General features: G+C 40.2%; 3 protein-coding genes, 1 long non-coding RNA gene and 1 other non-coding gene across 6 annotated transcripts; 3 read left to right on the plus strand and 2 right to left on the minus strand.

The window, feature by feature from the left end:
• Nucleotides 1-9,942: 9,942 nt before the first annotated feature.
• LOC133801010 (uncharacterized) lies at nucleotides 9,943-17,725 on the minus strand. 2 transcript variants are annotated; one of them, XR_009876693.1, is made up of 5 exons: nucleotides 13,347-17,725; nucleotides 11,954-12,429; nucleotides 11,797-11,874; nucleotides 11,211-11,276; nucleotides 9,943-10,769 (listed from the first exon to the last, which is right to left on the minus strand). It is a non-coding gene; the product is annotated as an uncharacterized LOC133801010 (long non-coding RNA). The 2 variants fall into 2 exon arrangements; XR_009876692.1 differs by having other exon boundaries at nucleotides 11,954-17,725.
• A 435-nt stretch (nucleotides 17,726-18,160) lies between these two features.
• On the plus strand, nucleotides 18,161-30,958 carry LOC133801009 (ras-related protein RABA1c). Its single transcript, XM_062239139.1, has 2 exons — nucleotides 18,161-18,520; nucleotides 30,193-30,958. Exons 1-2 carry the CDS (start codon nucleotides 18,300-18,302, stop codon nucleotides 30,629-30,631), a joined length of 660 nt encoding a protein of 219 aa, XP_062095123.1. The 5' UTR covers nucleotides 18,161-18,299; the 3' UTR covers nucleotides 30,632-30,958.
• A 16,062-nt stretch (nucleotides 30,959-47,020) lies between these two features.
• Nucleotides 47,021-47,907, plus strand: LOC133799924 (uncharacterized). Its single transcript, XM_062237912.1, has 2 exons — nucleotides 47,021-47,692; nucleotides 47,794-47,907. Exons 1-2 carry the CDS (start codon nucleotides 47,021-47,023, stop codon nucleotides 47,905-47,907), a joined length of 786 nt encoding a protein of 261 aa, XP_062093896.1.
• LOC133802816 (small nucleolar RNA R71) lies at nucleotides 47,354-47,460 on the minus strand. Its single transcript, XR_009877563.1, has one exon. It is a non-coding gene; the product is annotated as a small nucleolar RNA R71 (small nucleolar RNA).
• A 3,660-nt stretch (nucleotides 47,908-51,567) lies between the features above and the next one.
• Nucleotides 51,568-52,173, plus strand: LOC133799925 (uncharacterized). The gene is made up of 2 exons (XM_062237913.1): nucleotides 51,568-51,911; nucleotides 51,978-52,173. The coding sequence occupies exons 1-2, from the start codon at nucleotides 51,568-51,570 to the stop codon at nucleotides 52,171-52,173; spliced, it is 540 nt and encodes a 179-aa protein (XP_062093897.1).
• Nucleotides 52,174-72,089: the final 19,916 nt, after the last annotated feature.

Consider the following 72,089-nt stretch of genomic DNA (forward strand, 5'->3'; position numbering starts at 1 on the left):
ATCCGGAGTTGTTCAGGTAAATTTCGAGGACGAAATTTTTATTAGGAGGGGATAGTTGTAACGACCCAAATTCACTAATAAGGCTTAAGGGCCTTGATTAGTGTGCCGGGAGGGCATGATGGGAATTATGTGTGATTATTATGATTAAGATGCATGATTATGATTTTAAGCATGTTATATGACTATGTGAATTATATTATGTGATAATTATGATGTGTGAATTGTACTGTGTGGGTGCTGTGATACCAACGTGATGCACGTGCCGAGACGGTCCTAGGAAACTAGATAATGGTAACTGGTGATTTGGTAACCTGCGTAACTGTTAGTAACCATAGAGAGTAACAGGTTTTATGGGGAAAGTGGTAGAATTGCAAAGCTGGTGAAAAGACAAGTATGGCCTTGAGGTTTAGTTAGGAAGGGGTATTAGTAGAAGGGTAGAACAGTCATTTGGTAGGATAAATGATCATTAGCTGAAGGGAAAATAGGATATACGTATAACACTTGGAGAAATGGGTTTATGCTGAAATTGGGGACCTAGAGAAAGAGCAAACCTAAGAAGAAGAAGGGAGGAACTGAATTTAGCTTTTGGAAGAAGAATTTAAGGGTGATTGAAGTTGTCAAGCAAGCTTAGATCAAGGATATTCAGAGGTAAGATCTTGATTATGATATATCCAAGTTTTAAGTCTGAAATTTTAGATATGAATGTGAATTGAGGCAAGTTGGTGGCTGGTTTTATGTAATTTCAGAATTGGGAAATCAAGGGGGAAGGAGGTTTAGAGCTGGAGGTTGGACTCATCATTCAAGGTAAGGTCTCTGTGTTTTTATTAGGCTTGTTTCTGTTAAGGTATAGGGAGTTTGGAGTGTGGTTTGTGTTTGAGTTCAAGCTGTTCTTAATTTTCTGGTTTGAGTTGTTAAGTGTGAAATTCAAGAGTGAATTTTAGGATTGAAGGTGTGAGTGAGCTTGGGCATGATGTTTTTGGGTTGTTGTGAGGTTGATTAAGGGTATGAAGTTGGTTTTGGGACTTAGGATAGAGTTTGGGGTGATTTGGAGAGGTTGGAGCTCAGGAAAATGCGAAGGAAAAACCCAGAATTCTGGGCTGCGAAGGCGTGCCGCAGCACGGGTTTTGTGTGCCGCGGCCTGGAGTCTCTGACTGATGGGTGCCTCGGCACAAGGAAGTGGTGCCGCGGCACAAGGCTAATTTCAGAGTGTCACTTTTGGCAATTTTTGGCCTTTGCTCCGGGGGTTCGGGGGATGTCTCCGGGGTGTTGTTCTAAGGTTTTGGGGGTTCCGAGAGTGTGGGTTAGGTTTCGAGAAGGTAGTCTTGGATTGGTTAATGACAAAGAATATTATATTTGTGTTGTGATTAGGACTTTGGAGAGGCTCGGAGTAGAGGACCGTGCTTGTGGCTACGTGGCATCGGAAACCAGTGAATTGAAAGGTAAGAGAACTGCACCCGAATGTATGATTGTGAATGGGACTAAGTGCTCCCGAGAGTTGTAATGTGTCATCATTGGTATTATGCCAAGGGACACGTATAAGCGGTCTAAGAGTACCGTTCATGGTTTTAGCGCACAGAGCGCGAATTGGCCATTGGGCGCCGGAAACAATAGGATAACAGAGGGAGCTGCCTGTGAGCGCTAGCCCTGGTTATCGTCTGTGCATTATGTATTTGAGCTGAGATGCTTAGTGTATGAAATACTTGATTGATGGTATACTTGAATTGATGAGATGTTATATGTGTAATTGACTTGTTGCTAGTTGTTCATGCTCTGTTGTTGCTGTGTTTTTCTTGCTGAGCCTTGGCTCACGGGTGCTACGTGGTGCAGGTAAGGGTAAGGGCAAGCTGGACCAGGCCTGAGGTGGAGAGCTCCGAGGTGAAATGTACATAGCCAGCCGTTCGATCACCATGGTCGAGGAGTGTGTCAGGACAGAGATCACCTAACTGCTCATTTTTCTTTAGTATGGCTGTTAATGTACTTAAACTTTGTAACTTTTGTAAATGGCTTTTAAACTGTCATTTTTGGGATCCCATGTACATAAACAATGTTTAGTAATGAGAACATAACTTTTGAGGCCAAAACGCTTTTAACCCTAGTACCCCTACTGTTTCAGAACACGTTTTTACTTTTAACGACTTGATTAGCAAGTCCAGCACTTTATAAACACACAGTGTAGCGGTCTTGGCTATCCAAGGCGTTACAATATCTTAATCACTTTTCTATCACGTTTTCACTCTTATAAAGTTTTAAAAACAAAACTTAACACATAATAATTAAATTAATCACACAATAAAATTTAACCTAAGGTCCATTCATGAAATAAAATTCCCCAATTCGGTAAAATTAAGCATTTTAACACAAAACGCCCTAAAATTTCCATTTCCTCTTCCGTTTATTATTTTTTACCAAAGTTTAATTTTTATGAATGTATTTTATGCCCAAAATATATTTTCCATAGTTTTTCATTTTATTTTCTGAGATTTTTACCCGATTAGGGTTTTCGTGTCGGCCCAAGACCGAAAGTCTAATCTTGACTTTTAATCACAAAATTCATAATTTGGCTAGCAATAACTCATGGAAATAAATTCTAAACAAATATAATATTATTTAAAATAATATTCGTAACTCGGGAAAAAATCTTGACCCGAGTCGTTTAAAGGTACCCGAAACGCAGGGCGTTACAGACACGACCCCGCAACTCAAGAATTTCCAGTGATTTCAGGAATCGCAGGTCCTTCAAATCCACCCCAAAAAAACAATTTCAGCTAGAATTGATCACCAGAACGACCCATGAGGCTCAAATATACTACAAATCTCCTTAAAAAATCTCCAAAAACTCGACCAACAACCAAAATTCAAAACTCTCCATAAACTTAAAAAAAACAACTTAAAACTTGCAGAAATTACTATAAAAAGGCTTACCCCAAGGGTCGCAGCCCTTGGTTGCACACATGAGCTTTTGAGGGTTTTAGGCACAGGAAAGTGGTTTAGTATGCTCGGGATTGATTTCACCACCGTGCTTGGTGGAATTCGGATTCCCGGGAGTTAGTTTTATAACCAGAAACATATATTCGAGTATTAATGGAACCCTATACTTTGGTTGTGACTAGGTGATAAAGGCTTAGGCTCGGGAACGGATCGTGCTTGAGGGGCGTTGCTCATAATTCAATAACTGTACAGCTAAAGGTAAGAAAACTACATCCGGTTGAATATTTGAACGGGACTAAGGGCTCCCTAATATAAATGATTGAAAGAATGGTATTATGCCATGTAAATTGTAACCAACGGCCTAAGCGAGCCACGGTTAACTTGTGCAATTGGCACGGCTCGGACACTGGTATCCGAGGACAGCTTATTATGCACTGAGCTCGGTTTAAGCGGGCCGAAGTCAGTGGGTTAAACAGAGGGTGCGGCCTAAGGTGTCGGCCCTAGCATTTGTGTAAATTGAACACTGTTTTTGGTAATAGATGAGGTTGTTGAATAATCTAAGTGTGGTTGAAGATGCTTGTACCTTGAAATATGCTTATATGCTATGGATTCGATAACTGAACATGCTTGCTAGAATATCTGTTTGAGATTGCTATATATATGTTGTGTATGTTGTTTTCTTGCTGGGCCTTGGCTCACGGGTGCTGCGTGGTTCAGGTAAAGGCAAAGGCAAGGTCGATCAACCTTGATTGGAGAGCTCTGCAGGGTGAATGTACATGACAGGCCGCTCAGCTGCCACAGTTGAGGAGATTATAGGGACGAGAGGACCATAATCTTGTATTTTTCCTTAGTATGGCCAGTATTTACTTTTAACTGTTGAGTTTTGTAAACCAGCTTTTAAACACTGATCTTTTGGGGATCCCTACTGTAAAAAGTTTATAACTTTTGAAATATATCTTTTGAGACCAAAATGTCTTTTAACCCTAGAACACCTAAATTAAAGACACATTTTTAAATTAATGACTTGATTAGCAAGTCCTACACTTTATAAGTACACAGTGTAGTGGTCTTGGCTATCCAAGGTGTTACACTCTGTTTACCCCACTGATTCCGGCCCACTTAAACCAAGCTCAGTGCATATTAAGTTGTCCTTGGCTACCAGTGGCCAAGCCACGCCCTGTGCGCTAGTGTAACCCTTGGCACCCTTAGGCCGTTGGTTCACTAATTAGCTTGCATGGCATAATACCATCTTTTCAAGCATACACAATAGGGAACCCTTAGTCCCGTCACAAATATTCAACCAGGTGCAGCTTTCTTACCTTTAGTCTTTACAGTTATTGATTATGAGCAAAAATCCTCAAGCACGATCTGTTCCCAAGCCTAAGCGTTTGTCACCTAGTCACAACCAAAGTACAATGTTCCATTAATATTCAAGTTAGGGTTTCTGGTTACAAAACTAACTTCCAGGAATCCGAATTCCACCAAGCACGGTGGTGAAATCGATCCCAAGCATTCTAGACCACATTCCCATGCCTAAAACCCTCAAAAGTTCAAGTGCACAACTAAGGGTTGCGGCCCTTCAAGCTTAGCCGTGGCCCTAGCCTCAAAACAGAACCAAGGACCACCTTGGGCAAAGACACGCGTCGCGGCCCTTGCATTGGACGCCGCGGCGCTCACCCTTGGCCGAGCCTCCCTTGGCTCATCTTCAACCTAGGGCCGCAGCGCTCTAGAATAGAGTCGTGGCCCTTCCCTTCGAGCCCAGAAAACCCACCATTTCCAACATCCAAACCTCATCCAAAACCATCCCAAAGTTTTCCATTTCAACACCCAACAACTCCAACACTTCCAAAGCAAGTTAAGCCACACAATTCAACAGAAAATTCAACCTAAAACTCATAGAAATCCCACTCTTAATCACTGGAACTTTAAGAACATAACCACTCAAACCAACCAGTCAAAAACCCAAACTCAAACCATTAATTCATAAATTTAAGCTTACCTTGTTAATGGAATCCTTCCTCTAACCAAAACCCAGCTGTTTCTCAATGTTTTCCAGCTCAAGTTCCACCCTAAACATCAATTGGACAACAATGATCAACAAGACTGCTTGTAACACCCTACTACCTTAGAGTCGTTACCATGTGAGTTTAAAATGTGCATTTAACTTGCTAGTCAAGAATTTAGGTCAAAAGTGTAACTGTTGACGGTGAGAACTCGTCAACTAAGTTAAGTTGGAAAGAATTGCAAAATCAAGATTATCAATAGAAAAGCCTTAGAAATTTAAGTATCAACTCTAAGAACAATTGCAGAAGAACAATGGTGAAATCAGTTTTTCATTCACTATGGTACACTTGCTACAGTAAATTTTCCAACCCCTCTTCAGGTGGAGTTAGAGTTCATTTTATAGTAGGCTCTAATGGCCCTGGGTACATGGTGGTCCAGGGGACCAGATGGTACTAACAGGAGAGTGGTTCCAGGGGTAGTGGTGTCGGCTCTGGTACATGGCCAGAGATCATGGGAGCACCTCACCTTTTGTACCTGGTCATGACTCCACCACTCGCCTTGTACGGGTGTCAGAGACATGGTGGTGGTGTAGCCACTCTTCGTACTATTCCCAACCGCCACTACTTGTCGAGTACGGGTGTCAGGCTTGTCCCCTGATCCTAGCAGGCACGTACGTACCCCTTTAGAGGTACCTTGTTCGTACTCTTTTTGTCTCTTGTGGGCCACCTTGAACACTGGCATCACGCACGCAGGGCCTTGGGACGAGATCCATTGGGGCGAGGTTGCCTTATATGCGTAGCCCTTTGTGAGAGGCCTTCACGAGATGCCGAGGGGGTGACACGGCCTCACAGCTGGGCATGGTCAAGGGGCCTCGCACGGTCGAGGCGGCATGGCCTCGCGTGGCCTTGGTAGACTGGCGCGCGGACGCGAGGGGTCCCGTACGGCCGAGGCGGCATGGCCTCGTGTGGCCTCGGTAGACTGGCGCGCGGACGCGAGGGGTCCCGTACGGCCGAGGCGGCATGGCCTCGTGTGGCCTCGGTAGACTAGCGCGCAGACGCGAGGGGCCTCGCACGGCCGAGGCGGCATGGCCTTGCGTGGCCTCAGTAGACTGGCGCACGGACGCGAGGGGCCCCGCATGGCTGAGGCAGCATGGCCTCGCGTGGCCTCGGTAGATTGGCGTGCGGACACTACCTCGCGGGCGTGGCCGAGCGAGACGGGGGCCTCGCGCCTGGGCGTGGCCGAGCGAGACGGGGGACTCGCGCCTAGGCGTGGCCGAGCGAGACGGGGGCGCGAGCGTCTCGCTGCTCAGACACTCATTTGGGCCTTTATTTAGGCCTTTATGGGACCTTAGCGCGTGTCTTGGATCTTTTACGGGCGTGGAATATTGAGCATCCACACTTGCACCCCAGTCTAGGAGAGTACCTTTAGGTGCTCTTGTAGACTATTCTCCTTGATTCTTATAAATAGGCCCCCATACAAGGCTCATTATTTACACCTTATTTCCTTAGCTTAGTGGTACCTAGACCCTTACTCCTTTCAAGGGGTAAGGGGTTCAATCCCCTACTCCCTCATTTTTGCCATAGTTTCCTTCATTTTATTTTTTCATCTCATCATTTTTTTTTTACATATGAGCTAATTTTTTGGTGTGTCTATTTGGAGGCTAACACATCCTTTTTGTCTATTTTTGCAGACATGTATTTTCGACCATTTGGTGCTTTTGGCCCTCGACCTCCTTTTTTTGGCCTAGACAGCCTCTAATTTCTACATCTTGAGGTATATTCTCTTTTTCCTTGGTTTTTGTTGGGTCCAAATTAGCGTTACTCGAGATGGGGTACCATGGCCTGAGCTCGCAGTGAGTTTTCCCGATTGCATGCCCCTCTTTTTTATACTCTGTAGTGGGTCATTTAGGGCGTTTGCATCTAGAGGTATTAAGCCTATTCCTTTGTGTTTTGTAGCCATCCCCTCATTTATACGTGAACCCCTTTTTGCTTTCGGGACGAGGTCTCATGGTCAGTGACGGCCCGTCTGACATACCTCCGGGGGTTGAATTTATTGATCTGTCCTCAGACTCAGAGTCCCCTGAGGAAAACCCTTACCAGGACTATGACTCCTTACGGCAGGCCCGTATCCATCATCTTGAGTACATGGCTGAACTTAGGCATAAAATTTGGGTGGTGGAGAGCGAAATTGACTCGGTGTCGAGAGGAGACGGAGCACCTTTCCCCCCAGACCTTAGTGACCATGTAGCGAGCCTTAGGGTGACCCTCTTAGAGTTGCAGAGGGAGTTGGAGTTTATGGAGGGACACCTTCCGCCTGAGCCCTCCAACCCATCCTCGCCTGATGACTGTCATGGGGCTGCCTCCACTTCTCCTCAGCCCCTAGTCTCGGTTTTTCCTAGCTCAGCACTTCCGCAGTCGCTCCCTCAATGGAAGACTCTTGCTAGGAAGAAAAAAAGGGAGGGTCAAGTGTTCTGTCTCTTCCTCACATTTTTCTTTTGATTTTGCAGATATGCCGAGGGCACGACGACAGGTGGCTTCCAATGAACCGGACGATGCTCCTTTACTGGCAACCGAACTGGTGTCGCATGTGTCCGAAAACAAACTGATGGACATCGTGGATCACTATCGCGTCCCTCCGGAGTACGCGTTATATGCTCCTCAGGAGACATGCCGGGCTGACAGTCCTAGGCCCGGCTTCGTGGCCCTCAGCGAGCACATCCTGAAGGCGGGTGGTACCATCCCGTTACACCCGTTCTTTGTTGCAGTCCTCAACTACTTCGACCTTGCCCCACTTCAGCTGGCTCCCAATGGCTGGTTGACTTTAAGCTGCCTTTTTGTTGCATTTACGAAGCTGTTTAAACGTGCTCCTACGACGACAGAGGTGCATTTCCTCTACAACCTCATGCCCCTTCCCAAGTCCAAGGGCTTTTACTATTTACAAAAGCTAACAACGAGGCCTCTTTGATAGAGGGCTTGGTGTCCAACCCGGGGTCCTGGAACCAGGACTTTTTCTTCGTGGAAAGCCCCCTCTCTGTCCGCGAGGACTTCCGGGCCACTCTCAGTAAGTACCCTGAGCATCACTTTCTCTCTTTTACTTTCTTACAACTTATTGTTTCATGACTTACGTTCATATCAACCATGGCGTGTATTATGCCGAGCAATTCGCCGAACCCACAGTTGTCGGGTCAGAAGCGAGAGACATGAGAATGTTCCTCAGCGCTGACCCCGCTATGAAAAAGGCGGTGTGCCTATTCACCGTGAAGAATCTGAACCGCCATAAATTGTCCCCTGTCTGGGTCCACGAAGATGAAGGGGGCCTTGGCCAAGCCTTGTCCAGATGACGATGAGGATGAGGAAGAGCCGGAGGAAGCCCCCCTTGACCGCAGGGGATCTCACCAGCTGCCTCCATCTCCTGGGGGATGCCCTCCATGTGCCTCCTATGATCCAGACATAACCCATCATTCTCAAGACCAACAGGCCGTTCCGGGGTGTTTTGTTTGCCTTGACTCTGAGGGCTACGACGCCTTCACTCAGGCTCCTCTCGACCCTGGACCATCGGGGACTTATTTCGCCGACCTTCCGGAACCTCCCTCTGATCTACCAGGGCCTCAGTTTTCCACTTTCACCGCGCCCCCTCCTGTTTCGGCGAGCGGGTCATCCAACCAGGTGCCACTGGTGCGGATGGGGAGCCCTGGGTGACTCGGATGGCGACGTATTACGGGCAGCGATACATCCAACTTGCCTCGGGCCTCCCCGTATCTGACTGGAACGGTCTTGGGAACGTTGCCCAAATGGACCTTGGGGAAACCCTAAGGCGCACCATGGCCTGGGTGAGTTCCTGCACCTTGCGTTGGCCCTATTATGTATAGATGTACATGCGTTTCTTTTTTTTTTGTTACTTATTGTTGATATCGTTAACTTTCTTGTGCAGGCCTATACCGTGGCTCTACGGTTTGCCGACTCGTCTAGCAACCTCTTCGCGTCTACTACTGAGAGGGACTGCCTTACAGCCCGGGTCCAGGAGCTCGAGAAAGAGCTTAAGAAAACCCAGTCTGAGCTAAAGAAGGTTCGGACCAAACTTGCCACCTCGTCGAGAAGAAAGCTGAAGGCGGTTGCCAAGACCAAGGAGCTGAAGGACCAAGTTGCCAGCCTGAAGAGTGAACTCCAGGCGACCAAGGATACCGCGGCAGTGTCGCAGGAGAGGGTTACTTATTTAGAGGCTGAAGTCGAGTCTATCGGGGTCGAATTCCAGACTGCAAGGGTCGAAGTCGAGGCTACTAGGACCAAACTCCAGGCTGCTAGGGCCAATGTCGCCACGTTGCAGGAGAGAAATGCTTCCTTGGAGGCGAAGAAGACTGCCATTAAGTACAGGTCCATAGACCGCACCCTTTACAGCGTGTGGAGGTAGGATCCTAATTTTTATTTCTCTTCTTTTGGTGAGCACGCCGTCGCTCGAGCAGCCATGTGGAGCGCCCGCGGTAGGAGGCCCTGAAGTAGTTATTTCATAACTTTTGTCAGCTAGCCTACCATGGGTGTACGCTCTCTTCTTTTTTTTGAGACTTTGTAATATCATTATCATTACTATTTTTCTTTTGTAAATATTTTCATGTCCTCAAGACTCCCTTTTTTAATGTATATATACATATGTGGTTATTTATCTCTTATTCCACTGCAGTTGAGGCCCTTTTGAGCCTGTATGATGGGGTTTGGCAGGTTCCCCTCTTTATTTACCAGGCTGGAGGTCCTTCAGAGCCCATGTGAAAGGGTTCACTGGGACCTTGATATGAACCACACCAACGATTGTGGTGAAACCCCACACCAAATATGGCAGCCACCAAGAACACACGAAATGGGAATGAAGAACCGCGACCTAATGCTTAGCCAAGCACGAACTTGGTATGAGGAAGACGCCACAAACGGGGATGGGAATCCGTTTGATAAGTCGGGTTGAACGCCACAAGGAATACCCTTGATAAGTTCGAATAGTCTCTTCAAGAACTCAAGAAGAAAAACTCACAAATTTCATTTCATCATAATCTGATTTTTCCAAACGTTTTCAAGCCCTCTTATGGACGAAATTACATGAAAGAAAAGCCCATTTGTCTTCCTAATGAAAACCCTAACAATCACAAAAAAAAAAAGACTCTTGGACTCACACAAGTCAAGTGTTTGACTTTTCACAAGATAAAAACAAAGACTAAATAAAACGTGATTAAGTGACTGATTAAAATAAAAATACAAGATGCCAAAATCCAATAAGACTCATTAGAAGAAGCTAAATATTGATCAAGCTCCTAAACTGGTGTCCTCATCATTCCCCCCCCTCTTGACTTGGATCAACTGTAACTTGACTTGGATCTTTAGTCTTGGTGTCCTCATCAGTACAAGTCTTTGTTCTCCTTCAGTGTTGACCACGGTCTCCTCCTGTTTTAGGACTCTGTGGACTAGGTTGTTAAGTTCTTCTTTGAATCTCTTGGCTCGCACCCTCGTCACTGGACCAACTGGAACTTGACTTGAATCTTTAGTCTTGGTGTCCTCATCAAAACGTGTTACTGAAACTATAGTGGAACTAGGGTTAAAAGATTTTGGTCTTAAAAGTCGCATTTCTTATAAACAAACACTTTCTGTTTACATGGGATCCCAAAAATAATAGGACTAAAACCATTTACAAAAGATTCGAGATTTAAATACAGTATTAGCCATACTAAGGCAAAATAAACAGTTAAGCAATCCTTGTCCTGATCCACTCCTCGCCCATGGCGACCGAACAGCTGACTATGTACATTCAGCCCTGCAGCTCTCCATCTCAGGATTGGTCCAACTTGCCTTTTCCTTTACCTGCACCACGTAGCACCCGTGAGCCAAGGCCCAACAAGAAAATACAACAACAAAGCATAAACAATCAATAGACAATCCAATATCTCATATCACATAAGCATGTTCTCAACCATATAAGCATTCATGATAATCAAGTATTCAGCATACTAAACATATTAGCTCATAACAATCACCAATTTACAAATGATAACTAGGGTTAGCGCCCTTAGGCCACACCCTCTGTTTATCCCACTAACTTCGGCCTGCTTAAACCGAGCTCAGTAAATATAAAGCTATCCTTGGCTACCAGTGGCCAAGCCGCCCCCTGTGCGCAAATATTGTATACAGCACCCTTAGGCCGTTTATCACATGTCCCATGGCATAATACCATCTATGACATTATACAGATATCGGGAGCACTTAGTCCCATCACAAACATATAACCGGGTGCAGTTTTCTTACCTTTAAATTCGCTAGCTTTGTTCACTTGATCCTTGAGCACGATCCCCCTTGAGCCCTAGCGCGCACCTAGTCACAACCATAGGTCAAAATCATCACCAAACCTCAAGTCCAAAACCTAACCTCGGGACCAATCCCGAGCCTTCAGGAAGCTCTAATTCCACCAAATGGGGTGGTGGAATCGAACCCCGAACCCCCGGGCAAAAACCCTTGGAAATAACTCAAAAACCCCTTTCTGGAAACAGGGTAGCGCTACAGCACTACAAACAGAGCCCAAAATCTCCCTAGGACAAATGGCCTAGTGCTACAGTGCCCAAAGGCTAGCGTTGTAGCGCTAGTCATAGACACCCAATGCTGCACTTTTCCTTCTTGCGATTTCCCCGAGCCAACCCTTACCAAAACTTTTCCAATCCTCAACCAAACTAAAAAATAAGCTTATTACCATACTCCACTCATCCCAAGCATCCCAACCATATAAAACTTAAACACATGCATCCCTAATCTCAAAATTCACCATGGTTGAACCCCAAACTTAGAAACTTTAGCACAACAGTCAAAACCTCATAATTTAAAGCTTAGAATTTCATACCTTCAATGGGGATTCGACCTTAAGCCAGCCTCTACACCTCCTTGGATTACTCCTCCTCAAACCCCTGGCTTGAATTCCCTAGAGTTCCCACCAAATTCATCTTAGACACCTTAGTTCAATACCAAAACCAGAAACTGAAGAAACTTCAAAGTCTTACCTCAACTGAATGGCTTGTTCTTGCTAAACCCTTGCTAATTCTTCAAGCCAGACCAAGAACTCTTGCCTCAAGCTTACTCTAGCTTCCCTTGGGTTTCTGCTCCAAAATACCTCAAGAATTGATGGAGGTATGTGTAACGCCCCCACTCCAGGGACCGTTACGGTGTGCCTTGTAAACAGTGTTAAACTCGCTAACCGAGTCATTTGGCCAAAAACGTGTAACTAAGTATGATTAGCGATTTAGGGATTAAACATTTTGGATAAGATAGAACGTTTAATATATACATTGGGATCCCAAAAATATAATTTCAGAGTCTATTACATAAAATATTTACAACAGGCCGTTCTAAGTGGCAAAACAAGGTTTAACCATAGTTCCACTTTAAACCTCGGCCGTGGCGGACGAGCAGCTGCATATGTACACATCATCACGTAAGCTCTCCAACTCAAGGATGGTTCAGCTTCCAGAGCCTTTACCTGCACCACGTAGCACCCGTGAGCCGAAGCCCATCAAGAAAACACAATAAAGCATGATATAATATCAACAACGATCATAATAACCATTCAGGACTATCAGTCCAAGCAAATAGGTGACAATAGCCAAAAGTCACAATAATTAGCATCGCTCCCTCTAGCCATGTGACGATAGGGTCACCAGGGCTTAACTGATAAGTGATCCTTTCATAAATTTGATTAGGACAGGTGCATGGTGAATGGTCACCAACATAACCTTCCTCCCGACTCTAGAGTCGTGCTATGGACAGCGTCCCCTAGCCATGTGACAAACAGTCACCGGGGTCATATACCTTGGCTATAAACATCTGGTCATAGACCAGGCAAGCGCTTATAAGTTCTTCGACCCTAGGGTCGGTCTAGCATTAATGCCATAGAGTCATTCAATGCATGATTCTCGACTTTAGAGTCGGTCTCTGACTAGTCAGTGCCATACACAAGTAAGTCATGCCACCAATCATATACCACATGTTCAATATCCATAAACAAGGTACTTAGCATGCTTACTAAACAGATACCAGTACAATTAGGACCATGTACAACCACAGAGGCTCAAGCTCTGAACAATATCATACCCAGTATACAAAGCATGTCCTAATCACATATTTCTCATGCATCATATGCAATATATCCAGCAATCCAACATGCACCAATAACAGCCATGCATGTCACGTTTAATAGTCAACCAACATGCATCAAGAATAGCCATGCATGTCATACATAATAATCAACCGACATGCATCAAGAATAGCCATGCATGTCATACATAATAATCAACCGACATGCATCAATAATAACCACGCATGTCATACTCAATAATCAACCAACATGCATCATAATAGCCATGCATGTCACATATACACAGGGTGCAGTTTTCTTACCTCAGATTCGAGCTAGAATGATTTAATGAACGATCCTTGAGAACGATCAACTTTTAGTCCTTTAGCGGTCACCTAGTCATAACCAAATATAAGGTATCATCAATAAAAATGATCAACATAAGTTCCCGGACCAAAATCTAGCCTCCAAGACATCAATCCACACTTAACCAAGTAGTAAGATCAACCCCGAGGCCTATGGTAAGCATCCCTAAGCTAAAAACACAATTTTAGCCAAAAATGCCCTGATGGGCCGCGGCTCACCACAGCCATGCCGCGGCTCATCTCCCTGACAGAGGCATATTTGCCTCAGAAGCCACCTTAGGCCGCGGCACACTAAAGCCAGGCCGCGGCTCATTACCCAGATCAGCCAAAAATCAGCAACGCACCAGCTCGACCTCCCCTGCATATTCCCTTAGAACCAAGCCTCCAAACTAGTTCCAAACCTTCTCCAAACACTCAATTCAACCTGTAAACAACATCTATATCAAACCCTCATCAAAACCCAAATCAAACATCAACCTAACTCCCATTAATTCCAATTAACCACCAAGAATTTACAAGCTGAAATCTTAAACTGAAATAGAGTATAAACCAGAAACTAATGGTTGAAACTTACCTCAAACACGATTTTGAATCCCCTCCAATGTCTGAATCAAGTTCCCTAACTCCCACCTTTGATCTCCTAGCTCAACTCCTCAAGATGGCTCTCAAAATTTGGAAAGAAAGATGAAGGAGAGTTTGTACGGGAGGGAAAGGAAGAAGGGATGAGGATGGCTCTGTTTTATTCTGTTTCCACAGCCTTCTAAAACTCCCTTAGGCTGATATAAATCCTTAAGGTCAAAAGACCATAATGCCCTTAGGCCAAATAAATCCCTCTAAACACTCCCAAGGGTAAAATCGTCATTTCCCGCTTATCTCGTTAATTATAATTAACGCTTTCCAATTCCCGCTATTTTCAATATTCCCAAATACCAATAAATCATATCCCATTACCCTTTAATTCCCGGTAATGCTCTAGTCATCAAAATGACCCAAGACTCACCCCGAGCCCCGAACTTAAACCCGTTATGACTAGACCGAACACTTACATCTCATGATCGTCTCATGCCGAATAGCTCGAACCAATCCACCTTATAATGTGGCTACATTAATTAATCACAATCATGCACCCAAAATATACAATTACGCCCACAGTGGCCAAATTACCCTCATAATTAATAGATTCTCCCAATGCATGCACCCACCATCATATAATAATATAATTCACGTAACACATGCATATAATCATTAAATACTATAACAAATCAATTATGGCCCTCCCGGCCTCCTAATCAAGGTCCTAAACCTTATTAGGAAATTTGGGGCATTACAGTATGCCTAAACCGACCTTGGAAATAGCTTGCTCATCTTTCCCTTCTTTCTTTCCTTTCTTTTCTTTCTTCAGACTTCTATTTCTTTCTACAAACTCCACTAAGCATAAAGCCTCAGTTATGCCTATCCTCTATAAGCCCAAATGACCACAATACCCTCCCCTTTAATTCTAACTCATTTAATCCACCTAGGGGTATTTTGGTCATTTCACCCAATTCCCGCTAATTCCTCGAGTGTCTCTAATATTTTCTGCTTACTTCCTGATACCTAATTAATCACCAATTATATTCCTCTATATTAAAATAGACCCCAATATATTCTCTAAATTCCCATTTATACCCCCCAGGCTTGCCCCGAGCCGGGTATAAATCCCCGCCGTGACTTTTTCGCCAACCTGTTCACTAAGATCGTCTCGAATCACAGATCACAAATATATCCACATAATAATGTGGTCTCAACAATTATCACATATATATATACAGTTATGCCCTCAACGGGCCAAAATTACAATTATGCCCTTTCTAACCTAATCAGGGCCTACATGCATATTAATACACATAGTCATGCATCTCAAATATTCAAATAGCCATATAACATGCTTTTAATCATTAAATCACATATATTCCAATTATGTCCTCCCGACACACTAATTAAGGCCCTTAAGCCTCATTAGTAAATGTGGGTCGTTACAACCACACAACCACTATGATAGGCAGATCCACTTTTGAGCTATATTGAAGCAAATGATGTAATTTTTGTTTTCTTTCTCAGCGTTTGTTCGAAGAGGCCACAGTTAGCAAATTCTCAACTATATGGGGCATTATAACAACTCAAAATATTAATGCATCACATCCAATATGAGAATGGGAATTACTTCTGTTACAAAATAAAAACTAGAGATTGGAAAAGAAGAAAACACTTTCTAATTAGGTTTTGGAAGATTACAATCTGATTCTTATATACAAAAAGAGAGCAGATAAAGCTCAACAAGAAAATGACAGCAATAAGGTCCTAACAAAACATGAGGTAGTGCCACCACTACTAACAACCAGTAGCCATGCAGTACAAGGGAAAGCAGATAGCAAAATAGGGAAATAAAATAAGATAACAGTTATATAATTAATAAAACTTAAAAAGAAAGAAGATAAATCAATCATTTACCTCATAAGATGTATCCAGAAGCTAGAATTTTTCTTGACTTCTTGCAACTAAATATAGGATAACCACTCTTGAAAAAAAATATATGCAGTATAATCATAGTCATAAAAAGACAATTGCAGTTGAAAATAGCCTAATGAAAGCTATAGAATGTCACATGTACCTGAATTTGGTATAATCAAAGTCATTTAATGGCAATAATACCTTAACATAACAAAACCACCGCTATAAATGGGTACCAGTAACTAATATAAATTGTATAAATAATCAATATTATCCACTTGAGTGAGAACGATTATAGCCAGTGGCTAAAATAATTAAATAACTAAAAATAACACTAAAGCAACAATAGAAATGGAACACCCTTCCATGCTTCATACCCAAAAGAGATGTCCTTCTGGTAAGAAGGGTGCAAAGGGAGATGAGATAGGATTTGTATTACATTCAATAATAGAGAGTATCAAGTAGACAGCAGCTATGCGTGAAAAGTATGAAAATTATAACTTATTAAAACAAAAATAATATAGAACAAGATTGTCCCCAAATATCATACCCAACATAGTTCGAGAAAAGAGAAACATGTTTTACAAATCAGATACAAAGAAACAATAATCTTGGTACCAAAAAATCTTTGCAACTATCTTGAATAATGAGACTAAATTCCTATGGTGTCATTTTACAATATAATTTCCTAGCTATAACACATTAATAGACCAAAGCCAACAAGCCTGATGTGTGTAAATATCTATATATATATACACACACAATTATATCAAATGTAGAAAGTGAAGAAAAAGAAAAATATGAAGAGGGTCTCTTATTATTCTTTTCCACAATTAATGACAGAGGAACAATATAATTATGTGTAAATAGGCTTGAGAGTGCAATATACATTTAGATAATACTTTATAGATCTTCACTTAAAGATCTGGAGCCACTTAATTCCCTCTTTTTTTTTAATACAAACAATTAATCTGAAATGGAATTTGTAGTATAAGTGATGCACTTGAGCTAATCTCTTAATTAATTAAGGGATGCTCTTGCAACATACTATTGCAAGGAGATAAAAAAAAAAAAAAAAGCCCAAGTACAATCATCCTGTTGGGTGTACAACCAAAGTCCCACATTGGCTAGAAATGGGAAGGATCTTGGGTATATAAAGTTGGACACCATTTCCATTGGAATGAGGCCTTTTGGGAAGGTGCCCAAAAACAAATTCGTGAGGGCTTAGGCCTAAAGCGGACAATATCATACCAATGGGGAAATAGATGGTGTCCGACGGTCCTTACAAGTGGTATCAGAGCCGGATCCCAAAATTAGCCATGTGAATGTATCATCGGATTGCCAAACAAAGGAGGTGAAGCTTGCTGCTAGAGCCATCAGAGGTTCAGATCTGATTCGAAGGGATTTCGAATCTAGCTGGTGAAGGGATTCATCTAGCTTACTCAAGGGGATCTTGAGTGTTGGAATCGAGCGATTCAGGTATTCGAAGGGATTTCGAATCTAGCTGGTGAAGGTATTCATCTAGCTTACTCAAGGGGATCTTGAGTGTTGGAATCGAGGGATTCAGGTTTAGATCTGTAATCGTCTGAGGGGAGGCAAGGTGGTCCTTTGTTTGAGGGGAGGATTGTTGGGTGTACAACCAAAGTCCCACATTGGCTAGAAATGGGAAGGATCTTGGGTATATAAAGTTGGACACCATCTCCATTGGAATGAGGCCTTTTGGGAAGGTGCCCAAAAACAAATTCGTGATGGCTTAGGCCCAAAGCGGACAATATCATACCAATGGGGAAATAGATGGTGTCCAACGGTCCTTACATATCCGCATCAACATCCCAACCAACTCACCACACGGAGATGATCAAAATCCCCTTCCATTAAACCCATAAACTAACCACCCAAACAAGTTAGAATCAAAACATATTTTACATATATATATATATTTAGAATCAATAGTGATACCTCATATCTCATATGTGGGTGTGGCTAATGGCAAAGAAGAAGATGATCTGATCAGGCGTGCAAGTGCAAGCGAGGCAACAAGTCAGTGTGCAATTAGTCAACCATTCACCGTCGATGAGGAGGAACCTCAGTCCAAATGTGGAGAGGATGAGAGCAGAGAGGGAATGAGATAAAGGATTTGATTTTAGAATTTTGGAAAGTAATTTCCCAACTCGCTAGAAAACGTGATGTGTGCGTTTTCCATTTTACAATGAAAAATCTGGATATAGATCAGAATTTAATTTTTTAAAACACCCAACCAATCAACTATTATCATGCTCCACAGATTTTAAATTTTCAAAAACATAAAATTGGATCCGGTAGGAAACCAATCAGCCCCTTATTTATATATATATATATTTATATAGTGCCTGTTGCAGCTTTTTTCTTTATTCAAAAAAAGAAAAAGAGGGGAGAGCAAAAATGGCTGGGTACAGAGCCGAGGATGATTACGATTACCTCTTCAAGGTGGTTCTCATCGGCGACTCTGGTGTGGGCAAGTCCAACTTGCTCTCCAGGTTCACCAAGAATGAGTTCAGCCTCGAGTCCAAGTCCACCATTGGAGTCGAATTCGCTACTCGGAGTTTAACCGTCGATGCCAAAGTCATCAAGGCCCAGATTTGGGACACTGCTGGCCAAGAAAGGTGGGGTTGCTTTTTCCTCTCAGGTTTGTCGTTTCTGTGATCTTTTTTTTTTAATGGAGATTTTCTCTCTCCCTCTCTGTGTGTTTTGTGGGACTTAATTTTTTTTTTTGGGTAGCTCATGAGAAAATTGAGGAATGTAAAGCAAGTTAGAGATGCTTGTTGTGCTTTCTTCAGGATGTCTTTTAGCCTTTGTTGCTCATTGTTTAAGGTTTTCAGCTATTATAAGTTTGGTTTATTTGTGCTTCTAGTTGGTGTTGGTTTAGCCGAGATATGTGGATTGAGATGGTGGTTAAGGAAATGGGTTTCATTTAGGAGATCTGAAGAGATTTGGACTTTCTATGAATTACCCAACTCGTTTTTATGGATGTTCCGTCTCAAGGATTCTATATGCTAGTAGATTTGCTTAGTTTTCTTAATGATTTTACCAACTGTCAGATCAATCCTAGTTTTGAAGAATTTCCTGGCAGATCTTTATCGATCATTCGGTATTATGTGAATTTTTGTGTATTTTCTGGAAAATTATCTACTAAAAGTCAATGTAGTGTTCCAGCTCAACACGTGTAGATATATTAGAACACATAATTTTTGTTCCCCACAATTCGGTAAACCTATATTTGGCTAGCTTCATCATAATGTACCGCAGTAATAGATTATTGAAATTGTATGTCATCTATTGCGGTTGTCCTAGTGAATTGAAATTACAGTTATTGAATGAGAACCTTTACTGACATTGTACAAATTCAAGATTAATTTGCTCTGTTGATATTGAGGTTTCTGCAATTTGGATTCAACTTAAGAATGTTATATTCTGAATTTGGGTCCAAGGTTTTAAAAGGCGAAATCGCGAGGTGAGGCGTTTTCTCTTAGTACCGCGAGGCGTACGCCTCAACTATAAGAACAAATAAAATTTAAAAAATATAATAAAATTCATAAAATATCCTAAAATTCATGAAATTTCATAAAATTCATAGAATTCATAACAAAGAACACATAATAAGTCCATATCAAAGTCATAAAAGTACTAGTTATATAAGTCTTAAAATCATATAGATAAAATGCATTAATCGGTAGATGCTGCTGTGAGATGATGGTAGAGAAGAAAAGTGTGAGGGAGAGAGCATAAAATGCATAAAATGAGTGAGGAGAGAGCTTCTTGCGTGAAAAGGAGAGAAATGAAGAGTGAGGGAGAGCTGAGATGAGATGATGGAGAGATGCTGTTGTGAGATGATGGAGAGAGGGGAGAAATTAGGGGAGATGCTGCTGTGAGATGATGGTAGAGAAGAAAAGAGGGGATTGCCGTGAGAAGGTTAGGAAGAAATTAGGGTTTTTTTAACTTAAAATCTGATAAAATAAGCCCAAACTTTAAGCCCATTTAGTTAAAAGAAAAGCCCAAAACACTATTTTAAGAAAGCCCCACGTGTGAGGTAATAAAACAGCCAAAAAGTGCAGAAACATGAGGCATATGCCTCAGTCTGCCTCAGCCCGCCTTGCCTCAGAATCGTCCGCCTCACTCATGTGAGGCGTGCGCCTCACTGCCACTCTATGAGGCGGCGCCTCAGAGGCGTTTTTTTACCGCCTCGCCTCCAGGCGCGCCTCGAGGCGTACGCCTCAACCGTTTTTTAAAACCATGTTTGGGTCTTAAAAAATTACTCATGTACTGGAAGGACTAGTAGCAAAAGTGTGGTCTTTCAAGCCCATTTGTCCTCGATGTCCGTTTTACATCTTGGCTTTTGATGAAATTGGATGATATTTAACCACTTGAATAAAAGAAGAAAGCTTGTATTTCTCTGCCATTCTTTTATTGCAATCAATTTTACTTGTGTATACAATTTGTTTGAACTGTTTCATACTATATTTGAGATTTGATTTTTTATAAAATAAGTTGGTCAGCATTAGAATTTTTGTCTGCACTCCAATTATTGTGTACACGATATTTATTTATTCTCTTACTAGAAGCAATTTATAAGTTCTTGTTTTCATTGTGTTTTGGAACCTCTTAGTATATTGCTAATCTGTTGGTGATGAGTTTCTCTTTTATTTGTGGCTTTTACAGTTTGGATCTCACTCTTTGTGTCTTTCAGTTTGTCCATTTCAACATTGTATTAATGCCCCCAATAATAGCCATATATGAATATAGTTAAGCTGTATTAAATTATCAACATATTTTTTTCTTTATTTTACGAAATTTGGAATTCATATTTTATGTGTACGCTGGTGGTAGTCCCTTCTAATTTCTAACACATGTTTCTATAGTGGAAGGGTGGTTTCTTGCCTTATTTGCATGTTGGAAGTAATAATGGACAGCTTGTTTAGTAATTTTGACGTTCTTATGGTTTTTTCTCTAATGGTTGCATATATTCAAGAATGCAGATCAGATATATGTGTGCTATAGGACTAGATAATTGATATTCTTATATAGAAGTGCATGTGGTTCTCTCATGTGGAATTAATGGATGATAGTTATAGCTATATATGTGCGCTATAGGACTAGATAATTGATATTCTTATATAGAAGTGCATGTGGTTCTCTCATGTGGAATTAATGGATGATAGTTAGAATCCAATCCTTTTGGTTGACCTTTTTGTATAATCATAGACTTTTCTAAAATGAGGCTAGTGTAATTGAAATCTAAAATGAGGCCTTGTTTCTCTATTTGTAAAGTCTTGATCATGGTTTTTAGAGACACCATCGATCTGTCCAGCGATGAATCTCCCTTAATAGTGATCGTGCGTTTGCCAAGTTGAAATTCCATGGTTTGTAGCCTCCAATCTATCTTCATTGTGCCCAATGTTGCAAGCCATTGTAACCCCAAAATTATGTTAGCACTCCCAAGTGGTAGCGGTAAAAAATTATCAATTACTTCCACACCTTGGAAGTGGATATTCAGGTTTTTACAAATTCCATCACACTTCAGCGAGTCACTGTTGCCCAATGTAACTCCATATGCCATTGTTTTGGTTATGGGTAGCTGTAAATGAGTCACTAGAACCTTAGAAATAAAATTGTGGGTTGCCCCGGAATCGATGAGGAGTACCACCTCTCTAGAACCAAGATTCCCTTTGATTTCCATGGTCGAATTTGTGGAGAGACCAACCACAGATTGGAATGAAACAGTCACGTTGTCATGTACTTCAGTAGAGTCAAATTTTGCATCTTCTTGGTTGGAAATGTTGTCTTCAATCTCTTCGGGTACCATGATTACTTGCAGCCCTTTTTTCCTACAGCGGTGGCCTGGGGATCACTTGTCGTCACACTTAAAACACAATCCTTTTTGCCTCTTTTGTTGGACTTCGGAATCAGTGAGACTCCTAACAGCTGTGTGGTCGATTGTGTTGGGTTTGTACTCGAGGATGGTCTGTCATTTCTCACGGATGTGTCGCTGAAGCTAGACTTAATTGAGTGATTGTAATATTGCCGTGCCACCCTATTCTTGTCTTCGATGTCTTGAACGATGTCCATAGCTTCATCAACGTTCTTTGGTCTCATGATTCGCAGTTCAGCCCTCAAAGATGGGATTAAGCCGTTCATGAAAGTGCTTAATTGAACAGCAGAATCAACATTCGTCAAAGGTGCTAGTAACCTTATAAACTTCTTATATTCTGAAATAGACCCCCTCCTGTTTGATGGTCAGAAATTGATCATGAAGGGAGTCTTCTTGGGTGTCTCGGAAATGGCGCAGTAGCATTCATTTTAATTGTTCCCAGCTTAGAATTTCTCTCCTGTTGTTTTCGTATTGGTACAATAGCAGTGCATCCCCAGATTTAGATATGAAAGCTGCTTCAATTTTTTCATCTTCATCATATTCGTGGCACAAAAAAAAAAAACGTTCTGCTTGCATTACCCAACCATTCGGGTTTTCACCTTCAAAAGTAGGCATCTTCAATTTTTTCAGGCGACTTTCATGTCGAAATCAGGTCTCGGGCTGCCCGCGATTGTAGGAAGTCCCCTTCGTGTGTTGTGTTCCTCGAAATCCAGCCGTGGGTGAAGTGCCCGCTGACCCGCGTTGGAATCCTGGGTTTATGCCACTCTACTGGGATTCCATTGGGTTGGCTTCTTCCTTCGATTTCCCCTTCTCCTGGCTGCCCGATCCACCATTGTCGTCTTCCCTAGCAGCTTGATGATGAGTTCTTGATCTTTCTTGGATGTCCAAAAGAGTCTTGAATTGTTGCTGCATATTTTCTTGGAAATTCCTTCGAGATTGTTGAATTTTCCTTGCCATCTCCTCCATGGAGTTCTTAAATTTAGAGAACTCGGTCTTCAAAGTCGCCAGGCCTTCCTCGGATACAGTAGTGGAGTCGCTCTTCTCCACAACCTTCTTGGGTCCCATGTTTGCAGCTCACCACACTAGTTTGATAGAGTTTTCTTAGTAGAGAATCAATCTATATGTAGTTAGGCCAAGTGATGAATACACTCGCATAAATTTATTGAATGATGAAAAGGGTACATAGAAATGGCTAGCATTCGAGAGGCTAGTCTCTCCTATTACAACCAGTTCGAGAGGGTTGTTCTCTCCTCACTAACTCAAACTTCAATCTCTCTTTTCCATGTCTTACTAAATGAAAAACGCCATCTATGTATACAAGTTGATTGGTTAAGCAAAATGAAAAACACCATCTATGTATACAAGTTGATTGGTTAAGTGATAATGCCATTTAGGACTAAAAATAGAATAAAAACTAAACAGCCCTTACAGGAACACAGCTAGAGAAATAAACAATAAAAACTTGAAATACATAACACATGCTAAGCTAGGTATCACGTGGCCTCCTAGTGTAAACAAACTTGACTGGGGGTTTATCATATAAGAAGGAAAATGTGTTACAAATTTTGTAATGTGAGAAAAAAGGCTCTGAACTGTGATCAAATTATGTCATAATTAGTACCTGCAGTTCCTTGTGAAATGGGAACTAAGAAACCTTATTTGTATTGTAGGAAATATAGTAATATTTTTTTCTTTAATATTGATAGCTAAAGAGCCATATCCTATTTTGCTCCATTTAGTTTGTTGAGAGAAATTAAGATGAATAGTAATAACATAAGGGATAGAAAATCGGAATGGAAAAACAGTACATGTATTTCTTAATTTTCAGTATGATGGCAAGGAAAGAAAATGAGTGGTTTGTATAGTTAGTAGCCTGTATCTACTTAGTAATTAGAAATAAAGATGGATACAAAATTATAAATTGACTCCAAGTAGTCTCTTGTAACGCACTACTAATCCAAGACTGTTATACCGTTTGTTAAGAATAGTGCTTAACTCGTTAAGCAACTTATTTGGACTCAAAAAGTGTAAGGTTAAACATTGGTTTTGATACTAAATAGGGATAATTGCGGCATAAGTACCCAATGTTTGAGTTTTGTACGCGGCATAGATCCGATGTTTATTTTTAGTGGCAATAGTACACAAAGTTAGTAAAAGTGTAATTCCGTCAGTTTCCTCCATTAGGTCTGTTAATGAGCTGATTAGGCAGACACGTGTCACGTTTTTATTGGTCCAAATCATAATTATTTTTAAAATATTATTGAGCTGGACCAATCACGGAGTGACACGTGTTGGTCCAGTCATCACAAAACGGAGACCTAATGGAGGAGGCTAACGGAATTACACTTTTACTGACTTTGGGTACTATTGCCACTAAAAATAAACATTGGGTCTATGCCGCGTACAAAACCCAAACATTGGGTATTATGCCGCAAATATCCCTATTAAAAATTTTGGTCAATGAAGTCAAAATTTTCATTAAAAATGTTTGAATATTTACAAGGGATCTCAAATGTTTTAAATCAAAATACAGGTATAACAAAACTAGCCGCCGTAAGAGGCAAAATCGGGCTAATGTTCCATGTTCCTCAAAAGTATCTCGATCGTGGTAGCCGAGCAGGCCAAGTTTAAACGCACCCTAGCTCTCCAACTCATGGTTGGTCCAGTTTTCCTTTGCCCTCAAAAGTATCTCGACTGTGGTAGCCGAGCAGGCCGAGTATGAATGCACCCTAGCTCTCCAACCCGTGAGCTAGGCTCAACAAGAAAAGTAAGTAAGAAAAATATTCAGATAAGCATTTATATCAAATACATGTTTTATAAATCATAACCAGATTCACGTTGATTTTCTAACAAGTATAACGACTCATGCCAAATAGATGCATAACGCACTCCTGTTATGGTCCCACAACTACAACCTACAGTACGCATGTAGTACCAATAACGACCTACTGGCCGAACAATCACAAACAACAACCAATCACTACAAACAGTTATTGCAACAGATGCCTATATAGAGCAAACATTTAATTTTAAACATATTCGTAGCACAGTCATACTCGTGTTCGATAATGAGGGCTCAAGCCCTACACTCTGTGCATATGCCAGTTTTCTTACCTCAAGTCCTGTGCTGACGACAGAGTGACCTCAAGTGTGATCCTCTTTCCCGAGCCTCGCAGAACTCCTAATCAAAACATAAATGGTATGCTTGTTAGGGACAATGTAATTTGCTAATTAGGCTTAGAGCCTTGATTAGTGTGCCTGGAGGGCAATAAGTGGTTTAATATGCTTATATGTGAATTTATGTGTATATATGATTATGATGCATGTTTAATTGAGTTAAATGTGCATGTGGGCCCCGTCTGGATATTAGGGGCATAAGTGTGATAAATGTGGTATATATGTGATATGTCTGTATAGCACGGTCTGAGACAGTCCTGGGGAACGGTTAGCCGGAGTGTCACAACGGGGTTGAGATTCGGACTCGGGGCGAGTCGAGGGGTAGTTTAGGTATTAGATGAGTTATGGGGTTATCGGGACATGAAAATAAATATTTGGAGATATATTTGAGGATAGAAAGTCTAGGCGGGAATATTAGGGAAATTTACCATTTTGCTCTCGGGGACGTTTTGGTACCCTGAGCCTTGAGGTAACCCTTTAGACTTAAGTCAAATAAAACAAAAAAAGGGAAGTGTTTAGAAACTTGAGAAACCGACCCATATCTCCTTCTTAAGTGAAGATAGCTCTTGTTTTTCTCTCCCTCACTCTCCAAGACAAAAATCAAGAAGAAACTCAAAGGAATTGCCTAGGAATTAAAGGGATTTCAGCTGGGATACTCTAGGAACTTGAAACTTGGGGATTGAGGATCAAATTCAGGGACAAGCTCTGTAAGGTAAGCTCTAATTACTAAGGTTTAGTCTTAAATTTTTGCTGGATTTAGGGGATTGCATGTTAGCTAAGCTTGGTTTATCTTTGGGTGTTCTAGCTGAGTTTTGGGGCATATTTTAATGAGGTTTTGATGTTGTTTCTATGCTGGAATAATTGTGCTGGATATCTAGGAATGTTAGCCAAGTTTTCGGATGAATTGGCTTGAGGAAATGTTTAGAAAATGGTGTGAAAATCTGGGTTCGGTGTGGAGCGCCGCGGCCCTAGGAGGGGTGCGCCGCGGCCCTAGGAGTGGTGCGCCGCGGCCCGTGTGCGCGCGCGGCCATGGGAGGCCGAGAAGCTCATGCGTGTCGCGGCGCTTGGTGGGCGTGCCGCGGCCCGTGTGGGGGTCAGTGAGGTGCTAGCCTCTGCTTCGAGGCTAGCCGCGGCTCTTGTGGGTGGGGCCGCGGCCCTTAGTGCCAGTTTGAGTTTTTAGGGTATTTTAGGCTTGGGAATTCAAGGGGTAAGGCTCGGGATGGATTTTGTCACCCGGATTGATAGAATTCAAGGACCCGGAGGTTAGGGTTATGGCTCGAAGTTATTTATTGGATTAGAATTTGATGGAAGGACATTGTTAATGTGTTGTGACTAGGGTTTCGGCGAGGCTCACGTTAGAGGACTGTGCTTGGGGCGTAGGTGCTCAGAAAGCTCGGAACTCAGGTAAGAAAATCCCTGTTCCCATAGAGCTTGTGTGCAGGGCTATGCCCAATGTGTTTAAATGGAATTGATATGCAGGGCTGAGCCCAACATGTTAGAATTGCAGGGCATAGCCCTTTATCTGTTTGTGCTAGAATTCTGTACTTGTTGTTATATCATGTATGATATTATGTGAATGATCGGCAAGAGCCGGGAACGGTGTAGACCGAGAACGGTGAGGGGCCGAGAACGGCGTTAGGCACATTGAGTGCAAGGCCGAGAACGGCAAGGGGCCGGGAGCAGTGTTGAGCACGTGGAGTGCGAGTTGCCAGGGCAAGTCCTAAAAGGATATCTGGGATATCCTTACGGCATGGTCCGCGAACCCAGGGCTTGGTAAACGCCTGGGACGGCTAGGCCGTATGTGTTTAGCCATTGGTGGCCTATTTTCATGCCTGACTTATGTGTTGCATATGTTATCTGTTTGTGGGTTTTCTTGTTGGGCTTCGGCTCATAGATGCTCTGTGGTGCAGGTAAAGGTAAGGAGAAGATCAACCAACCATGAGTACAGCAGGCGTGAGGCAGCGTGTACATGTTTGGCCAGCCTGGCTGCCACGGCCAGAGGATTTTGGGAGATGCTTGTAAACGAACTTAGATTTTGTCGTTTAGCCTACTTAGTACAGTTTTTATATTGTAAATGTTTCTAAACTGTATTTTGGGATCCCAAGTGTAAACTTTTTATATTTATCTATAGAAACTACTATTTCTTGGGTCTTTTCTTTGTTTATGGCTTGATTACACTGTTTGATTTTAAACCTCGATTAGCGAGTTAAAAGCACGGCATGGTCCGCGAACCCAGGGCTTGGTAAACGCCTGGGACGGCTAGGCCGTATGTGTTTAGCCATTGGTGGCCTATTTTCATGCCTGACTTATGTGTTGCATAAGTTATCTGTTTGTGGGTTTTCTTGTTGGGCTTCGGCTCATAGATGCTCTGTGGTGCAGGTAAAGGTAAGGAGAAGATCAACCAACCATGAGTACAGCAGGCGTGAGGCAGCGTGTACATGTTTGGCCAGCCTGGCTGCCACGGCCAGAGGATTTTGGGAGATGCTTGTAAACGAACTTAGATTTTGTCGTTTAGCCTACTTAGTACAGTTTTTATATTGTAAATGTTTCTAAACTGTATTTTGGGATCCCAAGTGTAAACTTTTTATATTTATCTATAGAAACTACTATTTCTTGGGTCTTTTCTTTGTTTATGGCTTGATTACACTGTTTGATTTTAAACCTCGATTAGCGAGTTAAAAGCACGTTTTTAAACTCACTTAGTAACGACTCTAAGGAAGTAGCGCGTTACAGACAAAGTCTCAATCACGGGTTTCAAAGCTAGACCCTAGCTCTCGGGACCTCCAATCCATTCAACCGGGTAATAGAATCGTCCCCTAAGCCTCCAAGTGGGTTCTCAAATCAAATCTCTTAAGCCCCGAGCCTTATTCCCAAATCCTGAAACTTGTGCCTTAAAAATGCATTAGTGCCGGAGCGCCCCCACTAAGGGTCGCAGCTCCAAAGAAATTCAAGAAGTCCTAAAAAAACCACATTAGCACTGCGGCGCCACAGGCAAGGGCAAACCCTGCCCTTGAGGAAACGCATACACGCTGCGACGATCATCCTGAGGCGCCACGTCGCCACCACGCCAAAACCTAGAATCTGCGATTTCCCCTTAAATTTTCAGACCTCAAACCCAGTCTAATGACCCAAACTCGACCTCAAGCTAACTAAACTACCAGCAAACAACATCAAAAATAACAAAACCACCCTTAACATTTTAGAACTAACAATTGGCACACCTAAGATTAAAATCAATAATCCATCAAGAACAAGTTAAAGAACATCAAAACCAAGGTTTACCTCTCCAAATCCTAAAACTATAGTTGAATGTTGCCTTGACAATGACTGACTCCCCTCCTTGAGCCCAAACCTCACCTAGGAAACTCTTAGAGAGTTCTTGACTTTGGTGAGAGAAGACTTTAGAAGCGAAAGGAACACTCTCCAAACGTGTATGGGAAGTGCCCAACACCTAGTCCCAATTTTTTTGCTTATACTAATGGTCAAATGAACATTTTGCCCCTAATTTTGACTTAACCTTAAAACTAAGCACAAGGGCATTTTGGTCATTTAGTTTAAATTTTCACTAAACCTCAAATTTTACCACAAATTTCCAATTTAATCCACTAAACCCAAATATTTCTCCAAATTAATTCCATTTACCAATAATTCCTTAAAATATGCAAAATTGTCAAAATACCCCTTGGCTCTCTCGACTCGGGTATTTATCCCTATTGTGACCTTCCGCTAAAAAAAATTGTTCAAAATGATCCACTCTTGCCTAATATTACAAATATATCCTCATAACTATGTGGCCACAAACATATATCACATAAAATATAAGTATGCATCCTCAACGGGTCAAAATTATGAAAATGCCAATTTTTAACAAAAGTGGGTCTTTAAGCATATTTAATACACATAATTATGCATACTTGATTAAATACTAATTTAATCCACATATTTGCTCCACGCACCCTCCTAACACACTAATCCAAGCCCTTAATCTTATTAGGAGTTTTGAGACGCTTCATCTCTTTGCTTAGATGAATTAAAAATGTTGGGTAACATCATTTTTCTCTTTTTCATTTTTCATTTATTTTTATTAGTCTCTCCCTTATCTTTTATCATTCCATTCACCTACAAAGGGGACTACAGGAAAGGGATGGAGAAAATTTTAATTCTTCTAAAGTTAGATGTATTGTTTAGTAGGAATGTAGGACATGATAATTGAGAGTATGTTCACTTGAGATGTGCTACAGTCAATCATGTGTTACAAAGGGGACTATAGGAAAGGGATGGAGAAAATAGACATATAGACCTCAGCAATTTTAATTCTTCTAAAGTTAGATGTATTGTTTAGTAGGAATGTAGGAGATGATAATTGAGAGTATGTTCACTTGAGATGTGCTACAGTCAATCATGTGTTACATAATTGACACTTCCTAATCATCCATCGAGGTATGCCCCCATGGGTTCCTAATGCCTCATGTATCACTGACTGTAGCATTGTCCTACAAAAAATTACTTGTGTGCTCTCTCATTTTTAAAAACAAGACAAATTAAACAATTCTCAAATGGTTAGGCATATGATTTTGTCTCAAAGTCTCAGGTTTGAGCCCCTCTTAAACACTTACGTACTATTGTTATAGTTTCTTGGTCTCTAGATATTATATGCTTAGGCAAAAAGCCTAGTTTCAAAAAAAAAAAAAAAATAAGAACAAGACAAAGTACATTGCTAAACGTGGAAAGATCAAATAATTTGTTTTCTTTCATAGAATATCAAACAACATATATAAAAGGTTTACCCTACATTCTTTGTATATGTTTGCTTCCTTTTTAAACAAAGTGGTATTGCCATGTATTGAATGAGGCCGAGATGATAAAATACCTGTCATGATTTCATTGATTTGAATCCCGCTTCTTTGGGCAAAGAAGGCCAAACATTGTGGAATATTATTAAAAGAACTTTGAAGACAAACATCATTTTCTCTGTTTTCCTTTTTAATGTGAGCATGTGTATTTAATATGTAAGGCCTTGGTACGTGATGGGCATCCCTTCAATCCAATAAGAGATAACTTAAGAATATTCTCCTACCAAAAACAATAGTTGTAAACATCTCTTATACCTGAATTTTGAAAGTTTCTTCATGGTGATTTCTTTTATAGAAATTCCCACACTGGGTACAAAGAATTTTACCTTATCAAGTCTATTTCCCAGCTAATCACATGTTTTCTTTTTGGAATACACAGGTATCGGGCTATAACAAGTGCTTACTACCGAGGAGCTGTTGGGGCACTTCTAGTATACGATGTCACTCGGCATTCCACATTTGAAAGCGTAGAAAGGTGGCTGAGAGAGCTGAGAGATCATACGGACCCCAACATTGTTGTCATGCTCGTTGGCAACAAATCTGATCTTCGTCACCTTGTGGCTGTCTCCACTGAGGATGGCACATCCTTTGCAGAAAAGGAATCTCTCTACTTCATGGAAACTTCTGCACTCGAAGCAACCAATGTGGACAATGCATTCTCGGAAGTCCTCACTCAGATTTATCACATAGTAAGCAAGAAAGCCATGGAAACTAACAACGATGGAGCTGCTGCTGCTGCCATTCCTTCCAAAGGAGAGAAAATCGATGTCAGCAAAGATGTTTCAGCTGTGAAGAAAGGTGGTTGTTGTTTGAGCTAGGTCTTGAAAAACCCAGATTAGATAATCATGTGGCCAGTTATTGTTGCCGAATAGAATTCTTTGTACACCATTATGGTTGTGTTGGAAGTCTTCAATAGGAGAGAGTTAGACGGGCACTGATTTTTATTGTGATTCCATTTTTCATTTGAAATTGCGGAGTACCAATACTTGATTCAACAGATGACAGAGAGCTTGTTTAGGAACAAGTTGTTAAGCCATTGCGATCTCCTCTTACATGATATTTATTGTTGTACGAAATATTTGTAGTTTGAAATGATATTGTCAGACCTATTTTTCAAAATATAAAGTTAGTTTGGCAGATCTTAACCTTGTGTTTGTGTAGTTTTTGACTTCTGATTAGTGGATTTGCACACAAAAATATATATCAATATATATATATAACTATTAAATATATAGAAGCTTGGACATAGTCCTTCATTCGACTATTAAGATAATATTCAGAAAAATGATTCTTTATATATTATTTCTTTCTCTTAGGTGAGTTATCGTTTTGCACTCAATGAACGGCTACTTTTCACCTCTTTCTTCTCTTACGAGATTCATCTTCGATTTCTAAAACTAAGGTGATTATTTTTCTCTGATATTTGATTATAGTGTGAGTTTTCATTCTTTTTAATACATTCATTCTTTTAATACAGTTTTCCCCCAAATTTTTATCAAGTTCTTAGGTCCTTCTGTTTGTTTATGGGATTTAGTTTTTGTTAAAGTTACCAATATGTGGTCAGGCTATTTCGACAGTGTTTCTATCAAATTCTTGAGCCCCTCTATTTTTATAATGGGTTTTAGTGTTTTTTTCCCCTCTTTTGAAGCTATCATCATGTGAGTTACTTAAGACGTCTGTTTATATGCATAGATATATGTGGTGTGTTTGAGTTCCTGAACTGATATTCTGAAAGAAGAAAAAAGTTCTGTTGGTTTAATAGATATATGTTTTGCTTCTAATAATTTAAGCTTGCATAAGCCCAACAGTTTTTTCACGGACATATGTGTTTAATAGGTATATGTTTTACTTCTAACTCCTATGTGTACCATATGTGTTTAATAGATATATGTTTTACTTCCAACTCCTCTGCCCAATCATATGAACGACACGGTACAGTTTAAAAAAAAAAAGCTAAAAGTTGCTTTTTGAAAAAATTTGTGTAATAATGGTGTTTGGTAAACTGTCAGAAAATAGTTTTTATTGAATTTTGGGAAAATTTGAGAACTATTAACTTTTAAGAGTAGTTAACTAAAATTAGATATTAAATATATTTACTTAATATTTACTCATTTTTATCATGAGACTTCCTAAAATACCCTTATTTGATCACATGCTTCTCTTTCCTTCTCAAACTCACGAGCATCATTATCAATTGAGACATCATCTTCAAGATGATCAACGTCAAGGGTACAAATGCTTCGGATGGGTCAGATTTAGAGGAGGAACACGGTGGAGGAATTTTCTTCACGTTTATCCGAAACTTGGAGAGAGGAGTGGAACCCGTGGGAGAAGATGCTTTTGGAGTGGAATCCGAAGGGTGAGAACCTTTGGACCGAGATGATTTTTGAGAAGAGGAAACATGGAACCACCCTTTGTTTTTCTTCTTGGGTGCAAGTGTTGGGTTTTATGCCCTTATAAAACCATGTCGGACATGTAATACAATTTCATATTGTCATTAAAAGTAGTAGAAATCATTTAGTTTGACAACCGTGTTGCTTGCTTATTTTATTATATAATTATAGAAATAATACAAACACTTATAAAATCCCGAACATATGGATAGTTACAATTATAGTGATAAGGTCACAGTGGATTATAGTTGTAATTATATGCTCAAAAGAACAAGTCCTAAGATTAGATCAGTGCATTGGATTTTCACTGATTAGGCAATCTACGATATGATCTACTTACACATTCGGGGTGTGATATCTTGTCCAAGGCATTGACCAAGTAGATTAGATTAGATATATTTGGTTACATCGGACTAGGACCGATATTGATTATTGATTGATAAATAAGTATCGTTGTTATCAAATCTAATCAATGTCACAACATTGACCATATGTTAAGTCGATCTTAATTCTAAATGATAATATTCTGCTAATTATATTATTTAAATCTTTTGACTTGTTCGTTACAAGCTTACCCTACGGTCTAGCCCATACTTACATCTTGGAGATTTAGTAGCATAATTGAGTGGGAGTATTATTCATAGATATAAAATCTATAATTTCTGTATGAGAAGTGAAAATATGATTTTCTTAATTGCTTTGTTCAAAAGGTTAAATGAATGAGATCTCATTTCTGTGATTAAGTTCACGGAAATATCATTTGTAAGGAACTTAGTGGGAGTTAAGGATAAAATACTGATGAGGGGTAAAACAATAATTTGCATCCATCTCGTTAGTAATTCATCGATAAAGATTGACTGGCTGTAATGGTTATAACAATGGATAACGTATTTATGGTTTGGAAAATACGTTCTATGAATTCAAGAGTTCAATTCAGAGTCTATAGTGGAGTCACGAGGAATTAATAAGGTGGTGAAATTATTCGTAAATAAATTCACGGTAACTTATTGGAGCTTGATTTCATTGATCCATAGTCCCCGCATCACCTTTGAGTAAATCATCTAGATTGTCTCAATTAATTGATTTAATTATCAATTAGGATTTTTAAAGTTGACTAGGCCAATTTTGGAAAATTTACAGAGATATGAGATTTAGAGAATAAAAGGGAATCTTTGGGTAAATTTATTAATATTGATAAATTGGTGTCAATATAAATAAATAATATTAAATCAAGTTTCAAATTATAATTAGTTAATTTGAATAAGGATTTAATTAATTAATTAAAAAAAGGTTTTGAATTAGGCCCAATTGAGATTTAAATTCAAAACAAAGAGATTGGACCCATGTTCATTTGTGAGAGCCCAAAGCTTTTATCTTTTCGTTTATTATTTTAATTAATTTAAATTTAAATAAAGCCCATTAAGTTGTCTATATAAGGAATATGACATCTAGGATTTTCAAGAATAAGTAAGTCTCAGTTGATTCATTGGGTAAGTGAAAAACTAGACACTCTAATCCTTTCTTGGCCACTATCTCTTCTTCACTTCTAGATCACCATCTCATGTGTTGAGAACTAGCCCACACTAGTTCTAGTTTGATCAAAGGCTTGGTGAAGAAGACTGTGTTACTGATCTAGTTCAATCTCTTGATAATACTCTGCTACAGAAAGGAATCAAGGGTTAGAGATATTGAAGGAATGAGTTGTTCCAGTTCCGCTGCGTATTTGTAAGTTTCTACATCTTTGTGTTTATGTTAATTTACGAATATGATGTTCATATTTATGTCATATTATTCTATGTTTCTATTATGTGTTTGGAAAAATAATAGGAAGCATGCATCTATATTTAAATTCTAAGATCCTATAATTGGCCTCAGAGCCTAGGTTGCCTAGATCTAGATATTAAGAATGCATGATTATATGTGTTTGTTGATATGTTTAATTTTAAAAGTTTAATTGGATGGTACATGAAATTTGATAGGAATGTTTTGAATGTTTATGTGTCATATTGTTAATTTAAGTTGTCATATTTTTTTATGCATTTTGATATCTTAATTAGTGCTTGGTAAAATGTTCATTGAAAAATTTTTATTTTTTGTTTTTAGTAGTTGGCGGCTACCAATTTTATGTTTGATTGATATAATGTATATATATATATATATAAAACCCTAGGGTTTACGTACACAATTTTTATTTTTTAATCTGAAAAGTTTGTTTTATATGGTCTGATTTATATATATATAAAAACTGTATATTTAGTTTTAATATAAACATATCTAGAATGCTTTTTTAAAAAAAATATTTAACCGTATATATATGTTATATATATATTTTGAAAAAAAACCGTATATATTTTATGTAATATATATAATATAAAAGTTAGTTAATATATTTTTTTTGTTTTTGTTGTGCTAAAGAAATATCTAAGTTTCAAATTTTAAAAATATGAGATATTTTCTTTAATGACAATTAAATTAATTTTATGTTTGATTAATTATATGGTAAGTTTTCAATTGAGAAATTTTTTATGGTAATTAATTAATTTTGATAACACAAGTAATTGTTTTAGATATTGTTTGATTTATTTATTTTAGCAATTTGTTTATTTATTTATTTTAGCAATTGATTTATTTATTTTGGTAATAAATGTAATGATGCATAAAGTTGTGTAACATGTCATATATGTTTTCATGTTAGACTCATTCAATTAATAAGATAATTAACATATCTAGCATCCTTATTAAGTTATTTTTTGCATTTGGGCTTTAAATATAAGTATAATGATGATCCATTTTTTTTGTTTTGAAAAATGTGGGAAAATTCAAATAAAACTTTCATAAAATGTTAGGTTTTATTTGGGCCCAATTGAACATGTAAAGTTTAAATTCCTCTCTTGTGGGTGGTTCCACTTGTGAAGACCCATTTTCTTTGCATTACTAGATTGAGCTTAATCAATTGAATATAAGTATAATGTAAAGCTATTGTCGCAATCTTGTTGTACCCTTCTCTATAAATCTGATTTTGATGAAACGTTGATTCTCTTGAACTCCCTTCAAAGAATAGCGAGTGCTCACTTCCTCCCGAAATGAAACTTAGATAGAATCCTCTCCCGAAGATCCTTATGAACACGTTCACAATAGACACTACGTGTTTATAAGTGTTGTACCCTAATTTTAGCCAGAGTTCATTTACTCAGCTCGGGTACAACTGGCAAATAAATATACGGAGAGATAACCAAGGGAATGATATCTACTTGAGTTTCACATGGTCATACGTGGTGTTAGGCGTCTTGGACTTAACCCGAACTAAGGATGCAATGGCTATGAAGCGTGAGCTCAGAATGTTAAAGTAGCCGTTGAAGCACGAGCTTGGAGGAGATATCCAACTCGTGGTAATTCTAGTATATTGCCTACTCAAGGATCCCCAGAGACTCGGGATCCCCTTATACGTTTATTTATGATCAGGCTGTCATATTTAATATCTCAAATATTAGGAGTATGTTTACTTTGTGATCAAATCATATCACAATATAAATGTGAATTATTTGTATTAAATGTAATAATTATATAAATGCGTGATTGACTCACGCGGTTACCCAAACCTGTCCATGAAATTCCCTTATAAATACTGGGAATATTGGACAGGAAAAGGGACAATTATTCTGTAATACCAAAAACTTTGCCAAAATAGAGAGAGAAACAACAATAATATTGACTCATGGACTAGGTGGATTTTAACCACTGAATCACGTAAAAATTGTGTTCTTAAGTGAATTCATTTTATTTTTCATTACGGTTTATTAAGCACTAATCTGCCCTATTATTTCTTAATACACTGTTGGCAAAAAACCGTGTCAACAGATTGGTGCTTTCATTGAGAGGAAAATTAGTGTTTCATCAAAATCCCAGTTGATTCTCATCATGGTGCTCACTCGCTCAATGCACGATAATGAGATAGAACAACCTAGTGGGCAGGAGGCCCATCATATTGCTGTTTCGAACGAGCGTGGCCCTGAGATCCAGCAACATCTGGGAAAGCAACTGGCGGGTCACAAAGACACTAGGAGTTTGACATCATTGCCACCGAATCCAAACTCAGACTACTTAACTGCCGTCGAGTTGGAAAACATGCAATTAAGAACCCATCTCACTAAGGCAGACATGCGGATTGAGGAGGTTTTGGCTCGGTTACCCCCTCTTGCAACCGAAGTTAATGTCGGAAAGAGGCAAAGTGGGTCTCACAAGTCGCACAGGAATAATCGATCCAAACCAAGTCGATCAGTCATAACTGCCACTCCAAGTTCTGTGCCGACAGGGCGAGATCGCCAGAATGCTCAATACAGTGGCCCTTATAAGAGTCATCAACATGTCAGTCGGTCGGTTAGAACCGTGACCCCAAGTTCGGTGCCTCTTTCACAGGTCCCTAGGAATGCCCATGGCATTCCACAAGGAAGGGCTGGGACAGGCTCACAGAGACAAAATGTTCCAGCAAACCCTCCTACGTTGTGATCGGATCGTCAGGCGCAGTGAGCTAGAGACAATGGGGTAGAACAAAGGCGGGCTAATTTAGTTCGCCTTGATGGGGACAAGGATCGCTTCACCAAGAAGGCATCCCCCGTCACCTATAAGACATCCGATACCACCTCGTCTTACACGAGACATTCCGGCTTATGGAGACAGTAGGAGAAATCCTCCTCCATCTGCCAATACCTACGTCCCACGGACACATGTTGAAAATCCAGATGCTCGGCCCCAACCGCGAGCTGTAAGCTTCGCAAATGGAAGTTACTAGACTGAAAGTCTTTGTAGTGGTAGGTCTGAGGGCGATCTAAGAAATCAATTGAGTTCAAAACAAAGCCCTTGACACGATTCACAACCCGATTTGCGTGATCGTCTGAATTCGCAGAGAAAGAATCCAGCTCGGAATGAAGATGTTAGTTATACTCGACAAGAGGGAGGTCCATCCATAGTACGAAATAATGGGAATGCCCCACAAAATCAAACTCGATCTTGGAGGGACAATAACCCATCAAACGCATACGATAGGATGGGAGCTGTTGAACAACACCCAAGTAACTTAGGAACCAGAGATCAAACCCTCGAGAGGCTAGCTATGATGGAAGAGAAAATGAAGAGGCTTTCATCTGGAAAGGAAAAAGCCGATTATGACTTAGAGGATGAGCTCGAGCCTTTCGCTCCAAATATTGCGGTGGCCACATATCCAGTAGGCTTCAGAATGCCACACTTGTCAAAATTTGATGGAGATGGAGATCTGTCAGACCACCTCGGAATGTTTAACACCGTGATGATGGCCCACGATGTCGGACTCGATCTAAGGTGTATTTTATTCCCTGCAACTCTGGTCGGGCAAGCCAGGCAGTGGTTTAAGAAATACAAGAGACATTCCATAAGCTCGTGGAAGAAGTTTTCCTCCGAGTTCAAAAAAGCATTCCAAGCTTCACAAGCAGCTTGAGTTGAGGCTGATTCATTGGCCAATGTAAAGCATCAACCTAATGAAACGTTGAAGGCATATCTGAGTAGATTTGGCAATGTCACTACACGAGCTAGAGAAGCTGATGATAGCTCCAAGCTCATGGTAATGAGGACGGGAATCCTCGTCGAGGGCGATTTATGGCAGGAACTCCAAAGGAAAGGAGTTAAGAGTGTGGACGAATTCTTGGCCCAAGCTCAAGAATGGATTAACCTAGAGGAGGCGCGAGCTTCCATTGCAGGAACCAGCCAGCTTCCTGTCCAGCCTGTTGGAGTGGTAACGAGCGTTGCAGCTACGGCTCAAACCGTTACCCAGATTAACCAAGGGGGGAACGACAAAAGGAAGGGAAATGGTGAGGCCGACCAGTACGCCCGAAATTAGGTGGTCCCTAATCAGCCTGCTGGACCAAACCCTTAATCAGTCCCCGAAGCTCCAATAAGTCAAACCGGAGCTCAAGCAAGTCAGGTCGACCCTCCTCCAATAGTAGGGGGAGATATAACCACCATATCTGGAGGACCTCATTTGGCAGGCATGAGAAGTGGGGCTCAGAAGAGGTACATCAACGAGCTGAAGTCCCATAACGGAATGGAGTTTGTCCCAGAACAGCGGTTGTCAAAACAACAACGATTGGAAAAACAACCAATCACTTTCTTGGAAGAGGATGCTAGCCACGTCCAATTCCCACATAACGATCCATTGGTCATAACCATTCAACTTGCCAACCGGAGGGTCTGGAGGACACTAGTAGATAACGGAAGTTCTGTGAATCTACTTTTCAGGTCCACCTTTGAAATTATGGGGTGGTCTGTAACTGACTTGAAGGCAACCTCTCAATGACTCTGTACGAGTTTTCTAGTGAAGGGTCGGTAACCATCGGGACGATCAGATTGGTAGTAACATTGGGAGAAGACTCGCGAACTGTTTCCAAGTTACTTGAGTTTGTGGTAATCGATTGTCCAGCTACGTACAATGCAATTTTGGGCCGACCTGTGCTGATGACGTTTGAAGCCATAACCTCTATCCGCCACCTAGCAATAAAATTCCCTTCAGCTGCGAGAATATGCACCGTTAGAGGTGACCAACTCACTGCCAGAGAATGTTATAGCATTTCTATGAAGGGAAAATCACAACTCGGGCAGCAAGCTATGGTCATAAATGATGGAGGTGAGGAGTCCCAGGAAGTGGAAGTTACTTGTGGGACAGAAGAACCTCAAGAAACAAAGGATAGCGACGTCGCTCCACATGATGACATTGATCCACGAATAGGTGAAGATAGGTCAGAGCTCCAAGCTATTGAAGAGCTCGAGGAAGTAAACATTGACCCCAATGAAGCTTCAAGAGTCGTGAAGATTGGGAAGAATCTAAATGATAAAAGGAAGACAGACCTGATCATGTTCTTACAAGAGAATCTCGACGTTTTCGCCTGGTCACATGAAGACATGGTGGGAATAAGCCCCTGTGTAATCATGCACACTCTAAATTTGGACAAGAACGTGCTTGCAAAATCCCAAAAATTGAGACGCTTGGGAACAGTCCGAGCTGAAGCTCTTGAGGAAGAAGTAGCTAGAATATTAAAATGCGAGTTTATTCGTGAAGCAAAATACCCAATTTGGGTTGCCAATCCCGTGCTGGTCCCAAAACCAAATGGGAAATGGAGGACCTGCATCGACTTCTTCGACCTGAACAAAGCTTGTCCCAAGGATTGATCAGTTGGTAGATGCCACGGTAGGTCACGAGCTCATGTCCTTCATGGATGCGTACTCTGGATATAACCAGATCGCGATGAATCCTACAGACCAGGAACATCTTCATGAGCCCAAATAACGTATATTGTTATAAAGCCATGCCCTTTGAGCTGAAGAATGCCGGAGCTACATATCAACAAGTAGAAGTTACTTGTGGGATGGAAGAACCTCAACAAGTAGAGGATAGTAACGTCGCCCCACGTGATGACATTGACCCTCGAATGGGCGAAGACAAGTCAGAACTCCAAGCCATAGAGGAGCTCGAGGAAGTAAACATTGACCCTAAAGAAGCTTCAAGAGTCGTAAAGGTTGGGAAGAATTTGGATGATAAAAAGAAGGAGCTGGTCAATTTCTTACAAGAGAATCTGGACGTTTTCGCCTGGTCACATGAAGATATGGTGGGAATAAGCCCAAGTGTAATCATGCACACTTTAAATTTGGACAAGAATATGCCTGCGAAATCCCAAAAATGGAGACGCTGGGGAACAGTCTGAGCTGAAGCTCTTGAGGAAGAAGTACCTTGACTATTAAAGTGCAGGTTTATTCGTGAAGAAAAATACCCAATTTGGGTCGCCAATCCCGTGCTGGTCCCAAAGCCAAATGGGAAATGGAGGACCTGCATCAACTTCTCCAATTTGAACAAAGCTTGTCCCAAAGATTGTTTCCCACTACCAAGGATTGATCAGTTGGTAGATGCCACGACAGGTCACGAGCTCATGTCCTTCATGGATGCGTATTCTGGATATTACCAGATCGCAATGAATCCTGCAGACCAGGTGATACGAACCACACCAACACTGTGATGAAACCCGACACCAAATATGGAACAGCCACCAAGAACAGACGAGATTGGAATGGAACCGCGACCCAATGCTTAGCCAAGCACGAACCTTGGTATGAGGAAGACGCCACAAACGGGGATGGGAATCCGTTTGATAAGTCGGATTGAACGCCACAAGGGATACCCTTGATAAGTTCGGATAGTCTCTTCAAGAACTCAAGAAGAAAACTCACAAATTTTCATTCAACATAATCTGCTTTTTCACATTGTTTTGGCAGTCCTTATAAGGACGAAAATTACATGAAAACAAGACCCTTGGTCTTCCTAATGAAACCGAAAAATTAAGGGCAGCCCCTTTGTCTTCCTAATGAAAACCGAAATTAAAGACAAGCCTTTTGTCTTCCTCATGAAAACCGAAATTAAAGACAAGAGGACTATTGGACTCACACAAGTCAAATGTTTGACTTATCACAAAATAAACAAAGACTAAAAGACGTGATTAAAAATAAAAAGACTCATTACAAGAAGCTAAATATTGATCAAGCTCCTAAACTGGTGTCCTCATCATTCCTCCCCTCTTGGCTTGGATCAACTGGAACTTGACTTGGATTTTGAGTCTTGGTGTCCTCATCACCAGGAACACACTAGCTGTAACGCCCTGGATAACCAAGATCGTTACATTGTGCGTTTAAACTAGTGCAAGACTAACCAAGTCATTTAAATAAAAAAAATTGTGAATCTAAAGTCATTAACAGGTTAGGTTTAAAAGATTCTGGTCATAAACAAATGATTTTCATTATAATAAATGTTTGGTATATGGGATCCCAAGTCAGGGTTTAAACGACATATTTACAAGATTTCCAAAAGTTATAAATAATCAAGACCACTCTAATGGAAAAATACACGTTTTAGGTTTCCGTCCTTGTACAATCCCTCGACTGTGGCAGCCGAGCAACTGACAATGTACACCTCGCCCCCATAGCTCTCCAACCCATGGTCGATTCATCTTACCCTTGCCTTTACCTGCACCACGTAGCACCCGTGAGCTGAGGCCCAGCAAGAAAACTATAACATCATAGCACAATCAATATTGATAACCAAATAATTCACCAAGCATAACCAAATAATTTACAAGACATTAATCAATTATCCAGCAAGCCATAGCATTCACTTAATCAGTGATAATAGTCGATAAATCAGCAATCTAACATCCAAATACACAATATATCATATTCATCAAGTTAACATCTGAACACATATCATATAATAACTAGGGTCGACGCCCATAGAATGCACCCTCTGTTTAATCCACTGTGTTTGGCTCACTTAGGCCAAGTCCAGTGTTCAACCCACTGACTCCGGTCCGCTTAAACCAAGCTTAGTGATTATTAAGCTGTCCTCGGCTACCAGTGGCTGAGCCGCGCCCTGTGCGCCAATATAAATTTTGGCACTCTTAGGCTGTTTATTTCATGTTCACATGGCATAATACCATCATACAATATTGCATTCAAGTATAGGGAACCCTTAGTCCCAACACAGTCACACAACCAGGTGCAGTTTTCTTACCTTTAATTCTGAGTACGATCCTACCCCGAGCCCTAGCGTACACCTAGTCACAACCATGATAAAGGATTCCATCAATAATAAGTGAATTAAGGTTTATGGACCAAGTTCTAGCCTTCGGGACATCGAATTCCACCAAGCACGGTAGTGGAATCGATCCCGAGCACCCTAGGTTAAGTTTCCGCACCTTAAACCTCCTCAAGGCCAAAAATTCCTTTAAGAGCCGCAACCCTAGGCCCTCCATGCCATGGCCCGCCTCCTACCAGAGGCTCAACCTCCCCAAATAGCATACACGGGCTGCGACCCTACACTCCCCATGCCGCGACTCGCCCTTCTTTTTGGCTCCCATTTGTTCTAGAGGGCTGCGACACACCAAGAATAGAGCTGCGACTCGACCCCTTCGAACCCAGAAAAATCTCCATTTTCATCCACCAAATCTCAACCAAACTAACCCAAAATCATCCCAACAACATAATTCAACTATCCCAATATTTCTAATATGTTCCCAGTAATAAAAACCTAACAGAAAACTAGCTCAAAACCTTATCCAAAACTCCAATTCAACCTTTAACTTCAAAGACCCAAGAACACTTAAAACTCAGCATTTAAATATTAAAACCATCATTCAAAGCTTACCTCAAACTCTGCTTGAATCCACCAACTAATACTGAATTAATCTCCAAGTCTAGAGCTCCAATTATTGTGAACCTAGCCCAAAAATCCTTTGGTTCAATGGCTAGCTTGGAAGGACTTCTTGAGAGAAAAGAGAGAGTAACTGGAGAGGGAGAGTCGGTTCAGGCAGGGCTTCTAAACATTTCCTACCTTTTGTCTTATCTAACTTAAGTCTCTTAAGTTAATCCCAAGGCTCGGGGTACCAAAAACGTCCCCGAGGCAAAATGGTACATTTCCCCAATATTCCCTCCTAAACTCTCTAACTTCAAATATATCTCCATTTATTTATTTTCATAACCCAATAACCCAAATAAATGTCTATTACCCAAAATACCCCTTGACTCGCCCCGAGTTGGGTATTAGGTCCCGTTGTGACTTTCCCGCTAACTTGCTCCCTAGGATCGCCTCATGCCGTATGCTGCAAATATATCCACATAATAATGTAGTCTCAACAGTTTATCACAAATAATTACATCTATGCCCTCAACGGGCAAAAATTACAATTATGCCCTTACAAGCTAAACGGGGCCCACATGCTTATCTAATATTCATAAACATGCATTTCACATATCCATATAATCATAGGATCATGCATATCACATAATCATGCATTTTATCAGTAATTCACATAACTACCAATTATGTCCTCGTGTCACACTTATCAAGACTCTTAAGCCTTATTAGTAATTTTGGGTCGTTACACTAGCTTCATGACCCCAATAACGTATATTGCTATAAAGTTATGCCCTTTGGGCTAAAGAATGTCGGAGCTACATATCAACGCTTGGTCAACAAAATGTTTGCTAATCAGATCAGGAGAAGTATGGAAGAGTATATCGATAATATGCTTGTTAAATCAAAGACTGCCAATAACCATGTGTCCAATCTAGAAGAATGTTTTGGGATATTGAGGAGGTATGGAATGAAGCTGAATCCTCAGAAGTGCACTTTCGGAGTGGCATCTGGAAATTTTTTGGGACTCATTGTCAATACGAGGGGGATAGAGGCGAATCCTGATAAAATCAGATCGTTGTTATAAATGCCCTCGCCCAGGTCGTGTAAAGAAGTTCAAAGCCTGATTGGAAAGGTGGCAGCTTTGAATCATTTCATTTCAAAATCAACTGACAAGTGCCTGTCATTCTACAACTTTCTCAAGGGAAACAAAAAATTTGAATGGACTGAGGAGTGCGAACAGGTATTCCTCGACCTGAAAATGCACCTGGCCGAGCCCCCAGTGTTATCTAAGCCTATGTTTGGAGAACCTCTATTCCTTTATTTGGCGGTGACAGAAAATGTAGTCAGTGTCGTGTTAATTTGAGAAGAAGATCATGCTCAAAAACCAATATATTTATAAGCAAGAGACTTCTCGGAGCTGAGTCACGATACCCACTGATAGAGAAGCTGGCATTCTATCTAATATTGGCTTCGAGGAAGCTCCGGCCATATTTCTAGTCTCATTCAATCAACGTCATGACCGACCAACCTTTAAGGTTGTGTTGCAAAAACCTAAAACGTCGGGATGTGTTTTAAAATGGGCTATCGAGCTTAGCCAGTTTGAGATATTGTACGTGCCACGGACCTCAATCAAAAGTCAGGCCCTTGTTGATTTTATGGCTGGATGCACCAGATTTCAAGAGGAGCTCTTGAAGGAACCGATGCAAGAGTTATGGAAAATCTTCGTATATGGATCATCAAACGAGAACGGATCGGGAGCTGGGATCATCTTAATCTCCCCAGAAGGGCATCGATTTCATACAACTCTGAGATTCAGATTCGAGGCGTCCAACAACAAAAACGAATATGAGGCCTTATTAGCTGGGCTGAGAATGGCAAGGGAGCTCAAGGCGAAGGCCGTCTAATGCTATAGTGATTCTCAACTCGTGGTTAATTAGGTGTTGGGAGAATATCAAGCTCAAGATACCAAGATGGTAGCCTACCTAGCTAAGGTGAAGGGAGAACTGTCTGAATTTGAGTACAGTACTGCTAAATAGATACCTCGTGAGCAAAACTCTAATGTTGACGCTTTGGAGCGGCTTGCCACCACCAAAGAAGCTGAGATATTGAATGTGGTGCCAGTGGAGTTCTTGGAAAGTCAAAGTGTGACAGAAGAAATGATAGAGGTCGAAATGATCGACACAAGACCGACCTGGGTGACTCCCATAATGGAATACTTCATAACAAGAAGGCTACCTGATGACAGAAAGGACGCAAGAAAAATACTTTATCAAGCTCCGCGGTATGTAATAGTGGATGGGACCTTGTACCGATGTGGTCATTCATTGCCTCTCCTACGATGTGTTCTGCCCGAGGAAGCTAAAACCATTTTACAAGAAGTGCACGAAGGCTTTTGTGGAGATCATGCTGGGGGGCAAAACCCAGCACTGAAAATACTGCGACAAGGCTATTTTTGGCCCACTTTAACAAAAGACTCAATCTCGTATGTTCTGAAGTGCGACAAATGCCAGTGATTCGCCATAGTTGCCCGAGTTGCTCCAGTCGAGCTAACAATGATCTCATCCCCATAGCCATTTCTGGTATGGGGAATCGACCTAATAGGGTCCCTACCTATGGGAAAGGGAGGAGTTCGTTACGCGGTAGTAGAGATCGACTATTTCACAAAGTGGATAGAAGCCGAACCTCTAGCAACCATCACTTCAAAAAGAGTCCTAGACTTTGTGGTGAAGAGTATTATATGTCGGTTCGGGCTCCCTAAAAAGATCGTGTCAGACAATGGGACACAGTTCGACAATGATCTCTTCACTGACTTTTGTGAAAAATACGGCATTACTAAGAGTTTCTCTTTAGTAGCATATCCGCAGGTGTTGAGTCTAGTTTATGTCATGGTTAGGTGGTGTTTTAGGTAGTCTTCTTTTATGTTGTTTTTATTTCATTTAGTGTAGTTTTACGCTTTTGTTTGTTTTTTTTTTTACAGTTTTAGTGAATAAAAATGAAGATTTGAATACTTGGAGGAAATTGGTTCAAAAAGAGAAGAAAAACCCAAGTTTCAATGTTGTTTTCAATAAATGATGGATCTCAACATGATTTGAAGGCATTGCTGATTTTTCGGGTTTAAAAATGCATGAATTGAAGAATTCCTTAAGAGCCAAGACTTGAGCAATTTGGAACTACGGCCAACCTCTTCACATAAGCATTATTTCGGAGTTTAGACTCGGGCCACAGCATGGCTTTGGAGGGCCAGGCTTGGCAGAGCTAATTCCCAGGGAAACAAAGAGATGAGCCGCGGATTTGAGGTGCAAATTTTCTGGAAATTAGGACACGGGCTGCGGCATGGTGGAAGTAGGGCCGCGACTCACCTCTTTTCAAAACGAAAAAAATAGGTTTTAAAGGGGGAAAAACGGGAAATCGAGAAGAGGCTAGAGAGGAATAGAGAGAGATAGTTTGGATGGCTGAAAAGCTTGGAGAACACTCAAGGAGGATTCTCAATTGTTTGTTATTCATCTATTTCTTTATGTTTTTGTTGAATTTCTTTGTGTTTAGAATGGCAGTTATGAACTAATTTTCTGTTTAGGGCTGTTAATTGAATCACTTGAATCTATATTATGAACTAATGAAATTATCATTCCTTCTTCATCTTCTTTTCAATTCCTGGAAATCTATGCTTATTGATTGGCCATCTATAGTCATTACCTGTATGTTTTTGAATCAAAATCTGAGAAGTGCGATTTGAATTATCTTTGGTTGTTCAGGACACAATTATAATTTGGAACGAGAGTATCTAGATTAATTGTGTAACTATCTTTTGAGTTGTTGTGATTAATGTTGTCTTTGTGATTAAAATTACCATAGAAATATAGGAAATTTTCACTTAGGTTGAGTTTATGATTCACAACATGATTATAAGCTGCTTTTGTCAACTCGTTAATTGAAATAGGAAGAAAGAAGAAGAAATTGGTAATTTGTATTAGGGATTAATAGGGAGGATAGATGATGAGATTAAATGCCCTAATTACTCTCTTATTATTTAAATCAAGGTTTTTATGATATTTATTGTTTTGCAAAAGGTTCCTAATTATTGTTTCTGCAATTTATATTTTCTTCTGCATTATTACAAGAATCAAAGTTTAATTGACCAAATAGAAACAAAAAGATTAATTGATTGGTAATTGGTGATTCAGTCCATGAGGACGATACTTGGTTTTACCAAGATTATTATTAATTTGTGATACATGCACTTGCATAGCAATAAATTTCGCAACAAGTTTTTGGCGCCGTTGCCGAGGACTGAAAACTATCAATATCAGTCTAATTAATTTTATTTCTAATTTGGTTATTTTTTGTCTTGTTTCTAATTTGTTTCAGCTGCGTTTCTTTTTCAATTTCATGTAGTTTTGTTATATACGTAGCAGAAGAGGAGTAGGCAGTCTTGTTCCTGTTAATCCTAAGATTGAGAAGGCTTGCAAACAAAACAGAAGAAACAAGAGGTTGGCTCGTCAGACTGTGGAGATGGCACAAAATGATGGGAGTAATGAGGTTCCCGAGGTTATTCAAGGTAGGCTCAAAATCCTGCTACAAGGAGGCTGAGAGACTATGTACTGCCCACTGTAATGGGAGTCCTAAGCTGTATAAGACCGCCGGCTGTGGAGGCTAATAATTTTGAGATTAAGCCGGCGATCTTGCGAATGGTGCAGTCCACTGTCCAGTTTGGTGGTTTTCCTTCTGAAGACCCCCATATGCACTTGGCGAATTTCTTGGAGTTGTGTGATACCTTCAAATACAATGGGGTCAGTGATGATTCTATAAGGTTGAGACTCTTCCCATTTTCTCCGCGGGAGAGAGCTAAGAGCTGCCTTAATTCACTGCAGGCAAACTCTATTAATATGTGGCAAGACCTTGCTCAAAAATTCTTGGCCAAGTTTTTCCCTCCCTCGAAGGCTGCTAAATTGAGGGGAGAAATTAATAACTTCTATCAGATGGATGAGGAGTCATTATATGATGCTTGGGAATGTTTCAAGGAGCTATTAAGGAAATGTCCCCATCATGGTATAGAAAAGTGGATGTTGGTCCACAATTTTTACAATGGGCTGTGTGGTACAACAAGAACAATTATTGATCCTGCAGCTGCTGAGGCATTCATGAGTAAGAGTGCCAACGAAGCTTATGAACTGTTAGAGGACATGGACACAAACAATCATCAGTGGTCTGATGAGAGGTCATCTGGGGTTAGAAAGGTAGCTGGGGTACATGAACCTAATGCAATTACTGTTCTGACAGCACAAGTTTGTTGACAAAACAATTGCAGTAGAATATTGTGTATGCTAATGCAATTCAGATGGAAACTACATGTGAAATTTGTGGTGGTTCTCATTCTTTTGATCAGTGTCCTACTAGTAATAATAATAACATTCCTATGGACCAAGCTCAGGTTCAAGCTGTGGGAAATTTTCAGAGGCCATTCAACAATCCATTCTCCAACGCTTACAATCATGGATGAAGAAATCATCCCAAATTTTCTTGGAGAAACAATCAGGGCCAACAACCTCAGATTCAGGGTCAGTTTCAACAGAATATGCCTTAACAACCAATGAATCAAGCCTCTTCATCACAATAGCCTAGGCCACAAGCTCCACCAGACGGGCCTAATGAATTACAAGCTGTGTTGCTGACTCTCACCAACACTCAAACTCAGTTCATGACTGAGATCAGATCTTCTATTAGAAATCTTGAAACAAAATTGGGGCAGTTGGCTAATATGTTGAATAATAGATCACAGGGAAACTTGCCTAGCAACACTGAAGTTAATCCTAAGGAGCAAGTTCAGGCAATTACTCTGAGGAGTGGTAAACAAATTGAGCAGTCTAGTGTACAACAATCAGTGGTTTAGAATGAAGATTTGGGTGAAAAGTCTGATACAGTTGAGTAAGGGGTTATTGAAAATCACAAGAGTACAGAGAAGATTCCTCTAGTTGTTGTTGACCAGCCAGCTCGAGCTCCATATCCTCAGAGGCTTAGAAAAACTACTCTTGATAAACAGTTTTCTAAGTTTTTAGAGGTGTTCAAAAAGCTGCATATCAATATTCCTTTTACCGAGGTTTTGGAGCAGATGCCCAGTTATGTAAAATTCATGAAAGAGATTTTGTCTAAGAAAAGAAAGATGGAAGACTATGAAACTATGGTGCTCACTGAGGAATGTAGTGCAATATTGCAAAGGAAGCTGCTCCAAAAGTTGAGAGATCCGGGGAGCTTTACTATATCTTGCACAATTGGAAAATTTGAGTGTAAGCATGCCTTATGTAATTTGGGGGTGAGTATTAATCTGATGCCCTTATCTGTGTTCAGAAGACTTGGTTTAGGTGAAGCAAGACCAACAACAGTTACTCTACAATTAGCAGATCGATCGGTGAAGCATCCACGGGGTGTCATTGAAGATGTTCTTATGAAGGTGGATAAGTTTATTTTTCCTGCTGACTTTATCATTCTTGACATGGAGGAGGATACAGATGTACCTATTATTCTTGGAAGACCATTTCTAGCCACTGGCCAAGCTCTCATTGATGTTCAAAAGGGAGAGCTTAAACTCAGAGTTCAAGGAGATGAGGTGGTATTCAATGTCTTCAAGGCAATGATGTATCTGAGGGCTAGTGACAGTTGCTATAGTGTGGATGTGATAGATAAAGTAGTCTCTAAAAGAAGGGTGAGTAGTGATACCCTAGAGGCGGTGTTGATAGGGTGTGAGGAAGATGATGATGCTGAGAAGAGAGAATATGTAAATTGGATTAACTCTTACCAACCGTACAGGAAGATGTTTGAAGAGTAGGCGGAGGGACCCGAACGACCATTAACATCTATTTAGCAGTCACCGTAATTGGAATTAAAGGCTCTTCCAGATCATTTGTGTCATGCATACTTGGGAGAGAAGGAGACTTTACCTGTAATTGTTTCAGCTGACCTCTCAAAAACTGAATTGGAGAAATTGTTGAGGGTTTTACGGGATAATAATTTGGCCATTGGGTGTACATTGGCGGATATCAGAGGAATAAGTCCTTCAACAGTAATGCATAAAGTTTTATTGGAGGAAGATAGAAAGCCATCTATAGAGGCTCAAAGAAGACTCAATCCAGCTATGAAGGAGGTTGTACTTGAGCAGATCCTTAAATGGTTGGACGTCGGGGTGATCTACCCAATTTATGATAGTGCAAGGGTGAGCCCAGTGCAAGTGGTACCGAAGAAGGGTGGTATGACCGTGGTGAAGAATGAAAACAATGAACTCATTCCAACTAGAACTGTGACGGAGGATTTGTATTGATTACCGCAAGCTCAATAAGGCTACAAGGAAGGATAATTTTCCTTTACCTTTCCTTGACCAAATGCTTGACAGATTAGCAGGCCACAACTACTAATGTTTCTTGGATGGGTATTCAGGGTACCATCAGATTGCTATTGCACCAGAGGACCAAGAGAAAACAACATTTACATGTCCCTATGACACATTTGCTTTCAGGATAATGCCATTCGGACTATGTAATGCTCCAGCCAAAGATGCACGATGGCTATTTTTTCGGATATGGTGGAAATGAACATTGAAATTTTCATGGATGATTTTTCTGTTTTGTTCTTTGTTTGATATATGTTTGGGTAACTTGGAGAAAGTATTGAACCGATGTGAAAAACAAAACTGGTGTTAAATTGGGAAAAAAATCCATTTTATGGTAAAATAAGGAATTGTTCTAGGACACAAGATCTCTAGAGATGGTATTGAGGTGGATAAAGCAAAAATTGCAACAATTGAGAAATTACCACCTCCGGTGTTAGTGAAAGGTGTAAGAAGTTTCCTTGGCCACGCAAGGTTTTATCGAAGATTCATCAAAGATTTTTCTAAAGTGTCTAAGCCCCTTTTCTTCACTGTTGATGAATGGTGTGGTTTTTGATTTTAATGAGGAGTGCCTTCATGCTTTCAAGGTACCCAAGGAGAAGCTGATATCCGCACCTATTGTTGTGGCTCCATACTGGGACTTACCGTTTGAATTGATGTGTGACGCTAATGATTATGCTGTGGGTGCAGTTTTGGGGCAGCATATTGACAAGGTATTTCGCTCCATTTACTATGCTAGTAGAACTATCAATGATGCACAATTGAATTACACCACAACATAAAAAGAGTTGCTAGCCATAGTGTTTGCTTTTGACAAGTTAAAAACCTTATCTGATTGGTAATAAGGTTATTGTGTATACTGATCACTCCGCTATCAAGTACTTGATGACTAAGAAAGATGCAAAGCCTCGCTTAATCAGATGGGTTCTATTGCTACAAGAGTTTGATATGGAGATTCGAGACAAAAGGGTACTGAGAACCTGGTAGCTGATCACTTGTCAAGACTTGAAGTAAAAGAGAGTCAGAATGAGAAAGCTGTGCAGATTAATGATTTCTTTCCAGATGAAAAGTTATTTGGGGTGAGTGAAAATTTTGTTGTACCTTGGTTTTTTGAGTTTGTGAATTTCCTTGTTGCAAAGGTTGTGCTTCCTGAGATGACGAGGCAACAGTTGAAGAAATTTTACTCTGAGGTGAAGCAATACTATTGGGAATAACCTATTCTCTATAAGCATTGTGTTGACCAAATCATTCGCCGTTGTGTACTTGAGGATGAAATGCATTCTATTCTTGCCCATTGCCACAATTTACAACGTGGTGGGCATTTTGGAGCCACAAGAACAGCAGCTAAGGTATTGCAAAGTGGTTTCTATTGGCCAACTCTATTTAAAGATGCTAATTCATTTGTGAAGGCTTGTGATCGGTGTCAGCGCACTGGTAATATCTCAAGGAGAAATGAGATGCCCCTTAATGTGATTTTGGAAGTTGAGATTTTTTATGTTTGGGGCATTGAATTTATGGGTCCATTTCCACCATCTTACAATAATGAGTATATCCTGCTAGCAGTTGATTATGTGTCAAAATGGGTGGAAGTTGCTGCTACGTAGACCAATGACGGTAAAACTGTGTTGAACTTTCTACATAAACATATTTTCACTCGTTTTGGTACACCTCGAGCTCTCATTAGCGATGAAGGGAGTCATTTTGTCAACAAACAACTTGATGCACTTTTAGCTCGCTATGGTTTATACCACTGCACTACATTGCCATATCACCCCCAATCAAATGGCCAAGCTGAAATTTCAAACAGGGAGGGAGGTGAAAAGTATCCTTGAAAAGACTGTGGATAGTTCAAGGAAAAACTGGTCAAAGAAGTTGGATGATGCACTATGGGCTTACAGAATCGCATTTAAAACACTGATAGGTATGTCTCCATATCTCTTAGTTTTTGGAAAAGCTTGTCATCTTCCAGTTGAGTTAGAGCACAAGGCATATTGGGCAATGAAAAAGTTAAACTTTGATTGGAATGCTGCTAGTGAGAATAGAATTTTGCAACTTAATGAGCTTGATGAATTTCGTAATGAGGCATACGAAAATGCAAAAATCTATAAGGAGCGAACCAAAGCTTGGCATGACAAGAACCTAGTCATAAAATAATTTCAACTTGGACAATAGGTACTTCTTTTTAATTCAAGGTTGAGACTATTTCCTGAAAAATTGAAGTCAAGGTGGTCAGGTCCTTTTACTGTTGCGAGAGTGTTTCGATACGGCTCAATAGAAGTGCAAGGAAAGAATGGAAATCCTTTCAAGGTGAACGGGCAGCGGATGAAGCCATACTTGGGCAGTGCATTTGATCAAGCAAAGTCAATTATCCTCTTGAAGCCCTTTTGAAGAGGAGTTCAGCGTCCGACTAAATGACGTTAGCGACAGCGCTCGTGGGAGGAATCCCATATATTTTTATTGCTTTCTTTACTTTTTAGTCTAGTTGGAAAAGAGTTTTAAGTTTAATTTTTGCACTTGTAAATTATGAATATTTGGTTTATTATTGTACACATGGAATCGTGGAAAGCGCAAAAAATGATCAAATAAAAAAAATGAAAAAAATACAATGAATTTTTTTTCCTTAAGGGCTGCGACATAGCCTTATTGAGCCGCGGCATGGCCCCTTACAGAGGCACAAGGATTCTCTTTAGGTGTAGGCGGGCCGCGACATGGATAGGGTGAGTCGCGACAAGAGGAGTCGAGGATGCCCAGAAAATTGCTATGGGCCGCAGCATGATAGAGTTGAGCCGCGGCCCTGACTCATCAGGATTTCTAGATATTTGATGCGGGTCGTGGCATTGAAAAGGTAGGGCCGCGGCCCGTGTCTCGCAGATAGGGTTAAATCCCCAATTTTTTTCAACCTTTTTCTTCATTCTCTTCTCCTTCTCAGCCATAACCTCCCTTCTCTTCATTTTTTCATACCAATTTCTTCATCTCATACCCTTTATTTCAAAGAAAAAAAAAGGTAAAGAGACACCCACTCTTCCATGGAGTTTTGATTATTTCACTTGGCAAGGAGACAAGAAGAAGAAGACAATGTATGAAGGTCTCACATTCAAGTAAGTGTCACGTACCCTTTTAGGTGATTTCTTATTGCAAACTTGGAAAAAATTGATAGTTGGCTGTGTAGAAATTAGTGGGGCATGTTGTTTGGAGCTTCTTGGGTGGATTATAATTGTTGAATTTATGATGATTTGGATTGTTTGAGAATTTTTTTTATTGAGAAATTGAGTGGTTATGTTTGGTGTGAGTGTTTGGGTTGCTTGTTCATTGTGATTTGGTGATCTTGGAGAGTGGGAAATCAAGGAGAGGTGCTGCCCTCATTGTTTTAGGAACATGGAACGTTTAGAAATTGTTGAAGAATTATTATGGCCCCTAGACCTAAAAGAAACCCACCCCGAGCTGCCAATAAAAATAATGCTTCCACATCCCGAGACCAAAACCCCTAACCACCACCTCCTGCTGACTATGATACTAATTTATTTGCCAATAAATAGGCACCCGATATGTTCAAAAGAATTCATGAGAATTTGTGGTTAGGGAGAGAGGGTTTGAGTTTCAAGAGGAACCATTTGAACATAATCCCACCTATGATCTCATTCGTGCTGAGATAGTGAGAAGAAATTGGGGTATTTTCTGCAACTCCACCCGCGTTGGCATGGTAAATTATTCACAGATGTTTGAGTTTTATGCCAAGTTCCCTTATCTTGATGCTGAACACCAAAACTTTATTCGTGGTAAAAAGGTTCCTACTGAAATTTATTCATTTAATTCATTGATGCACCTCCCTACTTTGTCTGCACTAGACGATGAGCATTGGAAATTGGCTCACTTTAGTGAGCCAGACTATAATGCAGTGGCTGAAACTTTGAGTATGGAGGGGGCTCATTTTAATTATCAGCATAGCAAGGTCAAAGATATGTACCGGTGGCAACTTAATCCGATTGCCAAGGCCTGGGTTTATTTTGTTAGTTGCCGCATGTTGCCTACTTCTCACTTATCTACTATTGATAAACAGCATTGTTTGTTGGTGTATGTTATCATGACGAAGATGGCAGTTGATGTGGGCCGAGTCATTCGTTATAGCATCCACAATATTAGTAAGTTCAACACCACTGCTGGCGTTGCCCATTTACTTTTATCACTACCCTGTGTGAAACTTATGATGTACCGGTCTTTGCAAGTGATATGGTTTGGAAGCCCATGGGACCGATTAATCAGACTCTCTTTGCTGCCTTTCCTCTGGCCTCTCTTGTTCCACCACCACTTGGGCAGCATTATAAGCATCGAAGGGTTGATGAAGCAGCCGACACTGACCCCGTGGACGAGGAGGGGGCTGATGGTGCAGGTTCCAGTAACCCCGCATCACATTTGGCACTTGGTAGGCCTATTGATGAACACACTCAGCGTACACATGATCGACTGGATTATATCATCCGCATTACAATGATTACATAGTACAACATAATGAGTATTGGCGTGTTCATGTGGAAGAATTGAATGCTTTGGTAACTATGTGGACGATGAGTTCAGCGGATGAACACTACTTCACCGCTCCACCATAGTTTCACCCATACAACCCACCACCACCACTGCCGCCATACTGATGTGGTGTATTTTTTGTGGTAAGTTTTCTCCTTGGTTTTCATGTCACATTGGGGACAATGTGAAGTTTTAGTTTGGGGGAGGGGCTTATTGTTTTTGCTTCATTTTTGTTCCTTTTAGTTTAATGTTTTAATTTTAGTTGTGTCTTTTGTGTCGAAAAGTTAAGCCAATGAAATTTCTTTAATAATGTCGTTTGTCATCACTTGTGAAATAGAGATTGTGTGAATAACCGTGTGCTTGGTTTGATCACTCTTTGGATTAATTTTAATGCTTCTTGGAAATTTTAATATGTTGTGTAAATGTGAGTAATTAGCATATGTTATACATGTTTTACTTGGGTATGAGGAATGAATTGTGGAATAGGATATGACTTGCATTGCTTGTCTTTTGAGACGAAATCCTTGATGAAATGTGTGTTGGAAAATGATCTAGGCAATTTTGTTGGAACATTTGAGCCTTTCAAGCTTGCCGATATTATTTTATCTTTAGTTTGCCCCTTTGTGCCTTAACTTGCTTGATTAATTGTTTAACCACATTATTAAGCCAAAAATGTACCCATTATTATTTTTTCTTGTCCTTGAATTATGCCATAAGCTTAGAAATAAGTTTGGGGGAAAGAATTGTATTGGGTGAGATTGTTGATATGTGGATAAATGATGTATTTTAATGATCGAGAGAAATGTAAAAGTTCTTGCAACATCACTAATTTCTGTATATCATTCTTAAAAAGAAAAGGATAAAGGAAAAAGGAAAAGAAGACATTAAAAAAAAAAGAGAGTGATAAATAATTAAATAAAGTGATGTTGGAGCATTGTTTTGTGATTTCTCAATTGTTGGAAAGTTGGTGAATTGAGGGATGGTTATTAAATGCAAGATGGTTGGTTTGATTGGTTTTTGATGTGCTTATGGTATAATGAAGCTTAAATGTCTTTTCAACTACCGTTACCTAAGCCAAAATGTTATGAACCTTAAAAGTCCTATTGATTCCAAAACATGTGTTGTTGACATGAATGGAGAAAGGAAAGCATGCAAGCGTATTGAATATTGGTTAGTGGATTGTTGGTATGCGTGAGACATGTATGATGGATTCTAATTGTTCATTTTGTAATTTGCAAATCATATTCATATTCTCCAATTGAGGCATTCAGGTTAATTGTTGGAGTGATCGGATTGAAATTCTGGTTATAAAATGTAGTTGATATTTTGTGAGTGATTACAATGCGATGTGAATAACATGGAGGCTTAACTGTATGTTGGTGTGTTATGTTTTAAGTTTAGAGTCTATCTTTATTCGAGGACGAGTAAAGGTTAAGTTTGGGAGAGTTTGTTGAGTCTAGTTTATGTCATGGTTAGGTGGTGTTTTAGGTAGTCTTTTATGTTGTTTTTATTTCATTTAGTGCAGTTTTATGCTTTTGTTTGTTTGTTTTACAGTTTTAGTGAATAAAAAGGAAGATTTGAATACTTGGAGGAAATTGGTTCAAAAAGAGAAGAAAAACCCAAGTTTCGGTGTTGTTTTCAATAAAGGATGAATCTCGACATGATTTGAAGGCATTGCTGATTTTTCGGGTTTAAAAATGCATGAATTGAAGAATTCCTTAAGGGCCGCGACTTGAGCAATTTGGAGACACGGCCAGCCTTTTCACAGAAGCATTGTTTCAGAGTATAGACTCGGGCTGTGGCTTGGCAGAGCTACTTCCCAGGGAAACAAAGAAACGGGCCGCGACATGGCTTTGGAGGGCTGCGACTTAGAGGTGCAAATTCGTAGGAAATTAGGACACGAGCCGCAGCATGGTGGAAGTAGGGCCGCGACCCGCCTCTTTTCAAAACGAAAAAATAGGTTCTATAAAGGGGGAAAAATGGGAAACCGAGAAGAGGCTAGAGAGGAATAGAGAGAGATAGTTTGGGTGGCTGAAAAGCTTGGAGAACACTCAAGGAGGATTCTTAATTGTTTGTTATTCATCTATTTCTTTATGTTGTTCTTGAATTTCTTTGTGTTTCGAATGATAGTTATGAACCAATTTCCTATTTAGGGCTGTTAATTGAATCACTTGAATCTATATTATGAACTAATGCAATTATCATTCCTTCTTCATCTTCTTTTCAAATCTTGGCAATCTATGCTTATTGATTGGCCATCTATAGTCATTACCTGTATGTTTTTGAATCAAAATATGAGAAGTGCGATTTGAATTTGCTTTGGTTGTTCAGGACACAATTATAATTTGGAACGAGAGTATCTAGATTAATTGTGTAACTATCTTTTGAGTTGTTGTGATTAATGCTGTCTTTGTGATTAAAATTACCATAGAAATATAGGAAATTTTCACTTAGGTTGAGTTTATGATTGATAACATGATTATAAGCTGCTTTTGTCAACTCGTTAATTGAAATAGGAAGAAAGAAGAAGAAATTGGTAATTTGTATTAGGGATTAATAGGAGGAATAGTTGATGGGATTAAATGCCCTAATTACTCTCTTATTATTTAAATTCAAGGTTTTTCTGATATTTATTGTTTTGCAGAAGGTTCCTAATTATTGTTTCCACAATTTATATTTTCTTCTGCATTATTACAGGAATCAAAGTTTAATTGATCAAATAGAAACAAAAAGATTAATTGATTGGTAATTGGTGATTCCTTGAGGACGATACTTGGTTTTACCAAGATTATTACTAATTTGCAATATGTGCACTTGCGTAGCAATAAATTTCGCAATAGTAGGCCAACGGGCAGGTTGAGGCTGTAAACAAAACCCTAAAGGCGAGCCTGAAGAAGAGGTTAGACGAAGCCAAATGATTATGGCCCAAACAGCCCTCGCAACCAACCGAACTTCTCACAGAACCTCCACGGGACATACTCCTTTTTCCTTAACTTTTGGAAGCGAGGCCGTGCTTCTAGTCGAAGCCAAGGTAGCCACCCACAGGCAAAGGATATTCGGCCAGGAACAGAATGATGAACTACTTAACACATCTCTCGAGCTGATTGAAGAAAAATGAGAAGAATTGCAGTTACGGCTCGCCCATTGTCAACAAAAAAATCACTTGCTATTTTAATTCTAAAGTTAAGAGGTGTAGATTTGAACTGGGTGACCTGGTTCTCCGAAAGGTCTTTTTGGTGAATAAGGATCCCGAGGACGGTGTATTAGGCCCGAAATGGGCGGGACCATATCAGGTCGTTAAGGTTTTGCGTGAATGAACTTTCAAGATAGCTCGGCTGAATGTGGAAGTAGTCCCACGGACATGGAATGCCCTACATTTGAATAAGTATTATCAGTAGTACCACCATCAATGTAAGGCTTATTTATAAAAGCCATTTGATTAAATAATAGATGGATTATTAAATAATTTTTCTTTTTAAGATTGTATTAGTTCGTGTTCTAATGTTTGTAAAAGCAACAAAGAAAGTTTTTACATTCTGGTTACTTGGGGGCACATAACCCGAGGTTTGCAAAATTAAGCATACTTGATAAGATTAGGAAATTTAGAATCTTGGAAAAATTGATTATTCAATGGCTTTTTACTGTTCGAATTTTCAATAAACCCAGTGCGAACTAAATTTAAAATCATTTAAAATCCTGGACGTAACCAGGTTCGAAATTTAGAAGCTTGGAAAAATTTATTATTCAATGGCTTTTTAAAGTTCAAATTTTCAATAAACCCAGCGCGAACTAAATTTAAAATCATTTAAAATCCTGGACGTAACCAGGTCCGAAACTTAGAAGTTTGGAAAAATTGATTATTCAATGGCTTCTTAATGCGAACTAAGTTGAAAACATTAAAAACCCTGGATATAACCGGGTTCAAGGCTTAATTTTTAACAGGTATGATACTAATCAACACACAAAACATGGATATAACCAATCTCGATAAAATCTATCTCGATCTAAAAATCGATTCCTAAAATCTCGAATGTACAAGTCTAAGGATTCATAAACATGAGAGATAGTAAAGGAAAGATAAATGGATCAAAAGTTAGATGTATATTGAAAAAAAGCAAGCAAATTATCTTGAGGAGAAAAAACCTCAAGCGAAGCCAGAAGGCAATTGTTTAATATAAAAAAATTGTTAAACAATTACAAACTATTTAATACAAAAGAGATATCACTGGGTCCCGTCGGCTTGCCCAAAAGATGTGACCTCCTCGCCATCTCCCTCTGCCATTCCAAACGTATCACCAATCTCTCACAATTCTTGTAAGAACCGAGCCTTGAATTTTGCAAGGTACGAATCCCACAGCCCGGGTTCCATGAAAGAGAAGTTTCCATCCAAGTTGAAGGCCCAGCAGTGGAACAACATCTCTTCCACGGCCGATGATGATGTCGCCTTTTATTCTTTGGCTGTGACTTCGGCCTTAAGCAGCTTTGCTTTGACCTCATCAACCTCGGCCTGAAGTTGTGTAGTTTAAGCCTAGGAGGCAGACAATGCAATCTTTGCAGCCTGCTCATTTTCGTTGGACGAGGCGAGAGTACCCTTGGCATCATGCTCATTCTTTTGAGCAGCCGTCAAAACATCTTTTGCAGCCTGCTCGCCTTCTTGAGCAGCAGTTAGGGCGATTTTGGCAGCATTCAGTTCGACCCGGAGCTCCTCATTTCTAACCCTCACACGGGTTATGATGCGGTGCTGGGCCAGGGAAGACTGCAAAAGAACAAAACAAGTCAAAGATATACACCTAGTCACAAAAAAAAAGAGAATTTTTTCACCAAGTAAGGAAAGAGAACTTACAGTGAGGTTCATCCCCATAGTTGATTCCATAACATTCTCTGGGCTGCGCTCCTCGATGGTCCTCAGATCCCTCGAGTTGGCCTTATAGGCGTGCCCCACCATATGGCTCACAGTCTCATGAACGATACCCCGAAAGGCTTCAGGGATCTTCTCCAGGTCCTGAGGATCTACTGGTATTCAGACGATGGGGGCTGGGGCCTTGGTTTGTATCACTTGAGCCTGAAGAGGCATAAATCAAGGTGGAGGAGGAGGAGGGGGAACCCGCCTACCGGTAACAGAAGTCACCGAAATTGGTTCTCGAGCTGAGCTCATGTCTTTCCCCTTAGCAGGGGATTTTGAGGTGTTTCCTGCTGCAGGGGGGGTCTTCTTCGTAATCCTGGGCCTCTTTATGACGAGGCCCGAGCCAGCTTTCTTAGCCTGGAAAGCAGTTCAGAGATCGGGGGCTCTTGGTTGTTCCATCTCTTCGCATGAAAAAACAAAATGAATTAGTTCAGAAATAAAGTTGTCAAAAACATTTATAAAGATAGAGAAAACAAAGATCCTACCCTCCGGGCTGGGGGAGGAATCTATTATCACCAGCTCAGGTGTTTTGACCAGGATAGGTACGACCTCTGGCCTTGGAACTAATGGAGGAGAAGGGGAATCTATAGTTAATATTTCTGGGATCCTAAGGGGTTCAGGTTTAGGTCCTTCCTCGGGGCTGGATTCCTTTACATACTGTCTAAATCCAGGGGCACACCTTGGAGCAAAGAAGGCTAGGTCATATGGCTGGTCCCATATTCCTTAAAAATGGAGGATCTAAAGTTTAAGGTGTTATCAACTACGATTGTGCCCTTAGGATAACTAATGTCATGGCATACCACTAGGTGGTCTACACACTAGAGCAGGGTTACATTTAGATCCGGGTTGTAAGGATGATGGTGGATGAGGTGATTTGGATTATAACGAACTAGCCTAAAATCGGCAACAACCCTATCTAATTCCCTAAAGGGGTATGGGTTACCTTGGCCGGAGGGGCTGGCTACTGCCCCTGACGCAACTCGTTCTAGATTGAGTTCCCGGACAGCCTTGGGAGCTCGCCGTTTTTTCACTAGAGGCACCTCGTTCTCTTCATCCTCCTCATCCTCAATGGCCACCGACAAGGGCTCTTGAGAGGATGGGAGCTCGGGATTGCCAGAAGGGTAGCCCGGGTCCTCAAGGCAAGTGTTTGACCTTCATTGATCAACTGGCAGGCCAACATTGTGATGTCATTCATGACCTGACGATAGTCCTTTTCATTGGGGGGCAGTCTGGACAGCTTCTCATACTGGCCCTCAAGGGTCACAAACTTTTTCGTCCTCGCAAATATGGCTGCACGAGAAACAGATTCAATCAAGACATGTACAAAAAAAAAAATCTTAAAAGGAATAAAAATTCACGAGCTGAATTCACAAGGATGGAAGACTTACGAGGTCGATTGAAGTATCGATGTTCGCAGTTCTGGAATCCATTCGACATAAAGAACAAGTCTTTGTAGTCATTTGGATGGCTGGGAAGCTCGATGACAGAGACTGAGTTAGGGAATCGCGTGAGGTAGTAGAATCCGTCACCGCGTCCCCTCTGCTCGGGGCTTGCCTTAAGGCAGAAGAAATACAAAATGTCTACCAGAGTGGGGACCTCCCACTTGTGTTTCAGGAACAAGTACTTCAACCCTGCCAAAAGTCTATATGAATTTGGGGGGAGCTGAAATGGAGCTAGCTTCATACAATTCAAGAAATCCGCGAAGTACTCGTCCAGGGGAAGAAAGGCCCCAGCCTTTAGGTGTTCATCACTCCAAGTCACGAAGTCGTCTTGGAGAGGGGAACAGCTCCGTTCCCCTTTGAACGCAGGTCAGACGAGGAGAGTTCCAGCTCCGACCTATATGTTGTGGCTAACATAATCTTATTTACCCTCCCCTGGGTTGTGATATTTGAATGATACACTCAGCATCAAAGTATGCATTGGGGTCAACCACGAGCTCCCTCTCCACCACCGGACCGAAGTGCGGGTGGGAGATTCTGGGGAGATCTGCTTCCCCTTGTTCTTCTATTGAGAGGATGATCTCGAGGCATTCTTCTTTGGGCGTTCTTCTTTTGAGGAGCCATCAGATCGACTAACGACAGAACGACCTAGTTAGTAGGAGACCTAAGAGGATCTAAAACTATGATGCGAGAGTATGAGGGGGGATGCCTCAGCCCCATCACGTGATGCCCTCAGTTCGGTTACCCTCAGCCCCATCGCGTGATGCCACGTGATATCCTAAGCTACACGCCTCGGTTTCCTAACAGACCCCTGATATTTAAGGATCCGTGTGTCAGAATGCCAGACCACTACTTTCCTTGGGAGGCGGTTTAGTGCAAAACCACCCAAGAAAACGTAACCTCTAAGCTATCTGGTTCTAAACCTAAAAACCCTTCATTTCCTTTACCCCGAATGTGTATTCATTAAATTAATTCACCATTAGAGTTACCCAGATTGACCCAGAAATTTCCTAGTTTTATGAGTGTCTTATTTCTAAGACATTTTTTGGACTCACTTGTTGAACCTAAGTCAAAACCTATTCCCTAAGAACATTTAGAAAAAGCCTTAACAACAACTACAATGAGTGTTGCGGATGAACATGGTGAAGAACATAAATTCCATTGGATAAAAAAGAGAAGAAGAAAAAAACTCTTCAAACCAAAGAATGAGATACTTACAGGAAGTGTGTTCGTCGACAGTAAGATGTAGACTCGGCAAGGGGAAGCTCCTGGAAAGCTTCTGAATGACTTGGCACGATGAACGATTTTGGGGATTCTGGGAAAGAAGGGAAGTTTTGGAAGTTCAGGAAAAGGAAATTTTTTAAATGCAAAGGTGGTGCAGTTTGAAATTTGGCCATCCTATTTATACGTAAATTGTAAAAATCCATATAAGTTGTCCAGTTGGGTTAGTTCAAGATCCAAGGGCCAAGATTAAATAGACCAAATGGTGGCAAAAAGGTGACAAGACAATTATTGCAGTCCTCGAAACCTGAACAGACTCCAATTGCGGTACACCACGTGTCCAGTACTCAAGTAGTGGGTAGGCGTGGTTTATGTAAGAGAAGTCTAAAAGCCCCTACTGTGTAGGTCAGAAAGTGACAACATCATACACGAGCAGGAGCTTGGGGGGCAAATGTTGTACCCTAATTTTAGCCCGAGTTCATTCACTTAGCTCGGGTAGAACTGGCAAATAAATATACAGAGAGATAACCAAGGGAATGATATCTGCTTATTATCCACGTGGACAACTCAAGTTTCACGTAGTCATACGTGGTGTTAGATGTCCTGGGCTTACCCGAACTAAGGATGTAATGGCTATGAAGCGCGAGCTCAGAATGTTAAAGTAGCTGTCGAAGCACGAGCTTGGAGGAGATATCCAGCTCGTGGTAATTCTAGTATATTGCCTACTCAAGGATCCCCGGAGACTCGGGATCCCCTTATACATTTATTTATGATCAGGTTGTCATATTAATATCCCAGATATTAGGAGTACGTTTACTTTGTGATCAAATCATATCCCAATATAAATGAGAATTATTTTTATTAAATGTAATAATTTTGTAAATGTGTGATTGACTCACATGGTTACCCAAACCTATCCATGAAATTCCCTTATAAATATTGGGAATATTGGACAGGAAAAGGGACAATTATTCTGTAATACCAAAACTATGCCAAAATAGAGAGAGAAACAGCAATAATATTGACTCGTGGACTAGGTGGATTTTAACCACGTAAAATTGTGTTCTTGAGTGAATTCATTTTATTTTTCATCACAGTTTATTAAGCACTAATCTGCCCTATTATTTCTTAATACATTGTTGGCGAAAAACTGCGTCAACAACAAGGGTCTAGATAGATATCCACAAGTACACTCAACACTCTCACAAAGATTAAGGTGAACAAACTTAATCTCTACAAAGAAAACACTCTTCAAAATAACACAATGTTTACAAATTTCCAAATAGAAGAGATGAAAATTTCCAAAGGCCTTGGCAAGGTATTTATAGGACAAGAAATTGTCCCAGGCCAGCTTTCTCTGAGATCTTTGTAATCAATTTGCAAATTTCTTTGATTTAGGAAATCTGCCACCCAAATGAATTTTGTGTTGGCAGAAATTGAAACTGATGAGTCAGCAATGACATCAGACTTATCTGGCAGAACAAACTTGGTCATTCCTTTTGACCATGTTTATTTTCGAAAACTTCATTATTCCTAAATGGTCATAATCCCTGAAAATATTCTCACAAGATAATTTAAATACAATATCTTACAAATAAAGATTAATTGTGATAAATAAGGTAAAAAAAATTGTATTCACACTAAATGAGATTTTCACACTAAAAACTAGTTGAATTATGTGATAATTAATTGAGGACATGCTGCTGATTTTTCTCAATTTAAAATATTTTGTCTAAAATAAAGTTAACCAATAAGGGTTTTTGCACTTATAAATATATTTTTGAGTATCTGGTGCTTGGTATTGACTGCCTTACTTAGTATGTACAAATTTCTTATTAAGAGAATAAGAAAAAGTGATGCAACATTTTATATAATTGGGTCTTATAGAGAAAATGAGGGCATATATTGACATGTACTTGAATTATGTGATCATTATGTTGTTGGAAAAATATAACGTAATTAGATATAATACTTGAATAAACGCAATATGATAAATACAATATTTATATCTAAATTAAAGATACATAAATATTATAACTATAAATAAAATAGTATAAATAACTATAATATAAATAGCAATTATAATTAATCTAGACAATAATTATAATGAACAATAATAACTACATAAAAAACCGAGGCTCGTGTAGCACACAGTTTCCTTAAAACAAATTCATCGCCTCCAAGAAGTATCGACGTATGTCTCCCAGGATACAACAAAGACAACGAGTAACTCAATTACTTCGCCGAACCAAATATGCCCGAACTCTACCACACTAAGAATATAAAACTTTTAACTAAAACCATAAAATAAATATAATTATATACCTTAATCTATTTTTAAGAAATTTTTTATATCTAAACTACTCAATCTAGACTGCTTTATATAGACTAAGTATGATGGGAAAATCCTCTGATAAACAATGTGGGACTAAAATCCCTTTTGTTTTTCAATTCAACACAAAATTCTAACAATCCCCACATGAATGAAAAACTGACTCAAGGAAAAACAACAAGAGAATTAGACCTAGGTGATAGAGTTCAACATTAGAAACCCGCATAGGATAGGTAGGTGTTACCCTTTGAACCTTCCCTTGTGTAAGTATATTTACTTTACTGGCTGATTAGTAGACGCGGTTTCTTTGAACTGTTCTGCCGTTCGTGTAAACAATGATATACCACACACATGAATCTTTCCTGACATATTTTGGTTCTCAATATTATGTTCGTTTTTGGTCTTGAACATTTTCTTGCTTCTGCAAGAGATATTCCAAGAATTAAGCCATATTCAATTCCTATAGAAGCGACCCATATTCTCTCTCACATAGGTGATTTTCTTAATTAAGAGTAACATGTATTACTCTACTCGACATTTCGACACATAAGAAATCATTAAAAGCATAGCTTAACCTTTTGCTTACGGTTATCACTGTTTCGTCATAGGAATGGACAATAAGGATAACCCCCACAGTGATCCAACATAGTCTTTACAGTTTTAGTTGTCTCTTTGAACCTAGATCTTGGGATTTCCAATCAACTACGCTAGGTGTCTACTATATTGATTTTTTATTCATGGGCTTTAGTCCTATTGTTTTTTCAACCAACTCTATATTTAACCCTTTGGTTAGCGGATCCACAATATTATCCTTTGACTTCACATAGTCAATAGAGATAACTCCAGTTGAGAGTAGTTGTCTAATGGTATTGTGTCTACGACGTATATGTCTAGACTTACCATTATACAAATTATTATGTGCCCTACCAATTGCAGATTGACTATCGCAATGTATGCCAATAATTGGCACTAGTTTAGGCCAATTTGGAATATCTTCTAAAAATTGATGAAGCCATTAAGCTTCTTCGCTACACTTGTGTAGGGAAATAAACTCAAATTCCATCATGCATCTAGCTATTACCATTTGTTTAGAAGATTTCCATGATAGAGCTGCACCACTAAGTGTAAACACATATCCGCTCGTAGACTTTGAGTCTTTCATATCAGATATCCAATTAGCATCAGAATACCCTTCAAGTATTGCTGGATATTTAGTATAGTGTAGTCCATAGCTACGAGTAAATCACAAGTACCTAAGTACTCTTGTTTATTCCTTTCCAGTGGTCAGACCTTGGATTACTTGTGTATCTACTCAATTTACTAACTGCGTAGGCTATATTAGGTCTTGTACAACTCATTAAGTACATTAGACTTCCAATAACTCTAGAGTACTCTACGTGAAAGACACTCTCCCCTTTGTTCTTGAACAAATGTAGACTCGATTCTATAAGGGTTCTAGATACACCAGAATCTTCTTTGTTGAATTTCTCAAGAATTTTGTCCACATAATGTGACTGACATAGAATGATCTTATCAGATGTCCTTGAGATTTGAATCCCTAAAATGACATCTACTAGACCCATATCTTTTATGTCAAATTTTGAGTTTAACATACTCTTGATAGATTTGATCATCTGATCACTGCTTCCAACAATGAGCATGTCATCTACGTAAAGACACAAAATGACATAGTCATTATCTGTTTCTTTAACATAAATACATTTATCGCATTCATTGATTTTGAAGCCATTTGCCAACAATGTTTGGTCAAATTTCTCATGCCATTGTTTTGGTGCTTGCTTTAAACCATATAAAGATTTCACCAATTTACACATTTTTCTTTCTTGTCCCGGGGAGGAAAAACCCTCAGGTTGTTCCATATAAATTTCTTCATCTAAGTCCCCATTTAGAAAAGCAGTTTTCACATCCATTTGATGTACTTCAAGATTGCACAACGCAGCAATAGCAAGTATCATCCTGATGGAATTTATTCTCGTCACAGGAGAATAAGTGTCATAGTAATCAAGGCCTTCACGCTGCTTATAACCTATAATTACAAGTTGTACCTTATACTTATCAATTGAACCATCAGTTTTCATTTTCCTCTTGAAAATCCATTTGGCCCCTTAAAGGCTTACATCCTGGAGGAAGATCTACTAACTCCCAAGTGTGATTTTGAAGTATGGATTCAATGTCACTATTAATAGCTTCTTTCCATAAAGAGCCCTTAGTGGAGTTCACAACTTCATCAAAGCTTTAAGGTTCATGTAACGCCTTACTACCTTAGAGCCGTTACTAAGTGAGTTTATAAAGTGCAATTATATCTATCACACAGGCTATAATTGCACTTTATATTATAGTTATACTCCAAGATCCCCCAAAGTCTAACACACAGGCTCGTAGCATATCTTCCAACATCTGAATTGTCCTCTCAGAATTCCCATAAGTCTGAGGATGGTAAGCGGTACTGAACTGTAGCTGTGTGCCCATTGCCTTCTGCAGTCTCTCCCAAAACTTGGAGGTGAAGGTGGGGTCTTTGTCGAATACTATCGACCTCAGAGCCCCATGAAGTCGAACAATTTCCTTCACATAAAGCTCGGCATACTGCTCCACAGTATAAGTTGTTCTAACAGGTAGAAAGTGGGCGGACTTGGTATACCTGTCCACAATCACCCACACAGAGTCATGCTGACCCACGGTCTTTGGTAATCCAACCACAAAGTCCATGGTAATATCCTCCAATTTCCACTCGGGAATCCCTAGAGGCTGCAACAACCCTGCTGGCCTCTGATGTTCAGCCTTGATCTGCTGACAAGTTAGGCACCTTGCCACATAGTCTAGCACATCCCTCTTCATGCCTGTCCACCAATACAACACTTTCAAATCTTGGTACATCTTTGTAGTACCTGGGTGTAAAGAGTAGGGAGTGGTATGAGACTCATCCAAAATCTCTCGCCGAATATCTGAGTCAATCGGTACACAAATTCGTCCCTTGTACTTCAATAGGCCCATCTCTGAGATAGAGAAGTCCTTAATCATTCCAGCCAGGACATTCTCCCTACGTTCAATTAATTGGGGATCCTTTCCCTGTGCCTCCTTAATCCTCTCAAGGAGCGTGGACTGAAGAGTAATGTTGGCTAACCTACCAACCACTAACTCTATACCTGCTCTAGCCATCTCCTCAGCTAGTCTGTTTGATACCTGCCTCAAACTAAACAACTGTCCTGGGCCCTTCCGGCTCAATGCATCAGCCACCACATTAGCCTTCCCAGGATGATATAGGATGTCACAATCGTAATCCTTTACCAATTCTAGCCACCGTCTTTGGCGCATATGATACGAACCACACCAACGATTGTGGTGAAACCCGACACCAAATATGGCAGCCACCAAGAACACACGAAATTGGAATGAAGAACCGCGGCCCAATGCTTAGCCAAGCACGAACCTTGGTATGAGGAAGACGCCACAAACGGGGATGGGAATCCGTTTGATAAGTCAGGTTGAACGCCACAAGGAACCCCTGATAAGTTCTAAAAGTTTCTTCAAGAACTCAAGAAGAAAAACTCACAAATTTCATTTCATCATAATCTGCCTTTCCCAAATGTTTACAAGGCCTAATATAGCCGAAAAATTACATCAAACAAGCCACTTTGTCTTCCTAATGAAAACCAAAAATTAAAGACAACCCCTTTGTCTTCCTAATGAAAACCGAAAATTAAAGACAACCCTTTGTCTTCCTAATGAAAACCGAAAATTAAAGACAAAAGGACTATTGGACTCACACAAGTCAAATGTTTGACTTTTCACAAAATAAACAAAGACTAAATAAAAAACGTGATTAAAAATAAAAAGACAAGATGACAAAATACAATAAGGACTCATCAAGCTCCTAAACTGAGTCTTTTGGCTCGCGCCCTTGTCACCGGACCAACTGGAACTAGACTTGGATCTTTAGTCTTGGTGTCCTCATCAGCATATTCAAGTCTTTCTGAGTAAAGAAATACTTTAAACTCTTGTGGTCGGTATATATCTCGCACTTTTCACCATACAGATAATGCCTCCACACCTTAAGTGCGAATACCACCGCAGCTAACTCCAGATCATGCGTGGGACATCTCTTCTCGTACTCCTTTAATTGCCTTGATGCATAAGCTATCACTTTCCCAGCTTGCATTAACACACATCCCAAACCCTGTCTAGAAGCGTCACAGTAGACCACAAACTTCTCATTGTCCGTCGGCAGACTCAACACTAGTGCAGTAATGTAATGACCCACTACTCTAGAATTTTTGGACCATTAACGAAACTATACATACAAATTCTTACTAAAACTTACATTTGCGAAAATACCATAATTTTATTAGAAAACTTATAAAACAAAATTTACTTTCATAAGTAGGATATGGGTACCCATTGTCTTTAAAACAAAACATAATTTAAAATACTAAGACATTACATAAATAGTGCGGAACATACATGTAAAAAGACATAAAACAAAACTACATCCTCGAATGATCGAACTCTCGACTCCTTGAATCCATTCACCATCGATACACATCCTCCAAGCGTCACGAATCTTACCGCCTCTAAGCTTATTTTCCTGCACATAAACAGAAAGGAGTGAGCCTAATGCCCAGCAAGGAAAATCTAACACATAGTCATATACATAATTTCATAAGAAAACATAAAGACTTAACATAATACATATAACATACACTTATTATAATGGCCATTATTACTTGGGGTCCCATAGACTAAACAAGCATATGCCCATAGAATTAGTGGGGTCCTACTAGCTAAGTAGGTCATATGCCCATAATCCATTTGGGGTCTTGTTAGTCATATGGGTCATATGCCCAAGCCTACAAACATACATACATATCATAACACATTAATGACATAAAACATATAGATAACATAAGCACATAACATATTGATTCTAGCCTATTTTCCTTACCAAAGTTACCGGGATAAAATGGACTGAGTTGGGACTTTTTGGAACACTCCTAAAACCATAATGAACAAGAGTGAGTCTAAAGAAAGGAGATGAAATGAAAGAGATGGAAAGACTAAACCATAAAAAAAACATACTTACCGACTTATATGCTTAAGAGCTTGGATTCCCTAACCAAAATAAGAATAAGGTTAGGGGACTGAGTAGAAGGTTTTGAGAAAGGAAATAACATAAAATACAGAAAGGAACTAGAGTTTTGGGTTTACCTCAAAGATTGCAAGATCAATCTAACCTCCACCGAAATACTATAGAACTCACTTCCCAAAGTGTTTGATAAGCTTATGATGTTTAAGCTTATAGTTTTTTCCCCAAACCAAGTGTTTACACTCTCACACTCACTTAACACTAGCAGCTTCTGAACTTAGAGCAAATGGTGAATAATGGCTGGGTACTAGGTCCTATTTATAGAGTTTGGAGATGAAAAGATCTTGATTTTACTTGAATAAAAATAATGGCTTTTTAGGTGAAAATCATTTGAATAATCGTTCAGCAGAGGCTGAAGACTCGTTCAAAAGATGCTGGACTTATGAAGAAGTTTGAATGGCTGAAAGGAAAAGAATTCAAAAACAATTGAACATATGCTGAAGGAGGCGATATATCGCCTGGGCCAGTATGCCCAAGGCGACCGTGCATCGTTTCGTGTTTTCCGTATCTATGTGCTGCGACATATCGCCCCCTATAGCTACGATATATCGGCACTCGCTGAATATTTAAACACGAAATTACACATTTTTAGCTAAGTTTGAATGGAGTAAACAGCCTTGACTAAGCCCTCAACGTACTCAAAGCTGCTGACTGACCCTATAACATTCAAACTTTACTCCTTATTAGATTTAATCCTCCAAAATACTTAATCCTTAATTACCATTCATAACATGTGCTTCAAATCCTATTGGTTGATGTCTAAACCTTATAATATAATAAATATGATCCTTAATATCAGTCACTTTAATCAAACCTTAGGTTATACTTAATATTCTTAAACTATAGATTAAACTTAGAAAATCTATAAGTACTACTATGAGTGTCCAAATAATTCCCGGTCTGAACCAAAAATCCATAGTAACAAAGATAATGCTATAAATACTATCATACTACTATCTATCTTAGCTAAGTAAAGTTCTTGGACTCTACAAGTAATCAATCGCCGCTTCAATTCCTTAAAGCTATTCTCACACTGATCTTTCCACACATATTTAGTCTTCTTTCTTGCCAACTCTGTCAATGGAGTAGCAATTATGGAGAATCCCTCTACAAATCGCCGGTAGTACCCTGCCAACCCAAGAAAACTTCTGACCTCAGGAACACTACTCGGTCTAGGCCAATCTCTCACTGCCTCTATCTTACTTGGGTCAACCAGTATCCCCTCCTTACTAATGATATGGCCCAGAAATGTAACTTATGGTAACCAGAACTCCCACTTGCTAAACTTAGCATACAACTTATGCTCCCTCAACCGCTGCAATACCAGGCGCAGATGATGCTCATGCTCTATCTCTGACCGGGAGTATACTAGTATATCATTAATAAATACAATTACAAACTTATCCAGATAGTCCTTGAAAATTCTATTCATCATATCCATGAAAGCTTCTGGGGTGTTGGTTAATCCAAAGGACATAACTAGAAACTCATAATACCCGTACCTTGTCCGAAAAGCTGTCTTCGGTATGTCCTCCTTTTTAATTCTCAACTGATGATAGCCTGACCGAAGATTGATCTTTGAAAACACCGTACTCCCCTGTAGCTGATCAAATAAATCATCAATCCTAGGCAGTGGATACTTATTCTTAATGGTCAGCTTATTTAACTCCCTGTAATCAATGCACATCCTAAGCGACCCATCCTTCTTTTTAACAAATAGCACTGGAGCACCCCATGGCGAGAAACTCGGTCTGATAAACCCCAAATCCAATAATTCCTGTAACTGGATATTCAATTCTTTTAACTCTACCGAAGCCATTCTATAGGGTGCCCTGGAAACTGGCTCCACCCCTAGTGCCAACTCTATCACGAACTCAATCTCTCGCTGTGGCGGCAACCCCGGAAAATCCACTAGAAACAAGTCTGGAAACTCACATACCAATCTAGTTTCATTTGGTCCCACTGTCACCACCTTAGAGGTATCTACAACACTCGCTAGGAATCCTATGCAACCTTCCTGCATCAGGTCTCTAGCCTTCAGTTCGGAAATCATAGGCACTCGCGGTCCACTCACCGTCCCCACAAACACAAAAGGTACCTCGCCTTCTAGTTCAAAAGTCACCATATGCCGCTTGCAATCAATCGTTGCTCCATACCTCATTAACCAATCCATCCCTAATATGATATCAAAGTCATCCATGTCTAATTCAACCAGATCAACAAACAATTCTCTACCATCTATCTCTACTGGTAACGCTCTAACCCATCTCCTAGAGACTACCAGTTCTCCTGTTGGCAACAAAGTCTGATAATTCCTAGCATACACAATACTAGGTCTACAAAGCTGGTCTGTCACCCTAGCAGATACAAATGAGTGGGTAGCCCCTAAATCAATCAATGCAGTATACAAAGAACCAGCGCTAGAGATCTGACCTATCACAACTGAGGGACTAGCCTCCGCCTCAGTCTGAGTCAAAGCGAATACCCTGGCGGGAGCGAGACTGTCTCCCTGCTCTGGCTCTTCCTTCTTAGCTTGTGGGCAGTCTTTCTTCAAATGGTTGGCACTCCCACAGATAAAACATGCCCTGATGTCGTCGTCTACACCGAGGACACACTGGAAAACTCCTCCAGTTGTCACCACTGCCCTGACGGCCACCAACAGAACCCCGCACCCTCCTATCAGAACTAGGAGGAGTAAATGAATCTAGAACCCTTCTTTTCTGCTCG

Source organism: Humulus lupulus, chromosome 9 (assembly GCF_963169125.1).
Source record: "Humulus lupulus chromosome 9, drHumLupu1.1, whole genome shotgun sequence".
Lineage (NCBI taxonomy): Eukaryota > Viridiplantae > Streptophyta > Magnoliopsida > Rosales > Cannabaceae > Humulus > Humulus lupulus.

Bases quoted from the DNA above. Each gene is read 5' to 3' on its own strand.
- LOC133801009 (XM_062239139.1), top strand. From the start codon at position 18,300: ATGGCTGGGTACAGAGCCGAGGATGATTACGATTACCTCTTCAAGGTG. The intron at 18,521-30,192 runs GTGGGGTTGCTT...TGGAATACACAG, and splicing joins GACACTGCTGGCCAAGAAAG to GTATCGGGCTATAACAAGTG.
- LOC133799924 (XM_062237912.1), top strand. From the start codon at position 47,021: ATGGGAGTCCTAAGCTGTATAAGACCGCCGGCTGTGGAGGCTAATAAT. The intron at 47,693-47,793 runs GTTTGTTGACAA...TCTTTTGATCAG, and splicing joins TTACTGTTCTGACAGCACAA to TGTCCTACTAGTAATAATAA.
- LOC133799925 (XM_062237913.1), top strand. From the start codon at position 51,568: ATGGCCAAGCTGAAATTTCAAACAGGGAGGGAGGTGAAAAGTATCCTT. The intron at 51,912-51,977 runs GCATGACAAGAA...TTTTAATTCAAG, and splicing joins AAGGAGCGAACCAAAGCTTG to GTTGAGACTATTTCCTGAAA.